This window comes from Triticum aestivum, chromosome 5D (assembly GCF_018294505.1).
Source record: "Triticum aestivum cultivar Chinese Spring chromosome 5D, IWGSC CS RefSeq v2.1, whole genome shotgun sequence".
Lineage (NCBI taxonomy): Eukaryota > Viridiplantae > Streptophyta > Magnoliopsida > Poales > Poaceae > Triticum > Triticum aestivum.
Genome location: NC_057808.1, coordinates 220598241 through 220670329, shown reverse-complemented (window position 1 = coordinate 220670329; position 72089 = coordinate 220598241). Strand labels below are relative to the sequence as shown.

At 46.6% G+C, this 72089-nt stretch overlaps 1 protein-coding gene across 1 annotated transcript; it reads right to left on the bottom strand.

Annotated features, from left to right (window-relative positions):
* Positions 1–16668: 16668 nt before the first annotated feature.
* LOC123120216 (signal recognition particle subunit SRP68) lies at positions 16669–24228 on the bottom strand. Its single transcript, XM_044540208.1, has 13 exons — positions 24027–24228; positions 23880–23946; positions 23281–23391; positions 22654–22843; positions 22424–22509; positions 22060–22252; positions 19685–19796; positions 19367–19494; positions 19082–19288; positions 18900–19009; positions 18527–18650; positions 17849–17998; positions 16669–17149 (listed from the first exon to the last, which is right to left on the bottom strand). Exons 1-13 carry the CDS (start codon positions 24127–24129, stop codon positions 16928–16930), a joined length of 1803 nt encoding a protein of 600 aa, XP_044396143.1. The 5' UTR covers positions 24130–24228; the 3' UTR covers positions 16669–16927.
* Positions 24229–72089: the final 47861 nt, after the last annotated feature.

Below are 72089 nucleotides of genomic sequence, written 5' to 3'. Positions count from 1 at the left end.
GCTATATATGAGAGGCCTAGGATACAAGTGTCCAAGTTGACACGACTCCTACCCTGTCTACACACAGTCTCAAACGAAGTCCAACTGTAACTTACCTTGTACAATAATATTCGACACAATTCTAACAACTCCCCTTCCAGCGAGATCCCATCTAGGTGCATGGCAGGGGGGCTCTCCGGCTAATGCGCCATGTCATGTGGTGTTGCGGTGTGTGCCTCGACGCCGGTCCCTTGGCCCCTTCCTGCACGCGCAGCCCAACCATGTTGGTGGTGCTACCGCTACTGGGCGGGCATGTGGACGTGCAGGTTGCGGTCAGGCCAGCCAGGGATTTCGAGTCTGCCTCCTGCCGTGAGTCTCCTTGTCTCGGGGGTTCCTCCCTTCCAAGCTACGGGGGCGGCTCCGGTGTGGCAGCATGTCGAGGCAATGGTGGTTGATCAACCCTCTTTGATCTACCCATCAGCGAGTTTCGGGCTTCTCCTTCAAAGGAAAACAAAAAATGACGTATATGACGCTCTTTGGACACCTTGATTGGAGAGGGGCCAGTCGTGTGCACCCGCAACATCAGCATAACAAAATTCACCGGGGTATCGCGAAGCTTTATTTTTTTTGACACCTTGGGACATGTCTGCATCAAGATTTTCAAGGGATCAACACATGCAGAGAATGTCATGGCGTGATTGGAGGACCTGCAAGTGGCGAAGGCGGGGTCTTGGATGCGATGAAGACTTTGCTTCACAGGCGGTTGTTCAGATTTGGCTTGCAAGTATGTTCCTTTCCAGACCGGGCACGAGTTCCAGTGAGCCTGGTGGTACGTGACTTGTAGTAGCAGCATCCGCAAGTGGGGGCTGCAGCATTGGACGACTTCTTTGTTGGTGGTGCTCCTTTGAGTACCGAGTCGTGATTTTCAGGGTGAAAACCCAAGGTCTGGCCTATATTGGTTGTGCCTGGCAGCGTCCTTGTTGAAGGCATTGTTTTTAGAGAAAAATTGAAGGCATTGTTTTGGGAACGCGATCTTTCTCCAGGGTGAGAACCTACGATCTTTGATCGGGCAACCACAACGCTTGTGCATTGTTTCCTTTCTGTAGGCGTTGCTTTTGGAGAACCTTCTTTGTAGTCCGGGTGTTGTCTTTGGTGGTGGTTAGAGTGCTGCTACTATAGGTGATTGATCACCATGGCAGGGTCTTTTTTTTCTCTTATTTATTTCTCTTTTTATTTTCTTGTGCATCCTAGATGTTTTTAGACATCTTGTTGATGTAGAGGCTGGGTATAATTGTATCAACTTGATATTAATATTTTCCCTTTCCAAAAAAAATAAACATGACATTCACAGTATGCAACTTATACTGATACATAAACATGTGAGCACACATATAGCATAGAGTTGAAATATCTATGAAAATAACATATGCGGCTAGCATATGAACGAGCAAATAGAGGATGAACAAATCATAACCTTCGGTAGGCCAGGCTAAGGCCACAACGGCTTTGGCCTCAGCCTTCTTCTTGGCGTTGTCGTTGCTGGTCATGAAGTCGATGTAGGGAAGTAGTCGAAGCAGACGACATAGATGGGAACGGATCGGGAGTAGCTGCGCCGACACGCTTCCTAAAAACCTTATTGCCCTTCTCCCGGTGCAAGCTCTCGAATGGCGGGGTTTCGGAGGTGTGCTCTCTTGGCCAGTCGTGCACACGATCGTCGGGATGAGATCGCCGGAGAAAGCACAGTGACTGACAAAAATAAAGCGCATAGATATGAGCTCAACTCGGCTCATTCACGAAACATGATGTGCGTGACTCATGGCGAGGCGGACGAAGAAGGAGGAGCATACATGTACAACTCATCTTCTCAAGCTTCCAATAGCACGCGCTAGAGTAGCCTTTATAAAGGGGTCCAACTTTTTCTCCACTAGCAGTATGGTGCTAAACTTTCCACCACATGACATACACCTACGTGTGATTTAGAGATTAATAAAAAAATATTGTCTTATATGAGCCAAAACTCATCTATAATTCGGCACTCGTTGTTGTGACTGTGATAGATTATGACACTGCACTGCCCGCTTAATCCCAACCTGTTTCCACGGCATTGGTTAATTGTTTTTCTTTGGTTATTAATTCCAGGACAGTGGACTCTTTGGATGGATTTACTATTTCTGCTTGTTTAATTGTCTTGTGCTTTCCTCGTTTAGACAGCAATAGGCAACTTGTGTCACTGTCAAATGTGCCAAACTGCCAGTGGAGATACTGAATACACAACCGGTGCAGCTCGATCCACCAGAACAGAAGCAGTACTACAGAGTGCACCACACGTTTCGATCATTTTCGTCTGACCACCGCATGCTCAGAATACAACTAGTAGGTGAGTCGAATTCGGACTCCGGTAGCTTTGGTGCTAAACAATAACGACGGCGCCGTCGTCGGGTGCCCATTGCCGAATTGGCGGCTCTTTTGCTATGCTTTCCGAGACAACGGATTTTTCTCCATTCTTATTTCATCCGGTTCGGTGTATAGGGCGTGCACGTGTTCCTGCATCCTCAATTTTACTAGTAACAAAAGTGTAGGTTACTAGTGTAAAGCCCGCATTTTTAGTGTGCTAATTTTAAAAAATCATATTTTTTATGTATAGTTTGCAACATTTTCTCAGAAAAAACATTTAAGTGTTGTTGAAATGCATAAAAAAATTGAATGATAAACTTTGGTATTCCCTCCTTCTCAAAATATAAGACTTACTCGACTTTCACTTGTCTTCATCGCACGACTTCACTATAATTTTCATTCATCGAATATCTACCTATTTAGTATAACGACATATGAAATAAAATGGTTTTGCAAGACAAATACAATGATATCATTTATGCATGTCCAAACCATTACTTGGGTATATTTTTAATAGTCGAAAGTCGTGCAACAAAAACCATCCAAAGTCAAACACGCCTTACATTTTAGGAAGGAGGCAATATGTTAGTTTTCTAGCACAGTTATTGCAATCTCAATGACACATCTTCTGGGATGTTACAAATTAAATTTTGTGGGACATTTTTTTAGCACAGTACAAATGCAGATTTTAAATTTTGTCGACATGTTAGTGCCTTTTTGGCCTTGCGTGACTACTGGTAAGTGCGATTGCAACTTCCGAATGGTTGGTCAGCAATGTGTTGATTGAAAACCGCTTCATGTCATGGTGAAAACTCTTGTCCTGCCCTTTATTGGTTGGGCTCGGCAACGAACTTGTGTCGTTGCCTTGTTAACGATGTTGTTTACTTCTTGTTGTGTTAGTCTTTATTGGATGATCCTGTCAATCAAGATGAAAAATCTTTGTACAAGCCATCTCGAGCAAAACATGGTGATGATGGTGCAAGGATGTTTATCCCTTGTTGAAAGTGTTTCTATGGAAGAAGTCGACTTAGTCCTAGGTGTTAATTTCATATTTTATAGTTATCCAGTTTGGTTACTTTTGTTCTGTACATTGCTTGGTAATTCATGAGAATTGTTGTGTGCATCCTAATGATGCACAGCCGGTGTGTAAAATTCTTTTTTTGAAAATAAAAACGGAGGGAACTCAAAAGGTTTAATAGTGTGGCTTGGGATGTGATGGCTGTAAAACTATCATAAATGGGGTTTTGAACCGCTAAAGATAGTATATTTTGCACCGATGTGGGCTTTTGATGTTAGTTTTGGTGTCAATATGGTTTAGCTTGCTATTTTTTTAGTTTTGATTAGACTAAATACATGAAAACAAATCAAAACTTGTAATTTTATTTGTATTGGAACTAAAATATATGTATATGCCTGGACTAGTTGTTAACAGATTGAAAGTGCAATCCTAATCCCGATCTCATATGCACCTGCTATAAATTGTAATATATGAATAACAAACAAAATCAGAACATTCTGAATTTTTTTGACAACATAGGTTGATTAGTTTTTGACCTGCATGTAAATTGTGGCGATGAAATGACATTCATGGATGTGTGAGAGAGAAATCAGTGCTCCAAAATATTTTTGGAGCATTGTTTGTTATTCAGACCTCCACAAATGTCATTCCATTACAAAATTTTACACACAGGTAAACACTCACCAATATTTATCAAAAAATATTGAAATTATTATTTTATTTATCTTTAATTCTACATCTGAGTGCACATGCACCGGAGAGCAAAAACTCGGCCCAAATAGCAAACTGTTAGGCCTCTCCAACTCAATCACTAGTTGTACATAGAGGTGCTAGCCGGGGAAAATACCCCCCGGAACATGTGGGTAGAAGAACTTGATATGAGAAAAGAAACAATTCAAAAAAAAGTCAAAACATTTTGATTTTTTTGGAACAAATTTGACCTACTAGCATCAGAAATCTAGCAAAAAATAAACAAATTTTCAAGAAAAAAAGAGTTAATAGTAAGAGCATCTACAACCGGATCCCTCAAACGTCCCATCGAAAAGCCCGGTCACTATCTGGCACTCTCCGGATAGGAGAGAGAAAAAAAGTAACCCAAACGGACCCTCACCCCCTTTGTCCCCATATGACCGGGTTGTCCGCAAATCCCCATATCCACACCAAATATAGAGAGTATACGGGGATGTCCGGGCATTCGGGCAGCCCTCCACGTAGGATGCGGCCCATTCCGGACCATCTTTTCTCCTTTTTATTATTTATTTTCTCTTTCTCTCTCCATCCCAGCAATCATATGCATTTAACCGGACAAATTGAGGAGGATGTAGAGGACATGGTTGTATGCATGCACAAAATAGAGGCTCAAAACAGACGCGTCCGGGTCACTGACCGGATACGTTTGGAGACCGAAATTAGCCAATCCTCGTTGTAGATGCTCTAACTCTACCATAGTGCTAATTTTGTTTTTTTCGTCCACAATACCATGAAAGTCATTTCCTTGCAAAAAAAATTACACGGGTGTAACGAACGATCAAGTTTGTTTAAAAAAAATCATGATTTTCTGACCCTTTTTTTTCAATTGCTATTTATTAAGAAAAATAACAGGTTCACCTACCTCATGTTCCAAAGGTTCCCCTCCTGCTAGTAGGACCTTTCTTTGTTCCGAGCTAGCATGACTGGACACAAGAGGAAAGAAGCTCTCGATCAACCAACCGGCATACAAATACGTACACATCACCTTTCTTTGAATTTTTTTGACAACATGGGTTGATTAGTTTTTGACCTGCATGTAAATTGTGGCGATGAAATGGCATTCACGGATGTGTGAGAAAGAAAATCAATGCTCCAAAATATTTTTCGAGCATCGTTTCTTTTTCAGACCCCCACAAATGTCCTTCCATTACAAAATTTTACTCACAAGTAAACATCGTTGATATTTATCACAAAAATTGGAATTATTATTTATCCTTTTTTGCGAGAAATTATTTTATTTATCTTTAATTCTTCATCTGAGTGCACATGCACCTGAGAGCAGAAACTCCATGGCCCAAATAGACAACTCTTAGGCCTCTCCAACTTAATCGCTAGTTGTACATAGAGGTGCTAGCCGGGGGAAATGCCCCCGGAACCTGCGGGTAGAACTTGATATGGAAAAAGATCAGGAAAAAGTCAAAATATTTTGATTTTGTGGAACAAATTTGACCTGCTGGCACACTCGTATAAAATTTCGTCAGTGAGGGTTTTCCATCAGAAATCTGGCAAAAAAAAACAAAAATTTCAGGGAAAAAAGAGTGAATAGTAAGAGCATCTACAACCAGACCCCTCAAACGTCCCATCGGACAGCCCGGTCACTGTGCGGGCAGGAGAGAAGAAAAAAAAGCACCCAACTGGAACCTCCCCCCCCCCCCCCCCCGCGGTCCCCCTTGTCCCCGTATGACCAGATTGTCCACAAATCCCAATATCCACACCAAATAGGGGATGTCCAGGCATCCGGGCAGCCCTCCACGTAGGATGCGGCCCACTCCTACGTATTCTTTCTTTCTCCATCCAAATGACTTTCTTTTTCTATTCTTTCTTTTTTATTCTTTCTTTCTCCATCCTCACAAATCCCATGCATTTAACTTAAGAAGGATGTAGGGGACATGGTTGGATGCATGCACAAATAGAGGCTTAAAACAAACGTGCCCGACCACTGACCAGACACGCCCACGAACTTTTGGGGATCAAAATTAGCCAATCCTGGTTGCAGATGCTCTAACTCCGCTATAGTGCTGATTTTGTTTTTTTCACCCACAGTACCATGAAAGTCATTTCCTTGAAAAAGCTTTTAAATGAGTGTAATGAATGAACAAGTTTGTTTTCGAAAAGTTTCATGACCCCTTTTTTTTGCGGGATAATTAGATTTATGCCCCTAGTTGTGTCCCACTCGTCTGTTTTACCCCTAATTTCCAAAAGTCACCGGTTCTGTCCAAGTCACTTTGCTCCTCTTATGCTTTTGCCCTTTGACCGTTTGACCTTCAGTTTGAAAACTTCATAACTAATTCATACTAAATCAGAAAAATGCAAATAAGATACCAAAATGTTCAGAAAAACATCACCTATATGCCAGTGTCATTTGCATTCATGAAAAAAGTGTTGGAAAATGCACATCCGAGTTTTACCTCTTTTGATACCACCATGAATAGTAAAATCTAAAAAAATTCAAAAAAATTCAAAAAAATAGGAGGGCAAAGAACGACAAATGTTCTAAGTGCTTGCCAAGTTCCATCAGGGAATGACATTCATGGAAGTCGTGGCAAAAAAATAATCTATTTTGGAGTGCTGGTTGTTTTTTTGCTGCGGCACCCACGAATGTTCTTCCCTGATGAAACTTGGCAGGCACTTAGAACATTTGTCGTTCTTTACCCTCCTTTTTTATTTTTTTTTATTTTTTAGATTTTACTATTCATGGTGGTATCAAAAGAGCTAAAACTTGGATGTGCATTTTCTAACACTTTTTTCATGAATGCAAATGACACTGGTATATAGGTGATATTTTTCCGAACATTTTGGTATCTTATTTGCATTTTTCTGATTTAGTATGAATTAGTTATGAATTTTTCAAACTGACGATCAAACGGTCAAAGGGCAAAAGCATAAGAAGAGCAAAGTGACTTGGACAGAACCGATGACTTTTGAAAATTAGGGGTAAAACATACGAGTGAGACACAACTAGGGGCATAAATCTAATTATCCCTTTTTTTGCAATTGCTATTTATTAATAAAAAACAGGTTCACCTACCTCATGTTCCAAAGGTTCCCCTCCTACTAGTAGGACCTTTCTTTGTTCCGAGCTACCATGAGTGGACACAAGAGGAAAGAAGCTCGATCGACCAACCGGCATACAAATACGTACACATGAGTTTCTTTGGATTCGTTATGTAGAAAAGGCTTGCTTTGGACATGTTCCGGAACAAACATATGTTTCGTATTGACGTGATGCGCCCGTCGTGTGTTTCTCTGGTGCCATCGGTCACTCTACTCGTCATGTGGGGGTAGCTATTAGCTAATATAATATGAACTGTGGTAGTTTGCGTAGGCGATGACAAATGACCGATGTGTGAGTTGTGGGTGACGCAGCAGGTGACAGAGGACAAGCTCCTAAACAAAGAGCAGCTCCATCGATCACCTCCCAACTTTTGAAATTTGAGCCACAAACTCTACATGAGTGGCCCTAACGAACGTGATGGAACAAGGAAACGTGTTCCGTAGGATTATCGGTACAAGGAGGTTTGAAACATGGCAAGAGAAAGGCGGCGCTGCGAAGAAGGAAGGGAAAACAAATGCAGGTTCAGACGTCGATCGAGGAGCACGCCGCTTTTAGTACTATCACATCTTGATATTTCCCTCCAAAAAAAAAACATCTTGATATTGGGAGTCGTTTTTTTTGGCCAGCACGTTTAAAAGGCCTTCCATTTGCTAGCTTGCCCAACTGAAATTCGGAGTGTTCTTCGGTTGGAGAAGAGTAAATGATACGTACGTACATACGCATTGCCCAATGTCAAAGAGACACGTAGGGCAAGGGAGACCACTGGACCTGCATCTCGCGTATATATAAAAATAAAAGAAGATGGCAAGACATGTCCCCGGGAAAAGCATATAGCATAGCATAGGTACGATTGTTGAATTTCGTCCGACCGCCAGATCTCAGATTCGGTGGCTTTGCGTCAATAAATTAGTCGCGACGTCGCGCGCGCAACCGTGATTTCATTTTGCTTGGCATGCAATGCATGTTGTCTGTGTCATTTCGGTTGCGCAGATGAGTTAGGCGGCGCCGCCGCACCGAGGCAAAACACACGGGCACATTTTGCAGGCCATGGAATGGGTAGAGAATGATTTTGTGCATTGATGATTGATTGATCGTGCATTAGGCACATATATATAGGTACAAGGGGTGTAACCGGTGGGTGTCTTGTCTTTCAAGATACAAGTAAATACAGAGGGAGAGAGACACTACAGGTGCGGCATACAAAACCCAGACCTACGTACATGTACACATGTTCAACCCCCCCCCCCCCCCCCGCCCCGCAGTCGAAGCGTCGCCGGTGACGCAGAGACTGGACCGAAAGCCCTCAAATGTCGAGGTGGGTAGTCCCTTCGTCATGACATCGGCGAACTGCTGATCGGTGGGCACATGGAGAACTCGAACACGACCAAGTGCGACGTGCTCCCTGGCGAAGTGAATGTCGAGCTCAATATGCTTCGTCCGTCGGTGATGGACAGGGTTGGCGGCAAGATACACCGCGGAGACGTTGTCGCAGTAAACAAGCGTCGCCTTAGAAACCTCGCATAGCAACTCCTGAAGTAGCTGTCGTAGCCAAGAGCACTCCGCAACGGCGTTGGCCACGGCCCTGTACTCGGCCTCGGCACTCGATCGTGAGACCGTGGGTTGTCGTTTAGACGACCACGAAATCAGAGAGGGCCCGAGGTAGACGCAGTAGCCGGAAGTGGAGCGTCGAGTGTCGGGACACCCAGCCCAGTCGGCGTCGGAGTAGGCGACAAGGCTGGTGTCAGGTGATGCCGTCAGGGTGAGACCCATAGCTGTGGTGTCACGTATGTACCGAAGGATACGTTTCACCAGGGCCCAATGAGTATCACGAGGAGCATGCATATGAAGGTACACCTGCTGGACAGCATACTGAATGTCCGGACGCGTCAGTGTGAGGTACTGAAGCGCACCGACGATGGAGCGGTAGTAGGGAGCGTCGAACGCCGGAGATCCCTCGACGGCGGACACCTTAGCCTTCGTGTCGACAGGCGTAGGAGCAGGCTTGCAGTTAAGCATGCCCGCGCGCTCCAGAAGCTCGTAGGCGTACTTCTGCTGATGCAAGAAGAAGCCAGTAGCCCGGCGCACAACCTCGATGCCGAGGAAGTAGTGGAGAGCCCCCAAATCCTTGAGGGCGAACTCAGTGCCGAGGCGAGTTGTGATCTGCTGAAGGAGCACTGGCGAGGAAGCAGCCAGGATGATGTCGTCGACATACAGGAGGAGGTACGCGGTGGCGGGACCCTGGTGATAAACAAACAGGGAGGCATCGGACCGTGTGGACCGGAACCCCTGCTGCTGAAGGAAGGCCGCGATCCGCTGGTACCAGGCCCGAGGCGCCTGCTTCAACCCGTAGAGAGAACGAGAAAGCAAGCACACGTGGTCCGGATAGTCGGTGTCGACGAAACCAGTAGGCTGCTGACAAAACACCTGCTCGTCGAGATGGCCATGCAAAAAAGCATTAGACACATCGAGCTGGTGAACTGGCCAGGCGCGAGAAACAGCAAGCTGGAGGACAGCGTGAATCGTGCCCGGTTTGACAACCGGGGCGAAGGTGTCGGTGAAGTCCACGCCGGCACGCTGGCGAAAGCCGCGCACCACCCAACGCGCCTTGTAGCGCTCGAGAGAGCCGTCGGGGCGAGTCTTGTGGCGGAAGACCCACTTGCCAGTGATCACATTGGCACGGGGAGGCCGCGGGACAAGCTGGCACGTACGGTTGCGCTGCAGGGCGTCAAACTCCTCACGCATCGCAGCAAGCCAGTTCGGATCCCGAAGAGCTGCGCGAGCGGAGGTGGGGAGTGGAGACGGTGCCGAGGTAGATGCAGCACACGCGTACTCGTCATACGTGTAGCGCGTGCTAGGACGAAGTGTCCCAGTCCGAGCCCGAGTGACCACACCGGTGAGGGGTGCAGCCGCGACGACGGGGGCGGCCGAGGGGGCCGCGTCGGGGGCCGCCGAGGGGGCCGCGGTGGGGGTCGCGGCGATGGGGGCCGCCGATGCGGGGAGCGCAGGCAGAGTCGAGCCCGGTGCGCGGCTGGTCGGTTCGCCAGAGGAGGAGGCAGGGGCGAACCGTGCCGCGGGAGACGCCGAGGGTGACGGTACCTGCTGAAACGGGAACACCAGCTCATCAAAGTACACATGCCGCGAAGTAAAAACGCGGTGGGACACTGGATCATAGCACCGGTAACCTTTGGTGTTGGGAGGATAACCAAGGAAGATGCATGGAAGCGACCGGGGAGCGAGTTTGTGAGGAGCAGCGGACGCGGTGATAGGATAACAGAGACACCCAAAAATGCGAAGACCATCATAAGATGGAACCGCACCGAAAGGAGCTGGTGAGGAGTGTAGTTCCAACGCGAACAACACGGGCGAATGTTAATGAGAAGGCTGGCGGTCGCGAGCGCGTCCGGCCAGAACTGAGGAGGCACGTAGGAGTGGAAGAGCAACGTGCGGACACAGTCATTAAGGGTGCGAATGACGCGCTCGGCGCGACCATTCTGTTGTGACGTGTATGGACAAGTGAGGCAAAAAATGGTGCCGTGCGACGCAAGAAGATTGCGGACGGCGACGTTGTCAAACTCCTTGCCGTTGTCAGTTTGCAAGGCGAGAATGGGACGACCGAACTGTGTGGTGACATATGAATAAAAGGCGGTGAGCGTGGCAAGAGCGTCGGACTTGCGATGAAGAGGAAATGTCCACACATAATGGGTAAAATCATTCAATATCACCAAATAGTATAGATAGCCCGTGTTGCTCTCAACCGGGGACGTCCAAACATCACTATGCAATAACTGAAATGGAAAAGTGGAAATGTTTGTAGACTCGCTAAAGGGGAGACGAACGTGCTTGCCAAGATGGCAAGCCTCACAAGTGTGGTTGTCAACCTTATTACATGAGAAAGAAAAACTCTGAAGAATCTGACGCATAACGGTGGAGTTGGGGTGACCGAGACGGGCGTGCCAAAGATCGACACTAGCGGCGAAGGCGGCGGGACGACGGGTGGTGGTGGCGCCGGAGGGATGCACCGGGTAAAGCTCGTCCGGGCTGTCACATCGATGGAGTACCATCCGTGTACGGGCGTCCTTCACAGAAAAGCTGACATCGTCAAATTCAACAGTTATAGGATTCTCACGAGTAAGACGACGAACAGAAACTAGATTAGTGACTAAGTTGGGAGACACAAGAACATTAGACATGTTAACGGGAGTAGAAGTAGAAGGAAACGACATATGACCGACATGTGTAATGGGTAGAGAGGAACCGTTACCAACGGTGATGCGAGTGGGAATATGAACAGGAGTGGCAGATGTGAGGTTACCGGGATGAGCAGTCATGTGAGCGGTGGCGCCCGAGTCCATGTACCAGTCACCACCGCCACCGTAGGAACTCGTCGACGGAGCGGAGTGCAGGGCGGCGAGAAGGGCCGGGTCCCACCGTGGCAGTAAAACCCTCCGTAGGCCGGCGCGGGGGCGGCGCCGTAGGCGGGCGCGGGCTGAGGTGCGGCACCGTAGCCGCTGTAGGGAGCGGCGTTCTGCGCGGCGAAGAGGGCCTGATGGCTCGCTGGACGAGGCCCGAGGATGCCCGGAGCGGGAGCCCGAGGGACCGGCATCGAGTACGCGTGGACAACGTCGGTCGACGGGTTGGTGCCGTATGTCCACGGAGGGTTGCTGCGTTGCTGACGAGCCCCCTGCTTGCGGCGGCGCCCGCCACCTGGCTGCTGGGGGCAGCGGGAGGGGCGGGGGGCGCGGGCGGCAGGGGAAGTACCCCGGAGGCGCGGGGGGCGGCGGCTGCTGGCGCGGCGTTGGTGGGGCGGCCGGTGGTGGGGCGCCACGGGAGGTGCCGGCAGCGAGGGCGTGATGCTGCACGCGCTTCTTGACCCCCTTCATCCGGCGCTCCTCCAACCGCAAGTACGCCACAAACTTGGGGAAGGAGGGCTCCGGCATCAAGGTAAAGTTGGAGGCGGCGTTGCCGAAGTCCTCGTTGAGGCCGGCGGTGAGCGTGCTCAGGAGGAGGTCGTCATCAACCTTGGCGACAATGTCGCGGAGCTCATCCGCCAACGTCTTCAGGCGGCGGCAGTAGTTATCAATGGACTGTTCATCCTGGTGACAGTCAAAAAATTCCTGCTGCAAAAAAACGCGGCGCTGAAGCTTGTTGCCGGTGAAGAGGCCGTTCAGCTTAACCCACAAGGTGCGGGCGTCGTCGCCGGCGCTCACGACCGTGTGGAACAGGTCCTTGGAGATGGTGGTGAAGAACATGGTGGTGTCGATCGCGGTCCACTCAATGTCATCCACCATGGCGCGGGAGTCAACAGTGCCATCCACATGATCCATGAGGTTGTTCTCGCGGAAGAGCAGCGTGAAGTACGTCTTCCACGCGAAGTACGTGGAGTTGGAGGCGTCGAGGACGACGGGAACGCGTGCATGGACGTTGATGTCGCGGATTTCCGCAGGGTCGACGGCGAAGGGGTTGGAGTAGGTGGAGGCGTTGGACGACATGGCGGCGAGGAGGGGGTGAAGGGGGCGGCGCGGCAGGAGGGCGGCGCGGCGGGGTGGATCGGGCGGCGTGGCGGAAGGGCGCGCGGGGTGGAGAGGACGGCGCGGCGGGAGGGCGGCGCGGCGGGGAGGTGGGTAGCGGCGGCGGCGGCGGCAGAGTGCGGCGGCGGCGACGGCGGCCCGAGGCGGCGGCTGCGGCTAGGGCTAGGGTTAGCGGAAGCGGGAAGATCGACTTGTGATAGATACCATGTAGAGAATGATTTTGTGCATCGATGATTGATTGATCGTGCACTAGGCACATATATATAGGTACAAGGGATACGACCGGTGTCTTGTCTCCCAAGATACAAGTAAATACAGAGGGAGAGAGACACTACAGGTGCAGCATACAAAACCCAGACCTACGTACATGTAAAAAATTCAACAGAATGAAAAGATAGATAGATATCGAGCAAAGCATATCTTGCGGAGCGTGCCCGCTAACTTTCATGACCAAATCTAATTTGTAAGAGCATCTAAAACGTTTTTACCACCCAAGCGGATTTTTCATAGCCGCTCAAACGTCTGGACTGACCGGCGCTTCTCATATTCGGCTCATTTATAGGGGTGGATATGAAGATGTCCGGACGCACTCATCACGTTAGATAGATCGATAGGACCCATGTGGGCATACAGAGAGACCGCTGGTCCGACTGGTATCTTCGACGATGAGTAGTTTTAGATACAGACGTAGTAGGTAGGTTTTAATTTGCATGGCAGGTATTGATTTGAGGCATGTGTTCGAGTTCTGTTTTGGAGAGATCGTTGGATCCATGGCTTTGCAGTGGTAGATATCGCGCCACTGTTGCACGCGGCGGTACAGACGAGGATGATCAACTCCTGGACGGTACAACAGGCACTACTAAATGACCGTTGGTTGGAGGACTGCCAGCCCGAGTCTTCCTTCATGGCTCAAATACAGTGCATGCACCTTTGCCATGCACTGGCCTCGGTGAGTCGAGACACGGCCGCGCAGGATAGCCTCACGTGGACCTGCTCGAGTTTAGGAGGATACACAGCTAAATCCGTGTACAACAGTCTATGCTTCGGGCTACCAAGATCTCCAACGGCAGCGTGTGTTTGGAGGAGTTGGGCGACTCTTAAGTGCAAGATCTTTGCGTGGTTGGAGATGCGGTATAGAATTTGGACTTCGGACAGGAGAGCACGACATGGATTGCAGGATGAGGCCACGGCATGTTATACTTGCTTGCAGGAGGAGGACAACACGAATCACATTCTTATGCACTGTCAATACGCCCGGGAGGTATGGCACATCACTTGAAATACAATACGGGTCCAAGTGCAGGATGCCCTGCCCATGGACTCGACCTTGGATTGGTGGTGAGGGAACGAAAGAACTACCACAGGGCCCACAAGAGGGGCTTTGACACCCTAGTAATAGCAGTAATTTGGGCCTTATGAAAGCAAAGAAATGCGCGAGTCTTTCACAGGGTGGAGCAACAGAAGCGACCCACGAAGCTTGTTGTAAACATCCTAAGCAAGGTTGCAGATTGACGACAGGTGGCGGGTGGTGTTGGAGGTTTACAACGTTTTGTGCGAAGTTAGTTTAGATGTTTAGGGTCGGTGATGGTGTTGGTGTTTTGTGGACGCCCGTATGTACGCATATGGGCTACATTTTTTGTAAATATGTTTTATCTTCTATAAAAATATGGTACGCCTGACGTACTTTTAAAAAAAGTTTGAGATTCACGGATGTGGGAGACGTTTCTTATGTATTGCTCGGGCATGTCCGCTCGATCACCGTCCGCAGATATGCCCGACGCACCCACGAGCGTTTGGGCCGAATTTTGGTGTTTGTGGCTGTAAATGCTCTCGTGCTTTCTGGTTTGGTTTGGTTGGAAAAGATAATGGCTGCGTTGCAATTGCCTGAAGAAGTTGTGCACGAGTAGCCCAGCCAAACAAACGAACCGCACAAGCTCCGACTAAAACATCACCAGCTAAGATAGTGGATAGGGCTCAAGTTTCTCCTTTTCATTTTCCCTTCTCTGAGAGGACAAGTTGGCCAGCGTCTTCCCTTTCTCCTCGGATGATTGGGCGCAAAAGGAAAGAAAAGAAAATTGAGCAGCTCGCTTCACATCTCAGGTCGCTTAGTGTATATCACTTTCTTTGGATTTCTCCTCGAGGAAACTCGGTCTGTGCCACTGGATTCTCGGCCTCGCGGGGCCGGGTACATTAACATGATTCCTATTATTAGAAAAAAAGTCCATTTTACTATCCTAAACAAAGTTGGTGGTTCACATAACTCCCTGATCTTTATTTCGGTTCCCTTTATTCCCTGAACAATCCCAAACCGGACAAAAGACCCTCTTGGGTGGTTTGTCTCAACATGCAGCTGATGTGGCATTGGTCAATGGTGGTTTTGACCTGCAGGCGGTGCGCCACGTCGAGCTTGCGGGAACGGTCGAGCGCGGCCTCGGCACGGGCCAGGGCGGACTCGGCGCGCAAGTGTGCCGCGTCGAGGTGGCGGACGGGGGAGTAGAGCGCCTCGGCGAGCACGGCGGTGGAGGAGGATGACTCCCTAAGCGCGGTGGCGTCGGAGGCGGCGAGCGAGAGGAGCGGCGGGGCGGAGCGGAGCAGGGAGGCGGCCGCGCGGTCGAGGTCGGGACGGCGGGCGAGAAGCGCGTCGAGGGCACGCTGGTAGGCGACGCACTCATGGAGCAGGCGGGTGGCGGCGCCGGCGTCGGTGAGGCCGCGGAGGGCAGCGAGGGAGGCCGGGTCGCCGAAGTCCAGGGACGGGGCGGCGTCGGCGGCCGCGGATGAGTCCGGGCGAGGGGAGTGCGGGGCATGGGCGCGGCGGACGGCACGGCCATGGCTGCCGGGGGGCAGGGTGGATCTGTGTGAGTTCAGATGTGCGGGAATGGAGAGGAAAGGGAAGGGAGAAAGGAGAAGCAGGGCGTCAGGGGCAGCAGCTTGGAACTCCGGCGGTCGCCGGCGTCATCCAGAGGCGGCGGGGTCGGGCGTGGTGCTCGGGAGGGAGGCAGCTGCGTGGGGAGGCTCGGGAGGAGCTCCTCTGTCTCAACCCAGCGTGACGAGGGAGACTCAGCCGCAGGTCAAAACCGCCCATTGACCATTGTCACGTCAGCAATCAGTCACGTCAAACCACCCAGGGACTGATTTTGTCCGGTATGAGATTTTTCAAGGGGTAAAGAGAATCGAAATAAAGATTAGGGGGTTATGTGAACCACCAACTTTGTTCAGGTAGTAAAATGGACTTTTTTCTATTATCTACTAGTGTAAAAAACGCTTTTATATTATGGAAAGGATGGAGTAAAAATAAAAATATCAATATGGATGGAGGATGGTTGTGCATGTTGCAGAGGCAGGCAGGCAGCACACTTGTGTTATGTGAGTGAACAAGGTGCTGCTAACGGGACTTTCACAACTAGAGGAGGCCGCCTGTATCATCTTTGTGGAGATTTTTTTTTATTCCAGCACGTTCAAGGCATTTCATTTCATTGGCGTACGAGTGCTATTCACTGAGCAGCGCGCGAGAGAAATGTCGAACTGGCGGAATCGCAGCATCATCATCTGGAAAATCGAGCACCATCTGATCTGATGAAACGCAAGCGTACAACCACTGTTTGACAATAATTAATCACAAGCTTGGGTAATTGGATTTTAAGCTCGTTTGCATGTTCCCTCAAAAAGTTGAAATTTGGTTATGCAATTAACAAGTTGACTGTGAAGCATTTGGGCTCCTTTGCGCTTGTTCTGAATGGAGCAATCCTCATGACACCAAGTGTTGTAAACAATCTATATGCACCAAAAAATTCAAATATATTTCAAAGTTTCGACCAGTATATATCCTCACCACAAGAGTGCAGCAGCCTTGCACGTTGGCACACATTTTGGATAAGCATTACTGCAGCCAAACATGGAACCTAATATTGCGGAATATAAGTTAATCATACTGCAACAATTTAACATTTCAAGAAGTATGACCTATTTAGTTAATGTTCCATACTGTATAACGGATTGTAAACAGCGACACTCAAACTGATGTATTTTGAAACAGAAAAAAAATTTGCCTGCCAAACTTGGTTCAGACTTCTTAGAAACCTTCCAGACATCAAACCGGCACTGCGATGAGCAGCACAGGCAAAAACAAATTAATCCACCAAGGTAATGTATCAAAATCCAAGAGCAAGGTGATCCTGAGGAACTAAATAACACGCTCTCTTCCTTTCACCCCCAGAATCTGCGGAGGAGACCCTTCTTTTCCTTCTTCATCCTGTTCTCAAGGTTCGGGAACTCGATTGTGTTGTATGCCATGTCAAGAACAATTGGGTTGCAGGGAACTGATTGGAACGGTGGTGGGAACTGTGAAATGCGACATGGCGCTTTGGCGCTTTGCTCACCAAGTGCTGATTCATAGCTTCCTAGGATATCAAGGAGGTACTTAGTATCCTGCAAAATACAAACTTATTATCAGCATATATTCAAAAGATGACCCTAAAGTGCTTCGTAATAACAGTATAACACCCTAAAATGACATGGTCTGCCATTGATTTTGATTTCACGCACATCGAAGATCAATCCAGGGAACAACAGACTGTACGTAGATTAAGTGATGCATGAAAGTTCAGATAGCAGAATCCTCTAGCTAAGTAATGAAGTATCATACCGAGGTAGTGAATAAAGTGGATTCATTAACATCTCAGGTAAAGCTAAAGAATAATACTTCCTCCGATCCATATTGATTGTCCTAAAGCAGCGACAATTAATATGGATCGGAGGGAGTAGAACATAAGAATGGAAGGGAAAGAAAAGATAATAAACCAGGCTGGTGAATAAAGTGGATTCATCAACTACTCATAAGAATGGAGTTGTAAGAATAAAAGGAAAAGAGAATCTGCAGTTTTTTCTTCTCTTTTTTGGTTCAATATGAATATCCCTCACTGTAGGACTTCAGTTCAAGTTTTCCTCAGACACCTTTTTCATCAATAGACTCGTGACGTGTACAATAGGGTGAAAGAACTGGATGCCAAGGGTAGCTACCCTACCATAACATAAGACTCAAATGGTGGGACTAATGATCTAAATACCAATAGTAACAAACTAATCTCATCAAACGCTTACGTGGACAAGAACTTGTACAAAGCATACCTTTCTTTTATCGTCGCCAAGTGATATAGTTGAGACTCCTTTAGAAAGTCTTTCAGGAGCACTCTCATCCTCCATAATACCTGTTGCATGTTCAATGCAACTATTGGATCTACAATTGAAAGATAGAGCCTCGAGATCTTGGATTAAGGTCTGTAAAGTAAGAGCATTTGAGTTAGACTGAAGTACCTGCCAGACAGACAAAAAATCAAGCATTTTTTTTCCTCCGACAAGCACCCAAACGCATGTTTTTTTATATTAGAAGAGCATGAAGATAGCACAAAACCTACTCAAAGGGAAAAAAACACCAAAGGAAATATCAAAAGGCTAAGGTACTAACTACTAGGAACCGAAAAAGGATTCAAGAAAAGCCAAAACTGTACAATTTGCAACTAATACAGGCATATTAACTAACAAAGCAAGATAAAGTTAGGAGCGCCTTAGTAAAAGCCCCGAAACTATGTTGTTTGAAGATCAATAAACAGTATTTATCCTAGCAGACTTGTGCAGGTACCAACATAATACTCGCATTTCTGAAGATCAAAAGCTGCTTTTAGCTTACAAGGGCACCAAATGATAATGATAATGATGTGGGCACACTTAAAACAATGATAAAAAATGGATGGAGTTTAGAAGCTACCACTTCTTAATGATCATATAAATGTTAGCACAGTAGCAAACCTTGTGAGGACTATTAGCCAGTTCTTGCAGTGCAGAATCAGCAAGGGAATGTGCATAACTGAATAATGCATAGGCTTCGGCCCTTTTACTGACTGAACTATATGACTTTGCCAAATAGAAACATCTGCACAGTACTCCAAAATAAAATTTGTGAGTATAGCCGCTATGTGTTACATGTAAGCTTTCTAGGATAGCAGATGGAAACTTGGTAATAAGCTGGAACATTTATACAAATAAATAATTTAAAAATAAGACAAATAAATATTTTGATGCCTTGTGTCAAGCTCTCAATAACATTATTCAATATAGTCGTGAACAGAGAAGCTGATTATTAAAGAATTCTAGGTTTCGAAGAAAGCAATGTGGAACTCACCTCTCAGCTCGGAAAGCCAAATCTTTCAGCTCATACTCACGAACAAAAGCGTTCTCTTCTTCGTTTTTATCCCTTCCTGAGCTAACTAAATCAGTTAGGTCTGTTGTATTCTGCAAGTTAAATTGTTTTCGCATCAGTAGAAGTACACAACTCTAGTAAGGCATAATATGAACGGAGCTTACCTGAATTAGCAGATCATATAGCCTAACAAGTTCTTCCGGCTTTGTAATTTTCTCATTCTTCTCATCCCAATGCTTTGCAAACTTACTTTTAGCAATAGTAACAAGTAACTGGTTACGTTCTATGGTCCTCAATCCTAAAACTGCACTGACAGCCTTGTCAAGACCATTCAATTCGTCTCTTATATTCTCAGCATTGCCAGCAGAAGCCTGCATTTGGCAAAAGTGTTAGTAGGATGCATATACTGCCTTTAGAACATACATATATCTATATCATTATTTTCATACCAAATCATTGCGGATGCAGCTTCGAGCTTCGTGGTATGCAGAGAATAGTTTATCAAATATAGCAAGTTTTTTGTCTGCTGGGATTGGTTCTGTGGCTGCGCCGTTTAAATCCTTCTCCAGCTGCTGAGCTGAATCATATCACTAGATTAAAAAGAAATCTATCTACAAGTAGAAAGCAAAGCAGATGCAGAAATACTGTACAAAAAGACCTGTCTTGGTCAATTAAATAAGATGTGGACTATCCGCTATCTCTGAGATGAACTTGCAAATCATGTCTATAATATTTAGAGAGAACATACATAACCTATATAGGAGTACCTTTTAATATGGACACACGGGTCTTTGCACTGGTAATTGGAAATCTGCGACCAAGCCAGTTAAACTCAGTCATAGAAGCCGCCTGCTGTGACCTTGTCTCAGATAATACAGCCTGCAAGTATCAAAATAGAAAATACATCTATCTGAAAACAGGGGTGGAAATGCAATCTGGCACTCAGAAACTGTAAGTAGGCTATGGTGTCATATTTATGAAACAATATTAAAATAATTTCAAATGAGCAAGTCCAACGAACTCCTCAAATCGATTCCTTATATCTCTATTCGCAGAGCCTCAACTAAGGATTCCTTCTCTATTTCTGTGCACGCTCCAACAGTCCCGCTCTCCAAATTTCATCCACGTATATTTTATCAACCTTTTGGAACTCACAAAAATTCTCTAAAACCTTTGATATTTCATTGATGCATAATTTCAGTTGACCCCAATTCTCATGTGCTATCTCCATCCAGCAACAGCAATTGCAAACACACAACATCAAATGAATCGATTCGACCTCAGTTGTCAATATCTCTCTCACTTATCTCTAATAAAGTGCAAGCACACAAGCACAAGCAGCAACATATGATCTCACTGTCTCTCACAACCTCACAATAATGGAAGCATCAGCAACAGGTAGAGTGCAGCACATAGTAATCTATCGACGACACAAAGCATCAAATAAATCGCCACCACCACAGAGCACCAAAACAAGCGCTGCCACCCCCCTGTCTCTCAGTAGCACAGACAAGCACTGCACCTCCCACCCTGTTGACGCCACCGAACACCACCACCGCTGCACCCTATCCCCCCCCCCCCCCCCCAATCTTCCTCCCCTCTGATTTGTCCAGACGCCAACCAGTCCCTCCAGATCAAGCGAGCAGCAAGAGAGGCAGCGCGGCGGCAACAGAAAAAAAGAAGGTGGTCGCGCGAGAGGGGAACGGAGCACCATCCTCAGATCATTCCTCAGCAGCGCAGGAGGGACAAGCTGCCGCGGTCATTGCTCGATACCGACTCTCTTCCAGGTCTGCAGAAGTGGCGAGCATAAAGGATATAGTTTGCCGAGTGATTCTTTTGCTGAGCTGTTTGCCGATGCTGTTGGAGCATCGATTTCAACCAAAATCAGCAATTTGGCCGATGCAAAGCCGGATAGGGAGGTCATTGGTCTTGCTCTAAGCAATAATCAACGCCATACTAGAACTTGTCTAGCACGATTCTGACAATTCCTTTTCTGATATTTTGTCACAAAAACAGTTCCCGATTTCAAATATGAGTCATAGATCTTTAATGAAGATCCTGACTTGACCAAGAAATAAAGAAAAGCACAGGTCCAACAAAAAGCATACCCATCGCGTGAAGTCAAGAATATAAAAGTTAAACTATAATCGTTCGTTGTGTGACATCCTCATTGTACTAGTTCAAGTTTGCATGTATGCAACATTAACTAACATCATAATAGCAAAGTTTAGGCGCACTGCAAGATATGCACGCCATTTTCAAACTGTAAACAAATTATGTGGATTGCAGAAAAAAAACTCAAGGTTTAAACATGCATTAATCAAGCTGACCAAACATTCATGTTACACACTGCAAAGATAAAGTGTGTGGTGAACTATTTCCCCATAAGAACCGATGGGAATCATATATCTGTCAAAATGTGCATGGTGAAAAATTAATCGAATCGTTGCAGTGGTATATGCAATATCTGATGGTTTTGCAGTGGTATACTCACAAAAATCACCTATTTTATGTCTCTGACGTGCAATTCCTGACTGGTTCCTCATAATATAGGTTGCACATGATTTGGGGATTGGATTTTTATCTCCACATGCGTGAGGGAGAGAGGATCAGGACGAGAGGTTAGGGATGAGCATATGTCACCAGTTGGGCAGTGTTCAAAATATCAGCCGATGAATCAGTTAACTGGCCGATTAATCCCTTCTCCGTGGGTCAGTGAGTAGCCGACTAACTCATTTATCGGCCGATTAACTCATTTATCGGCTGATTTGCCTATTAATACCCTACTCGCCAGCCGACCGAGTAGTTACCAGTTAACGATTCTCTGAACATTGCTAGTGGGGAAAAGAACTAGGGGGCACAAGTGAAAATTACCAGGATATCAGGGGTGTTTCTACTTTCAACAGATTCTGGCTTCAATCGGTTATCTGGTGGGTCCATACGTCTATGTGGCGACAATCAACGTACTACATAAGCAAGTCTGACCCGGTCTGGGCTGCTTAGGACCGCGATGAAGAACTTATAACTTTTGGGGCCCAAGTCTGCAATTTTAAAGTTTTAGTACTACCTTGACACTCCTCGAATAGTTTTAGGACCTCTTATGCATTCCACTATATTCTTTAGTTGTATGAAAAGAAAATACCTCAATCTTAGCTTTAAAAAGGTCATAAGCAGGCCCCTCCTTTTCCATATCTAGCAGGTCATGTTCTTGCAGAGCAGATCCACCAAGTTTGCGTGAACAGAATCCAATCATAGGCTCCACTTCCTCAATGCGCTGACGGCATAAAAGTTGATTTTCTATGCTGCCATACTTCCCAAGCTCCTCATATACAGTCCTGTGAAAAATAATAAATGTCAATCACAAAGTTTTAAAATACTCATAAGGGGAGCAAGTATCATGATATATCCAAACAGCAAGGCACGACAATAAGGATGATCAACACAAGGAATAATACCACACTGCATAGAGCCAAAACATCAATGGACCGAGTATTATTTCCACAAACCTGGTATTCTTGAAATTCAACATTGCTGCCTCTATGTTCTTCTCTTGCTCAAAAAGCAAAGTTCCTTTCATATATGAAGCATATGCCTACAAAAGATATTATTTTAGATGGTTCAAAAAATAGTTTTCCTATAGGACAACTATATCAGATCAACATAGTGAGGTTTCTATTTTGTACTTAAAAAGGACTGTCAACTGAGCACTAAATCAAACAAAAGATAAGAAACACACCTCAGCTTCCAAAGATGTCCTGGAATCTCCTTTTATAGAACATAACTGTGAAAAAAGTGCCGCCCATTTGACTGCCTTCCTAAATCGACCCAGCATGTAGATGCGCTGCGGTGCATTTGGACCAGCAGTTTTCTTCTCCATAGCATGACTCCATGCTCTCTCAGCCGTATAAAATACCACATGTAGAAACCTACACTCATGTGTTAAAATTGCTTTAGGCGTAACCAAGCCTAACAGCTCACTAAATTGCAAAAGCATTTGCTTAAGTTCCCCAATAGTTGTCGCACACCGATTACATGCACTACAAAAGTGTTCATCAACAATAACAAGAATTTTGCTAGGGTAAGGAATTAACAATACTGATAAAGTACTAATAAATATCACAGGCATGGAGTACACAACTACCAAATGGTGGCTGAAATCTTTGTAACTAATAGTAATCATATGTTCAACGGTACAAAGGAAATCACATTGTTGGTTTTAAATGTTGACAATGGTAGTTAACATACCAAATCCAAACAGATCCATCTAATCTAAATTGTCAAAATTACCAAAATACTAGCCGAAGTGAAGTATGAACAAAGGCAGCAGGCATATGGTAGATTATCAGGAGAAAAAGCACCACACCTCACATCAGTCACTGTTGACTCTGTTATATTCCTCCGGGTATATTTACCACGGCCATGCAAAAACTTCAGAGACTTGTATAGCCTTCTCAGACGCGCAGTACAGTATCTCCTGCAAATAATCCTAAATCCTTCAGACAAAGTATGCATCCACAAATGACAGCAGCACCATACTAATAAATTATAAGCAAAAGCAAGATACTTGGGGCAAACAAGACATGCAACATCTGAGAGGACAGAACTTCCCCCTCATGCACCGGCAACAGAGAAAACGGAGCAAGCATAATGCGCAAAGCAAAGGTGTAAAAAGATAGCTTTCTTTTATAGCAGATTAAATGTATGAATTCTATTAGACTACAGAGCAAGTTCGAAGCAGGGTTTCCATAGGAAAATTTCGATATAGGGGGACTGGATGAAAGCATTCCATCACAAGTCACACATCTGAGAGCACGGTAGGAAGAAAAGATGCCTCCCGATCAATATACGCGCGTGAATCCCGCGAGGCGAGAATCACGGTGGCATGGCACAGCTGAGAAGACGAGCAGGCAGCAGATCTGGGTGGGCGTCAAGTGGGGTGTGATCGGTAATCGGGACGCGCACCTGTACCGCGTGTAGTCGCCGTGGCGAAGGCCGTGCTGCATCTGCGCCTCCCTCATGAGTTCCAGCACTGCGCGGAGGAAGGGGGACGGATCAGGAGACGCGAGGGGGGGAGATCGGGTCTGCGCAGAGGGTAGGGAGAGAGCTCACCATTGATGGAGAACCTGACGGGATTCTTCTCCTCGACCGCGGCTGCGGAGTCAACATCCATATCCGACGACGGCGGCGCCGGCTGGTTGGCGAGCTTCGACATGGCGGCGGGTATGCCTCCGACCGGCGAGCGAACCTGTCAGATGGTCGCGACGAGACGAAGCGGAGTTCGTGTGGCCTCTGGATGCGTAAATATTTGATAACTTTGTTCACTTTTGTGACAAATTCGAAAGAAAAAAAAACTTGTTTTGAAGCTACGAAAATAACTGAAAATCTAATTTTAGCCGATGTGTTCAAAAAAAGTTTGACTAAATTATAATACTCCTAAAAAATATGCCAACATCCACCAACATTTTGAAAATATTTTAGGCGTACCCTATGCGTCGTGCAGGTGAAATTGGATCTGATCGGACGCCTTGGCAGTCGTCTGATGGCGCACGAGACAGCTGTCCGATCTACCGCCGAGTATTCCGTGATGAAAGGATCGATATGGTTGACTAGGGGGAAATGGGTGAATAGGCAACTACCAGTTTTTAGGTTTTCTTATCAAATTAGGTTTAGCAATAAATAGGCTGTCTAGATATGCAACTAGATGAATGACCTATATGATGCTAGCAACAACAACAACACAAGCAAGAAAGAGATACAACACTAGTAAATGTTGCACAAATTAAAGGTAAGAGGTTCGTGCGCGACCTGCCATTCACCTTCAGAACCATAACAGCAGCAAGAACTGCTCAAAAAGTTCTACGCCACCTCCCCCGTCCCCCGCGTCGCCTCCACGGCGGCACGGGCGGATCTAGATCGAGCGCCGCCTCCAGCCCTCTCTGCCCCCTACCTCCCCTCGCCGCCGCCGGAGGAGGCCGCCGGGCTAAGCCCGAGCGGCGGATGGCGGCGGCGGGGCCTCTCTGCTGCGGCAGGATCTCGCGGTGGGGGAGGCTCGCCTCTTGGTGGCGCGGCGCAGCGGCTATGGGGTGTGGCGACCACGAGGCTGCGTCTCCGGCGGGTGGTGGCCACGGCGACGTCGTCGGCAGGCTCCGGGGCTGCGGTCCTGCAGATCCTTCTCGGCGAGTCGGGGCGGGGGTGGCGGCTCCGCTTCCCTGCCTTCTGGTCGTTCCTCCGATCCAGTTCTTGCTGGTGGTCTTGGTGATGCGTCAAGGGGGCGCCTGATCCAGCTGCTCTTCGGCCGGATCTGGTCCGTCCGTGTCTGCCGGAGGGTTGGTCATCGTGGTGGCCTCGGTTGCGGCAGCTGGGCGGAAGTGCGTTGTGGTGGACCTTGTGTGGCGATGGCGTGGTGGCTGTGCAAGGTGTGTGCAGGTCAGCGGAGGTGCGGGCCGGCTTCGGCCGGCTGCGTGAGGTTGTTCATCGGGTCTACTCCGAGCGCAAGCTTTGCCCGGCTATGGCCGGCAGGCGGTGGCGGCGTTTTTGGGCGTCGTTTCCCTTCTTGAAGGCACCGTCGTGGAGTTCTCCGACCCGGTCCATCCTCGGATCTCGTTCTTCAGGCGAAAGCCTAGATCCATCTGGGTCAGGCAACGACGTCGTCTCAATGGTGTTTCCCTCTTTAGGGCGTTGCTTTGAAGATCGATGATTATTCCTCGCCCTTCTCTTGGGCTGGACGTGCACGGCTCACGGTTGGCAGGTGGCCAACTGGTGATGCGAGTGGTTGGCGTTGCGACGCGTGTGACGTCAATGATGATGGCATGTGGAGCTGGGTCGCGGCCTGTCCTTCTGATGTCGGCGGTCCGGTTCGCCAACGAGTATGCCTATGCTTGTTTCTCACTGTGACAGAGAAGTCGGAACTGCATGCGGTGGGGCCCCTGCGGCAACGATGACTCCATGAGGGTGGTTTGAGCGGACGGTGCTCTCCGGAGGTTGTGCTGGGCTAGGTCGGTGCGAGGCGTGCAACTTTCTCCAGTGAAGCGTATCAACAAAATCGGAGCTGCCGGTCCTCGACGTCGGCGGTCGATTGTTTGGCTAGGGCTGACAAGGTCATCGTGTGTCGTTCGTTCGAAGGGGTCTGGACAGATCGTTTGCGGCAGAGTCGGAGTCGCTTGCTCGGGGAGAGGTGATGACGATGACAATGCATGCAGCCTCGACGGTGCCCTCTTCTCGGCGGTGTGTGTGGTCTTGTTGGTGCCAGGTCGGCCGGAGTGCCCTTTCTTGTGGGCGTGTTGTAACGGTTTTCGCCCGGTTTTCCTCTAATTAACCGGACAACTCTCTTCTTCTTAATCAATGAAAATGGCAAATCTTTTACCTCGTTTCAAAAAAAGGTAAGAGATAACCACAAGTGGAGCCGGTGGAGACGAGAATGTGTTACCGAAGTTCCTTCCTTTCGAGGGGAAGTACGTCTCCGTTGGAGCAATATGGAGGTACAATGCTCCCCAAAAAACCACTAGCCATCGTATTCTTCTCACGCCCTCGCACAATGCAAGATGTCGTGATTTCACTAGTGATGCTCTTGAAGGGAACAACCGGACCTTTACAAATAAGGTTGGGGCAATCTCCACAACCGAACTGAAGACTCCCAGCACCACACGAAGCTTCACCATAATGGAATGTGGCTCCGACGTGACCTCAACCATCTAGGGTGCTCAAACACCCAAGAGTAATAAGATCTGCAAGGGATTAGTGGGGGGTCAAATTTCTCTGGGTGGAAGTGTAGATCTAAGTCTTCTCAACCAATTCCTAAAAAATCAACAAGTTTGAATGGCTAGAGAGAAAGATCGAGCAAGAGTGAGCTTTTGAGCAACAATGGAGCTTGCATGAGGAAGAGGTAAGTCAACTAGAAGAAGAAGACTTACTTACATAGTGGGAAAAATAATCCAACCGTCATGCCCCTTCAGCCTGTGCACAAGCGGTAGTACCGCTGGAGTGAGCGGTACTTCCGCTGGCACGGAAGTTTCAGCAGCTGCACTTAACTGAACAGATCAGGGAGGGGTAGTGCCACCGGAGCGGTACTACCGCTCCCACCAGCGGTACTTCCCTTAGTGTTGTGCAACCACACAAAACATCGGTAGTAGAGGAGGGCAGCGCGGTAGTGCCGCACAGAGCGGTACTACCGCTGGCTACTACCGATCTACTTCCGCTCTACTTCCGCTCGAAGGATAGAGCAGTCCAAAAGACAAAAAATAAACGGTACTCCCAGCGGTAGTGAAGCAGCGGTAGTTCACCGGGACGGTAGCACGGAACGGTACTTCCGCTTAATAGTTAGAATGCCAGTAGATCTACGGTAGTGGAGTGGTAGTTCAGAGCCGCAGTACCGAGCGGTACTGCCGCACTGAACTACCGCCATACTACAGAGCACTAAGAATAGGCGGAAGTCCTAGTAGCACTAAACGGCGGCAGTACCGCTGGAGCGGTATTACCGTGCTGCTGAGCGGTACTACCGCTTATGTGCCTCAAGAGGGCCCATGTACAAGGAAGGACAAGCTCCGAACCGGGAAGGAAAGGGGGTGCAAAGAGACTGTGTACGTGTTGATTCAACCCAAACCTTTTCGAAGCGGACCCCCTCTTAATAATACGGTGATCGTACGACTCGAATTCACCAAAAATGAAACACAAGAAAAACATCATCTTCGCAATAGCTCCGAGGGGCAAGGATCGTCTTGTGCCATGCGATAGATTCTCTAAAATGCTCAATGCACACGATTAGTCCGCAAATGCATTGTCATCAATCACCAAAACCACTAAGGGAGAAATATGCCCTATCGGCCTTTGCACAAGCACCATGTTGTGCTCACTTTCTTTGCAAACAACCATATTTTGCTAACTTTCTTTGCAGCAGACCCCTTGTTGCAATGGTCGAATCCTTTCGCACGAATCACAACATGCTCCGTCTCATCTACAGTCGAATCACCCGCAACCTATGGAACAATAACCATGGTGCTCGCTTGCTTTGCTATAGACCATTTGTTATAATGATTGAACCATTTAATACTAATCGCAAACTGATTCATCAGACCTACCGTCGAGTCAGCCTTTGCAACAAGCATCATGTTGCGCTCGCTTACTTTGTAACTGGTGCCAAATTGCAAAGGCTGGAGATGGTTGCATGAGATACATCATGCACCTCACATGTCCTCCGTGAACTTTCGTAGATCCGTTCCCAAGAACAACATCCTCTTAATCCACTTCACTATGGAGATATGGACAACAACGCCGCCGCCACCACACCGTCGCACCGTTCCTAAGGTAAGGACCAACAGATTGAAATGCGTAGTGCAGAGGGGCATGCGTGGATGGACCTTGCCCAAAATCACCTCATTTCTTACCTATGATGAGTCTATGTCGTCCATTTGTATTTCGACTGTTGTTCCATCAATGTTGCTCGCCTTTCCCTTTTTTGTTAACTATCATAATACAACTCATGTCAGAGACACTTACGACCGTGCGATATCATAGTCGCTAGCGACAAGAATTCGAGATGAACAAGCTGGTTACCGCTAACAAGGATTCAAGAAGGACAATGCACATAGTGTCGATTATAAGATGTGGGTGTATAGTGGATTTTGCAATGTTATGGTCTAATGGATTTTTGCTAGAGAGAACAAATAGATGTGTATGATGCAATGCACTGATTGCAATTGCTTCACGCCACTATATGAGTATGTTGCTGCAAAAAATGTGTTGTTTTTTATTGTGTTATAGAACATGTAAAAATACTTTTTTTATTTGTTTGTTTGTTTGTTATGTGCGTTATATTTGTACTGTAGAATGGTTATTCTATTTGAAATGCAGGGTATTATAAAGATGAATATATGAATGTGATACTTCCACAAAACTAACAAAAAGGATTTTAAAATATGAGGTGCTGCTGGAGTTATAAAATTAGGAGGTAAAATCTTTATAGGAGAGTCCCATGTATATAGATTTAGGGGAGCTATTTAGGGAAAACATACTTGCTCTAGCTCCCGATCCCAGCAACCCTACCCGCGTGACAAGCTCGGCATCCATGTTCGTGCCCTCAGAAAACGACAAAGAGCGAGTGTGTGCGTGCGCACAAGAGAGAGAGAGAGCACGCCATGCTTGGCAAGCTCAACGCCCTATGCCCTGTCGTAGCCCTACACCCTCATGCCTCGCTCCCTGCTGTGCTAGAACAAATGAATCCAGAACACCCCAAGCTTGCGATGGCGGAGACATCAAACACAATTTATACTAGAGTTGCGTGTGCGATATGTGGCATATAGTTGATCGACACAAACCGTTTGCGATGACCAGAAGAACAGAAATGACCAGTCAGATCAAGGCGCGTGTGATATACGGCATACAGTTTCCTCGGATGAACTGTTTTCGATTAGGCAACACAATAGAAACGGTCAGCCAAATAAAGATGTGTGCGATAGACGGCATACACTTCAGTCGGATGAACTATTTGCAATGAGCGAAAACAACAGAAATGGTTCAACTTAATAAGATGTGTGTGATCCGCGATAAACAAGTCTGTAATCAGATATGTGTGCAAAAACCGATAATAACACACACGATTGTTGCTAATAAGTCGTGTGTTGTGGGCAAACGCTTGCTAGTATACAATTGTCATCGATTGATGAAATCATCACCGACGGGTTCCCTAGTGTATTCCGTGTGCGATGTAATTTTCTGTCTACAGAAGAACAACATATATAACCAAAATAAACATCCAATTACACAAGTGACAATACAAAACATTCCCACACACCTCAATAACATGCATTTTAAACTAGGAGAAACGATTATATAATCATCTACTTCTTGTGACAACGTCGCCACTGCTCTATGGCTCGATCCCTCGTTCGGGGCAGGACGAAGGCACTTCCTTATGTCAACGATCCGCCTATACATCTTGTAGCTTGTGTACGCGTCCTTAGCCACGTACTTGACGTGTTCTTCATCCAGTCTCCGCTCTCGGGCACTGTGCCAGGCAATCTTGTCCTTCTTACTCTCATCATTCATCTTCATGTAGTAGGGGTCGATGATGGCCGAGGCGAGGTCAAACCAGGGAGTCCTGCTTGTTCTTCGTGCTTCCCCAGACCGTGTAGTGGTCACGGATGTCGACAAGATTCCGGCAGGCCAAGCTCGAAATCTTGAGTGCTTTTAGATCGTTGTTGGTGTCCACCGTAGCGAAACTGTAGTCGAGGTTGTTGATAAACCTAGCGGAGATTGACCACTTGACCTTGATCTCATTGGCGATGAGCTTCTTCTTAGCTTTGTTGGTGACACCACCGCTCTCGCCGGCTACTCCAACTCAACTGCTTCCACCATGTACCCGACTTGCATCGCCGTGAACCATCGCACCAGCTTGGCTTTGCGGTGATGTATTTTTGGGAGAGAAAAGAAAGAACTAGGCATACAAAGCTCTTTGTCAATGGCGGATGGAGTGAGTGTGTGAGGAAGAATACGAAGGAGTGAATCTTTGGAATGGGTGGATCCTTCCCCTTTCATAATGTTGGGAGCCAATCAAATGGTGCTTCATTCTCCATGAAGTGTGGACACGATCTCCTTCCAAAATCATCCAGTACACATACACAGGGCACGAAACCCGGGAAATGATGGCAAACGAGAATCAAAGCGTCGGTCCGTTCAGTTTCCCTGCATTAATGACAATAGTGATGGGACACTACCTAGGCCCCCACTGCCTCGCACCGCGTGCTTGACCTACCCAGACCCAATCTTTGGGGGTATCTTGTATCTTCACACGAGAATCGAGCCAGACCGGAACTGACTACAATCAAGCCTGAGGTCCTCCATGAGGTAATCAAATATTCCAGATGCTTCACATTCCAAAGAAGTTGATTCTCCGTGAAGCCGGTCATCTCCAACAACAAAGGATATAGGGAGGTTAGATTCCTTGTGCACCTTGCATGGCCACTTCTGATTTCCTCCCTCATGCTTTGAAGCGCGATCGTGCCATCACCGACCTCTGATACGTCCATTTTGCATCATGTTTTCTTACTGTTATTTATGATGTTTTTATCCATAATAATTCTTTTTGGAGTAATTCTAATGCCTTTTCCCTCATAATTTGCAAGGTACACACAAAGAGGGAGAATTCTGGCAGCTGGAAATCTAGACCTGGAAAAGCTACGTCAGGCTACCTATTCTGCACAACTCCAAACAGGCTGAAACTTCTGGACAATTTTTATGGAATATATGATGAATATTGGAGCAAATAAGTACCAGAGGAGGCCCACTAGGTGGGCACAACCCACCTGGCGCGCCAGGGAGCCCAGGCGCGCCCTGGTGGGTTGTGCTCACCCAGGCCCCCCTCCGGTGCCCATCTTCTGGTATATAAGTCATTTTGACTTCGAAAAAATAAGGAGAGGACTTTCGGGACGGAGCACCGCCGTCTCGAGGCGGAACTTGGGCAGTAGCACTATGCCCTCCCGCGGAGCGATTCCGCCGGGGGAACTCCCCTTCCGGAGGGGGAAATCATCGTCCTCGTCATCATCAACAACTCTCCCATCTTGGGGAGGGCAATCTCCATCAACATCTTCAACAACACCATCTCATCTCAAACCCTAGTTCATCTCTTGTGTTCAATCTTGTTACCGGAACTATAGATTGGTGCTTGTGGGTGACTAGTAGTGTTGATTACATCTTGTAGTTGGTTACTATATGGTTTATTTGGTGGAAGATTATATGTTCAGATCCAACATGCTATTTAATACCCCTCTGATCTTGAGCATGATCATCATTTGTGAGTAGTTACTGTTGTTCTTGAGGTCACGGGAGAAATCATGTCGCAAGTAATCATGTGAACTTGATATGTGTTCGTTATTTTGATAGTATGTATGTTGTGATTCCCTTAGTGGTGTCATGTGAACGTCGACTACATGACACTTCACCATATTTGGGCCTAAGGGAATGCATTGTGGAGTAGCAATTAGATGATGGGTTGCGAGAGTGACAGAAGCTTAAACCTCAGTTTATGCGCTATTCTGTAAGGGACCGATTGGATCCAAAAGTTTAATGCTATGGTTAGAATTTATTCTTAATATTTTTCTCGTAGTTGCGGATGCTTGCGGGAGGGTTAATCATAAGTAGGAGGTTTGTTCAAGTAAGAACAACACCTAAGCACCGGTCCACCCACATATCAAATTATCAAAGTACCGAACACAAATCAAACCAACATGGCGAAAGTGACTAGATGAAATTCCCGTGTACCCTCAAGAACACTTTGCTTATCATAAGAGACTGTTTTGGCCTGTCCTTTGCCTCAAAAGGATTGGGCTACCTTGCTGCACTTTTGTTACTACTATCGTTACTTGCTCGTTACAAATTATCTTGCTATCAAACTACTCTGTTACTTACAATTTCAGCACTTGCAGATATTACCTTGCTGAAAACCACTTGTCATTTCCTTCTGCTCGACACTCTTACTTATCGAAAAGAGCTACAATTGATCCCCTATACTTGTGGGTCATAAAGGCTATTTTCTGGCGCTGTTGCCGGGGAGTGAAGCGCTTTGGTAAGGAAACATTCATATAGTGTGCTGAAATTTACTGTCACTTGTTCCTATGGAAAACAATCCTTTGAGGGGTTTATTAGGGGTATCTTCACCTCGACCGGAACCACAATTAGCTACCCCTCAACCTACTGCACCTACTGAAAATATTGAATATGAAATTCCGTTGGTTATGATAGAACAACTGCTAGCTGATCCTTATGCAGGAAACGGAACCAGACATCCTGATATGCACTTGATATATGTGGAACAAATTTGTGGATATTCAAGCTTGCAGGTTTACCCGGAGATGAAGTTATGAAGAAGGTTTTTCCTTTATCTTTGAAGGGAAAAGAATTGGCATGGTATAGGCTATGCGATGATATTGGATCATGGAATTGGAATCGATTGAAATTGGAGTTCCATCAAAAAAATTATCCTATGACTCTAGTTCATCGTGATTGGAATTATATATATAATTTTTGGCCTCGTGAAAGAGAAAGTATCGCTCTAGCTTGGGGGAGGCTTAAGTTAATGTTATATTCATGCCCCAATCATGAGCTCTCAAGAGAAATTATTATCCAAAAAATTTATGCTCGGCTTTCTCATAATGATCAAACCATGCTTGATACTTCCTGTGCTGGTTCTTTTATAAAGAAGACTATTGAATTCCAGTGGGATCTTTTGGAAAGAATTAAACGCAACTCTGAAGATTGGGAACTCGATGAAGTTAAAGAGTCAGGTATTAAACTTAAGTATGATTGTGTTAAATCTTTTATGAATACCGATGCTTTTCAAAAGTTTAGCACTAAATATGGACTAGACTCTGAGATAGTAGCCTCCTTTTGCGAATCATTTGCTACTCATGCTGATCTCCCTAAAGAGAAGTGGTTTAAATATTACCCACCTATAAAGAAGAAACTAAAGAACCGATACCAATTAAAGAAGAAACTATACTTTACAATGTTGATCCAGTTGTTCCTACTGCTTATATTGAGAAACCACCTTTCCTTGTTAGGATAAAGGAACATGCTAAAGTTTCAACTGTGGTCAACAAAAGCTACATTAGAACACCTAAACCTGATGAACAAATTAAAGTAGAACCTAGTATTGCTATGGTTAAGGATCTCTTGGAACAAAATGTAGATGGGCATGTTATTTACTTCTGTGAAGAAGCTGCTATAATTACCAAAAATGATAAAAAGGATAAACATAGACCTGTTGTTGGCATGCCCATTGTCTCAGTTAAAATAGGAGATCACTGTTACCATGGTTTATGTGACATAGGTTCTAGCGTGAGTGCTATTCCTTATTCCTTATATCAAGAAATTATGAATGACATAGCACCCGCAAAGATAGAAGACATTGATGTTACTATTAAACTTGCTAATAGAGACACTATATCACCAATTGGGATTGTTAGAGATGTTGAAGTCTTGTGTGGGAATATAAAATACCCTACTGATTTTCTTGTTCTTGGTTCCCCACAAGATGACTTTTGTCCCATTATCTTTGGTAGACCTTTCCTGAACACCGTTAATGCTAGAATAGACTATGAGAAACAAACTACCGGTGTTAGTTTTGGTGATGGGTCTCATGAGTTTAATTTTTCCAAGTTTAGTAGAAAGCTTCATGAAAAAGAATTACCTAGTGAGGAGGATGAAATAATTGTTCTTGCTTCTATTATTGTACCACCTACTGATCCTTTACAACAATATTTTCTATACCATGAAAATGATTTACATATGCATGAAAGAAATGAAATAGATAAGATTTTCTTTGAACAACGTCCTGTGCTTAAACACAATTTGCCTATTGAAACTCTAGGAGGTCCTCCTCCACCTAAAGGTGATCCTGTGTTTGAATTAAAACAATTGACGGACACTTTGAAATATGCTTATCTTGATGAAAAGAAGATATATCCTGTTATTATTAGTGCTAACCTTTCAGAACATGAAGAAGAAAGATTATTGAAAGTTCTAAGGAAGCACCGAGCTGCTATTGGATATACTCTTGATGATTTAAAGGGCATTAGTCCCACTCTATGTCAGCACAAAATTAATATGGAACCTGATGCTAAACCCGTTGTTGATCACCAACGTCGGTTAAATCCGAAAATGAAGGAAATGGTAAGAACGGAAATCTTAAAACTTCTGGAAGCAGGTATAATATATCCCATAGCTGATAGTAGATGGGTAAGTCCTGTTCATTGAGTCTCTAAGAAAGGAGGTATTACTGTTTTTCCTAATGATAAGAATGAACTTATTCCACAAAGAATTGTTACAGGCTATAGAATGATAATTGATTTTAGAAAATTAAACAAAGCAACTAGAAAAGATCATTACCCTCTGCCTTCTATTGATCAAATGCTAGAAAGATTATCTAAGCACACACATTTTTGCTTCCTTTATGGATATTCTGGTTTTTCACAAATACCTGTTTCTCAACCTGATCAAGAAAGGACCACTTTTACTTGTCCCTTTGGAACTTATGCTTATAGATGTATGCCTTTCGGTTTATGCAATGCACCTGCTATATTCTCTGACTTTTGTGAAAAGATTGTTGAGGTTTTCATGGATGATTTCTATGATTATGGGAAGTCTTTTGATGATTGTTTAAGCAATCTTGACCGAGTTTTGCAGAGATGCGAGCAAACAAATCTTGTCTTGAATTGGGAAAAGTGCCACTTTATGGTTAATGAAGGTATTGTCTTGGGCCATAAAATTTCGGAAAGAGGTATTGAAGTGGACAAAGCTAAGGTTGATGCAATTGAGAAAATTCCATGTCCTAAAGATATCAAAGGTATTCGTAGTTTCTTAGGTCATGCCGGTTTCTATAGGAGATTTATCAAAGACTTTTCTAAAATTTATAGGCCTCTTACGAATCTTTTGCAAAAGGATATTCCTTTTGTTTTTATGATGATTGTTTAGAAGCCTTTGAAACACTCAAGAAAGCCTTAATTTCTGCACCTATTGTTCAACCACCTGATTGGAACTTGCCTTTTGAAATTATGTGTGATGCTAGTGGTTATGCTGTTGGTGTTATTCTAGGACAAAGAGTTGATAAAAAACTGAATGTTATTCATTATGGTAGTAAAACTCTAGACAGTGCTCAACGAAATTATGCTACTATTGAAAAAGAATTCTTAGCAGTGGTGTTTGCTTGTGATAAATTTAGACCTTACATTGTTGATTCAAAAGTAATTGTTCACACCGATCATGCTGCTATTAAATATCTTATGGAAAAGAAAGATGTTATACCTAGACTTATTCCATGGGTTCTCTTGCTACAAAGAATTTGATTTACATATCGCTGATAGAAAAGGAGCTGAGAATCCCGTAGCTGATAACTTGTCTAGGCTTGAAAATGTGCCTGATGACCCACTACGATAGTTTTCCTGATGAGCAGTTAGCTGCAATAAATGTTGCTCATAACACTCCTTGCTATGCTGACTATGCTAATTACATTGTTGCTAAATATTTACCACCTAGCTTTACATACCAAGAAAAGAAAAAATTCTTCTATGATTTAAGACATTACTTTTGGGATGATCCACGTCTTTATAAAGAAGGAGTAGATGGTATTATTAGACGTTGTGTACCTAAGCATGAACAGGGACAAATCCTACGGAAATGTCACTTCGAACTTATGGAGGGCATCATGCTGGAGATAGAACTGCTCACAAGGTATTGCAATCTGGATTTTATTGGCCTACTCTCTTCAAGGATGCCCGTAAGTTCTTCTTATCTTGTGATGAATGTCAAAGAATAGGTAATATCGGTAAGCGTCAAGAAATGCCTATGAATTATTCACTTGCTGTTGAACCATTTGATGTTTGGGGATTTGATTACATGGGACCTTTTCCTTCCTCTAATGGGTATACTTATATTTTGGTTGCTGTTGATTATGTTACTAAGTGGGTAGAAGCTATTCCAACCAGTAGTGCTGATCACAACACCTCTATTAAAATGCTTAAGGAAGTTATTTTCCAAGGTTTGGAGTCCCTAGATACTTATTAACTGATGGTGGTTCACACTTTATTCATGGTGCTTTCCGCAAAATGCTTGCCAAATATGATGTTAACCATAGAATTGCATCACCTTATCATCCCCAGTCTAGTGGTCAAGTTGAACTTAGCAATAGAGAAATAAAATTAATTTTGCAAAAGACTGTCAATAGGTCCAGGAAGAATTGGTCTAAGAAATTAGATGATGCACTTTGGGCTTATAGAACAACATACAAAAATCCTATGGGTATGTCTCCTTATAAAATGGTTTATGGAAAGGCTTGTCATTTGCCTCTAGAGTTAGAACATAAAGCATATTGGGCAATCAAAGAACTCAACTATGATTTCAAACTTGCTGGTGAAAAGAGGTTATTTGATATTAGCTCTTTAGATGAATGGAGAACCCTAGCTTATGAAAATGCTAAGTTGTTTAAAGAAAAGGTTAAAAGATGGCATGATAAAAGAATCCAAAAGCGTGAGTTCAAAGTTGGAGAATATGTCCTTTTGTACAACTCTCGTTTCAGATTCTTTGCAGGAAAACTCCTCTCAAAATTGGAAGCCCCCTATGTCATCGAGGAGGCTTATCGTTCTGGAGCCATCAAAATAAATAATGCCAAAGGTACTAACCCGAAGGTTGTTAATGGGCAATGAATAAAACATTGTATCTCAGGTATGCCCATTAATGTTGAAAGTAATATTATCCAAACTTTGACACCGGAAGAACACATAAAAGATTCCTTCTGGAACACTCCAGAATCGTGAAAATAAGGAGGTACGTGATACGGTAAGTAAACGGACTCCGAAAAATCCGCAAAAATATTTTTTGTCAGTTTTGGAATATTTAGAAAAATAGGAAAATAAGAAACTTCCAGGAAGCGTACCCTGGTGGGCACAAGACACCAGGGCGCACCTGCTTGCTAGGCGCACCCAGGTGGGTTGTGCCCACCTGGGGTACCTTCTGGACTCCGTTTTTCTACAGCTTGCTTGTTTCCCAAGATAAAAAATCTTTATATACCCCCCGAACCTATTGACCACCGTATCACGAAGAAATCTTCTGTTTTCTTTTCCTTGTTGTTTTCTGTCAGATCCCATCTACCATGGCTGCTTCAAGCTCCTCCAAGGACAAGTTCTTCAAGGACGTCATCAACCCATATCTGCGGGAGGTGGTGTAGCACCCCCAAGCCATCCAGATGCATGAGGGGGTGCTTCACATCCGCGATGTGCAAGGTCCCAAGGGAACGGGAATCGTGGAGGCCAGACTCGAAGCTATGGAGCAAGAGGTTTTCCGGTGCAAGGGGATGGTGGAGCATGGACTCAATGCCAATCACCTCATGATCACGGACCTCTCCCGTGATCTTAAGGTGGATGGCAAGCCCATGAAGGACATCGTCTTCACCCTCAACGAGCAAATCAGCTTCCTCCAAAGCCAGATCTATGATCTCCAAAACCAACTCTTTGAATATGAGGCGAGGTTTAAAGGTATGAGTTTGGCTGCTAGTTGCAGGACCCGTGAGACTCACTCCTCCTCTTATGATGGTGGACCCCTGCCATGGAAATCTGAGGACAAGATCTCTTCATCACCACCACCTTCTTCTTCATCACCAAAGGAGAATTGAGTATCGGGTATGGACACTCCCCTTGGCTTCCGCCAAGCTTGGGGGAGGTGCCCCGGTATCGTATCATCCCCACTATATTTTGCTTTTACTTATTTTAGTTCGATCTTTTGCTTTAGATGAATAAAATTTTAGTTCGTTCCTTTCTTTTCGAGAGTTTGCCTAGTGATCTATCCTTGTAATCGTGTGCGAGATATATAATAAAGTTTAGTTGAGTTTTTGCTTTCCTTACTTTCTTGTTGCAAATAAAAAGAAAGAAAATAAATAAAAGAAAAGAAGTAAATAAAGAAAGGAAATAAATGAAAAAGATCATATGCTAATCTTATGGTAGGTGATGACACTACATAAGGAAAAGTATAAGTAGAAAATTTTGTTAGAGATTGACAAACATAGCATTAGTCAATGATGCAACTCATGAAAGAATTGATAAGGGAAGAGAAGATTCACATATAAATATACTATCCTAGAAATCTTTTGTGATTGTGAGCCCTCGTCAAAATATTATATGCCATAATTGTTGACGTTGGACAAGGAAGACAACTTAATGGTTTTTGTTTGTTTATATTCACAGAGAAGTCATATTGTCATGGATCCTTTAACATGTGGTGCTTGCCCCCTATCTTTGCTAGCCAAAAATTCCACACTAAGTAGAGATACTACTTGTGCATCCAAAAACCCTTAAACCCAAATCTTATTTTCAAGAGTCCATCATACCTACCTAGGGATTGAGCAAGATCCCTCAAGTAAGTTGTCATCGGTGCAAAAAGGCAATAAAAATTGCTTCTAAAAGTGTAAGATCATTTAGTGTAAGAGAAAATTGAGTGTTGCACGAACTTGTGATGGTGAAGAATAAAAGCAACAGACTGCATAATAAAGGTCGCTATCACAAGGGGCAATGCAACGTGACGTTCTTTTGCACTAAGGGGTTGAGCATACAAACAAATAAGCGCATGGCAACCTCTGCTTCCCTCTGCGAAGGGCCTATCTTTTACTTTTATGTATTTACTTTTATGCAAAGAGTCAAAGTTTTTTCTCTATTCCTTGTTATGTTCTCCTTTAGCAAGCATCATGTGGTGAGGAAAGATCTAGGCACATATGTGCAGTTGAATATAGATAGCATGAGTTATTATTGTTGACATCACCCTTGAGGTGAATATGTCGGGAGGCGAAACTACAAGCCCCTATCTTTCTATGTGTCCGGTTGAAACGTTTTGCTCATGTGTACGCGGTGAGTGTTAGCAATCATGGAAGACTATATGATGGTTGAGTATGTGGACTTGCCTAAAGGCTCCGATATGTGACCCTTCCTAAAAAGATGATGAATTGTAGTTGCAAAGTTGATTGAGAACATAGTTTGTTGGTTTCTAATAGAGTTTTTGCTTTATACTTCAATAGTGTGATGAATTGTCACTTATTCATGAGAAGTCTATGATAAAAGTTCTATGATAAGAGTCTTATGTTTAAGTTTGTTGCTGATATAATAATGAACATGACGCTTCTATGTCTGTATTTTGTTTTTATCGACACCTCTCTCTCTAAGCATGTGGACATGTTTTTCGATTTAGGTTTTCGCTTGAGGACAAGCGAGGTCTAAGCTTGGGGGAGTTGATACGTCCATTTTGCATCATGTTTTCTTACTGTTATTTATGATGTTTATCCATAATAATGCTTTTTGGAGTAATTCTAATGCCTTTTCCCTCATAATTTGCAAGTTACACACAAAGAGGGAGAATTCCGGCAGCTGGAGATCTGGACCTGGAAAAGCTACGTCAGGCTACCTATTCTGCACAACTCCAAACACGCTGAAACTTCACGGAGAATTTTTATGGAATATATGATGAATATTGGAGCAAATAAGTACTCGAGGCGGCCCACCAGGTGGGCACAACCCACATGGGCGCGCCAGGGAGCCCAGGCGCGCCCTGGTGGGTTGTGCTCACCCAGGCCCCCCTCCGGTGCCCATCTTCTGGTATATAAGTCATTTTGACCTAGAAAAAATAAGGAGAGGACTTTCGGGACGGTGCACAACCGTCTCGAGGCGGAACTTGGGCAGGAGCACTTTTGCCCTCTGGCGAAGCGATTCCGCCGGGGGAACTTCCCTCCCGGAGGGGGAAATCATTTGTGAGCAGTTACTTTTGTTCTTGAGATCACGGGAGAAATCATGTTGCAAGTAATCATGTGAAGTTGATATGTGTTCGTTATTTTGATAGTATGTATGTTGTGATTCCCTTAGTGGTGTCATGTGAATGTCGACTACATGACTCTTCACCATATTTGGGCCTAAGGGAATGCATTGTGGAGTAGCAATTAGATGATGGGTTGCGAGAGTGACAGAAGCTTAAACCCCAGTTTATGAGCTATCGCTACTGGAATTAGCTTATTTGCCGTCTGCTGGCTGACGGCAAAGAAGGTCTTTGCCGTCCGCTTACAGAAAACGGACGACAAAGAACTGGTTGATGGCAAAGAAGGTCTTTGCCATCAGCCATCTCTTTGCCGTCAGCTGGCGGACGACAAAGAGAGAGGTGGGCCCCACTAACGAGCTGCTTAGGAAAAAACCTAACGGCCCCCCTCTTTGACGTCTGCTAGCAGACGACAAAGAGCAAAAAAGCGGACGACAAAGGGGGGCGGACGGCAAAGAGATAACCTAACTAACGGACGGGTCCCCACCCCGCTCCCTCCCTCTCCCTCTCTCTCTCTCTCTCTCTCTCTCTCTCTCTCTCTCTCTCTCTCTCTCTCTCTCTCTCTTTCTGTCCTCCCCACCCGACGACCACTGCCGCCCCCGCCACCAGCCACCCCGCCGCCACCCCACCACCCGCCGCCGCCACCCGCCCACCCACCGCCTCTCGCCCCGTCGCCCCGACCACCCGCCGCCCCCTTGCCCCGTCGCCGCACCACCCGCCGCCGCCCCCTCGCCCCCTCCCCTGCGGCGCCCCTTCCACGCCGGCCAGCTGCCCCTCCCCTCCCCTGCATGGTCGTCCCCGCCCCGTCCCGCCGCGGCCTCCCCCTGCACCGGGCCGCCGCCGCCCCCACCCGCCGCGGCCTCCCCCTCCACCAGGCCGCCGCTGCCCCCACCCGCCACGGACTCCCCTCCACCAGGCCGCCGCCCCCACTCGCCGCGGCCTCCCCTGCACCGGGCCGCCGCCCCCCTCCACCGGCGATCCCCTGTAGGTGAGTGATCTTCCCCCTTTTTTAGTTTAGTTTGTTTTAGTTTCTTTTAGTTAATTTAGTTTCTGTTTTAGTTATAGTTTTACTTTAGTTTTAGTTTCAGTTTAGTTTCAGTTTTATTTTTAGTTTAGTTTATTTTAGATTAGTTTTAGTTTTAGTTTAGAAGAATAAGAAGAGTAGAAGGAGGAGGGGGAGGAGGGAGGAAGAGCCTGGAGGGAGAAGAAGAAAGAAAAGAAGAAGAAGAAAGAAGAAGAAGATGATGAAGAAGAAGAAGAAGAAGAGGAAGAAAGAAGAGGAAGAGGAAGAGGAGGAGGGACGAAGAGGAGGAGTTGAAGAAGAAGAAGAAGAAGAAGAAGAAGAAAAGAAGAAGAAGAGGAAAAGGAGAAGAGGAAGAAGAAGAAGAAGAAGAAGAAGAAGAAGAAGAAAAGAAGAAGAAGAAGAGAAGAAGAAGAAAAGGAAAAAACAGGAAAAAAGAAGAAGAAGAAAAAGATACCCTGACACCCCGACACCCCGACCCCGACACCCTGACACCCCGACCCCGACACCCCGACAGCCTGACACCACACCCCGACCCCGACACCCCGACACCTCGACCCCGACACGCCACCCCGACACCCCGGCACGACACCCCGACACCCTGACACCACACCCCGACCCCGACCACCCCGACCCCAAAACAGCACCCCGACCCCGACACGGCACCCCGACCCCGACACGACACCCATGACACCAGAGGCCGACGAGGTCATATATTTGTGAATTATGAGTTAGGTCATATATTTGAAGCCACAGAACCCTATGAGCCCGTCATTGATTATAGTGATGATGATGATTATGCATTTATTGATGATAGTGATCGAGATTATTAGTAGTGTCAGGTATTCAATTTTTTTATGTTGTACTTGATGATGATACATAAGTGATATACATATTATTATTCATGCCGGTATTTTTTTATGTTGTACTAATTTTGTTTACTCTTTGTCATGGCAGGTGTTGAAAGATGGTGGGCGCTGGTCGGGAGCGCTCCGAGGCCCCTTCTTCGTCGGCGCGTGGTGGGAGGTCTTCCATTCCACACACACCTCTCCGCCGAGCGTTGCTGGACAGTATGGCGACACCGCCGGGCCATTCTTCGTCGACAGCGGTGCTCAACAGGGGACGAGGTAAGGGAGGGAAGAAGAGAGGAGTTGGAGCACGTGGTCGCGGGAGAGGAGGTAGGGTGACTGCTAGGGCGCCTTCCTTGCCGCCACCCCCAGCTGTTTCACCCGAGCACGTGACTGCTAGGGTCGACTCGTCCGAGGAGGAGGCTACACGGACTCCGGTCCACGAGCCTTCGGCCCACAAGCCTCGGGTCGACGGGCCTTCGGCCCACGAGCCTTGGGTCGACGGGCCTTCAGCCCACGAGCCTTGGGTCGACGGGCCTTCGGCCCACGAGCCTTGGGTCGACGCGCCTTCGGCCCACGAGACCCCGGATGAGCACACATCTGGATGGGGTACCTGGCCGGATGAGCCTGAGGGGCCGAGTGGCCATGCTGATGATGGCGGGGAGCTGACTGATATTGAGGAGGAGGGGGGCACCATCTACCAGTGTGGTTGTACACGGCTCCCGTGCGTGCCGGCGACCCGCGAGCAGAGGTGGTTGATTTTCCCTGATGGGGAGAGGTAAGTGCATTTAATCTTTTTGTACCTTCTGCATTCACGTTTCTTCAAATATCTAATGCGTTGGCCTTGTCATGCTGTAGGGGTTGGGACCACCATCATAGTGTCCGCCAGCCCAACTCCGTCCTTGGAGTGCTTTGCCGGCAAAACTTCCCGGGGTTTGTCACGTTGCCTGGTGAGGGTCGGCTTTCAGAGCTTGGATTGAGCTGGGAGCACTACTTGGCAGCCCCGGCCCCGCCGGGTGAGATTATCGACGGTGTCTTGTGCGACACGAGGGCAGATGTGGTGATCAGAAGGTTTTGGGTAATCTCTCCTTTACACATTTAAAAATCTTCAACTAGCTAGTTATTAATTGTACTAATCAATATTGTCTCATTTGATTGCAGACATTCTGCAGGTGTGAGGAGGGATACAAGGAGGCGGCGGCAAATGTTATCGAGAACGTCTGCAAGCGCCTACTACAGAACTTACGGCACGAGGCTCGGGTGCAGGCTGTTCGAGACTACTACGCCTTGCGTGGTATCAAGAAGCCCAAGCCGGCGTGCCGCGATAAGTTCCTGAGTAAGGAGCAGTACATGAAGGTAATTCTTAAGGCCTTGTACTTACTTCCTTCATTTAGTAATTCATAGCCGTAGCACTCAAGTTTCTATTTGCTAACTTAGGCGCCTCCGAGATGGTGTGCGGATCGGATGGATTGTTGGGAGGTGTTGGTCAATGAGTGGTGCTCAAAAGAATGGCTAGCCGTCCACAACGCGGCCAAGGACAAACGTGCCTGTAACACTCCGGATGTAACTTTCCATATTTGTAACTCCAACTCTTGCCATTTTCGGCTATGTGTTATGATATTCCCTTCGTGGTTGGGTTTTGTCTCTCGTTTTGCATTTTGTTCATGTCATGCATTTCATATCATGTCATCATGCGCATCTCATTGGCATACGTGTTCATCTCATGCATCCGAGCATTTTCCCGTTGTCCGTTTTGCAATCCGACGCTCCCACATGCACCGGCGCACCCCTCTTGTTTCTTTTCGTGAGCGGGTGTTAAACGTTCTCCGAATGGACCGAGGTTTGCCAAGTGGCCTTGGTATAACACCGGTAGACCACCTGTCAAGTTTCGTTCCATTTGGAGGTCGTTTGGTGCTCCAACGGTTAACCGGGTAATCGTAAAGGTCTTTTGTGTGTTGCAGCAAAACCCCCCTCCAAACAGCCCAATAACCCCTCTAAGTCCCTTCCATGCTCTCCCTCGTCGGATCACGATCGTGTGGGCGAAAACCGCACTCCTTTTGGATCCTCCTAGCTCCCTCTACCTATAAATATGTGTTTCCCCTCCGAAATCCGGGTCCCGAAACCCTAGCAAGATCGCCCTCCGCCGCCACCGGACACGTCCGCCCGGTGCGGGACGAAAGCCGCCGCCGCCCCGAGCCAATCGCCCGCTGCCACGTGGCCTCCGCCGGCCGCCGCCCGCCGCGGCCCGCTCGGCCCGCGGGAGGCCCCGTCGGCCTGTTCGCTCCCCGCCGCCCGTCGCCCGCTCCCGCGACCTCCGCCTGCGCCTCGCCGCCTGTGCCCGGAGCCGCCGTTCGCCGGCGCTGCCGCCTCCCCGCGCCCGAGGTCGGCGCCGTCCTCGCCGGCCACCGGAGCTCCTCCTCCGCGCCGCCCACCGACGCCGCGCCCTCCGCCCGAGCGCCGGCGGCCTCCTCCCTCTCCGTCCAAGCTCCGGTGACCCCCTCCCCCGAGCTCCTCTCCAACGCCGGCCGCCGTCAGCCCCGATCTCCGGCGAGCGCCAGATCTGGATCCGCTGTTGACTTCTTCCTCTCCCCCGGAATCCTCTAAGTCCCGTATATTTTACATTATATGCTCCTGTTCATCGCATCATAACTCCGTGCATACTGCTCCGTTTCGTGCGTGTGATATATCGAAATGTTCGTATCGAGATGCTCTTCATTTTGTTCCATTATGCCATGTTCCTTTGAGTCAATCTTGATGCCAAAATCTCTGGTGAAAGAGTGCTATATGATGTTTACTGCTGTTACCTATCAGAACTTGGTGATTTGTTATTTTTGTTGCAATTGTTGTGTGCATCTTATGGGCATGAGCTCTACAGGTGTTTTGATATATGCCATGCCATCTTTACAGAGGTGTATGCCATGTATTTTTGTGATCTATGTGGTGACTAGCACAAGCATGCAAACTAGGCTTCGTGATGTTTCTGATTTCAGGGACTTAGGATTTTGCCAAGTCTTTGTCTGCTGTTATTTTGTTGCTATGTATCCATGTGTCTACAGGGAGATCCATGCTCCTTTTGGTGATGTTCAGTAAGGATGTTTTGTAGATATAGTTGTGCTCTATCCATCCATGCCCCTGTTTGAAATTATGGAGTGCCATAGCATGTCTTAATCTTGCTCTACTTTTGCTATAAAATGTTTCTGGCAGAATGTTAGCATGATATTCAATTTTGCCAAGGTTGTTGTAGTTGATCCATACATGCTATGAACTTGCTCTTGCCATAGATAGCTTCATATACATGCCATCTTGCTGTAGGTATGCTTATTTTGTCATGAATTGCTTTGTGGTGAGTGAATCAAGCTCACTAAGATGCCTTCATAATTCTGTTAATGCCATGCTCTGTTTTTCTGCCAAGTCTGAAACCTGTTAACGAAACTTGCTATGTTTACATGAGTGCCATCATATCTTCTGATCCTTTTTGGCTCATGGTCAGTAAGGGACTTTTGTTCTATGCATTTAGTAGAGTCATGCCATGCCTTGTTTTGCTATGTTAAGTTCTTGTAGCATGTTGGTTGCTTGCTCTGAACATGGCTACCTGATGATGTTTCAGCCATGTCCAGTAATTTCACCAAGTCTGTGGAACTGATATCTTTTGCACTTTTGCCATGCTTGTTTGAACCTATTATGGTGTGATCTAGCTGTAGCTCAGTGTTCATCTTTTGTCAAGCATCTCCTGTAGATCACTGCCATATGCTTTGTTGCTATGTTGGGGTGCTGTAGCATAGTTTCTTGATGTATTCTAAGTGCTATCATGCTGTTAATCGCAGAATCGTGTCATTCTTGTTTTGCTTGCCATTTGCAAACCGTGCATCCGTTTCCGGTGATCTTTATATAGATTTAGACCGAAATCATCTCATCTTTCCAGTGGCATACTTGGTTTGACAAGTTACTGCCTTGTTCATCCTTTTTCTTCCGGAGCACGCATACGCATCGCATATCATATCTTGCATATCATGCATGTTTAGCATCATGTTGCTTGTGCTTTTCCCGTGATTGATTGTGGTTCCGTTGCTTGTGTTCTTGCTGTGGGTAGAGCCGGGAGACGAGTTCGTGAATGAGGAACCTGTTGAGTACGCTTATGAGGATCAAGCTTTCGACAACTCTGAGAACCTTGCAGGCAAGATGACCATACCCTCGAAATCACTTCTATCTTTGCTTTGCTAGTTGTTCGTTCTATTGCCATGCTGCGCTACCTACCACTTGCTATATCATGCCTCCTATATTGCCATGTCAAGCCTCTAACCATCCTTTCCTAGCAAACCGTTGTTTGGCTAAGTTACCGCTTTTGCTCAGCCCTTCTTATAGCGTTAGTTGCAGGTGAAGTTGAAGTTGGTTCCATGTTGGAACATGGATATTTTGGAATATCACAATATCTCTTATTTAATTAATGCATCTATATATTTGGTAAAGTGTGGAAGGCTCGGCCTTATGCCTGGTGTTTTGTTCCACTCTTGCCGCCCTAGTTTCCGTCATACCGGTATTATGTTCCTTGAGTTTGCGTTCCTTACGCGGTTGGGTGATTTATGGGACCCCCTTGACAGTTCGCCTTGAATAAAACTCCTCCAGCAAGGCCCAACCTTGGTTTTACCATTTGCCACCTAAGCCTTTTCCCTTGGGTTTTCGCGAGCCCGAAGGTCATCTTTATTTTAACCCCCGGGCCAGTGCTCCTCCGAGTGTTGGTCCAAACTAGAGCACCGTGCGGGACCGTCCCTTGGCAACTTGGGTTACGTTGGTACCTGTATGCTTAGCTTATCCGGTGTGCCCTGAGCACGAGATATGTGCAGCTCCTATCTAGATTTGTCGGCACAGCGGGTGGTCTTGCTGGTCTTGTTTTACCATTGTCGAAATGTCTTGTAAACCGGGATTCCGAGACTGATCGGGTCTTCCCGGGAGAAGGTTTATCCTTCGTTAACCGTGAGAGCTTATAATGGGCTAAGTTGGGACACCCCTGCAGGGTATTATCTTTCGAAAGCGCAAGCGGGAGGGAGAGGTGTCACGGGAGGGAGAGGGAGGCGCCAGGGGCTAGGGTACAGCAGCCCTCCCTCCCCGCTTTATATAGGCCCCCTGGGGGGGGGGCTTGGGATCCCATCTACATGGGGGGGGGGGCGGCGGCCAAGGGGGGGGAACTTCCCCCCAAGTCAGGTGGGGCGCCCCCACCCCCAGGGTTTCCAACCCTAGGCGCTGGTTCCCCTCCCACTTCAGCCCATGGGGCCCTCCGGGATAGGTGGCCCCACCCGATGGACCCCCGGGACCCTTCCGGTGGTCCCGGTACAACACCGATAACCCCCGAAACTTTCCCGGTGGCCTAAACTGGACTTCCTATATATAATTCTTCACCTCCGGACCATTCCGGAACTCCTCGTGACATCCCGGATCTCATCCGGGACTCCGAACAACTTTCGGGTTTCCGCATACTAATATCTCTACAACCCTAGCGTCACCGAACCTTAAGTGTGTAGACCCTACGGGTTCGGGAGACATGCAGACATGACCGAGACGCCTCTCCGGTCAATAACCAACAGCGGGATCTGGATACCCATGTTGGCTCCCACATGTTCCACGATGATCTCATCAGATGAACCACGATGTCGAGGATTCAATCAATCCCGTATACAATTCCCTTTGTCAATCGGTACGTTACTTGCCCGAGATTCGATCGTCGGTATCCCAATACCTTGTTCAATCTCGTTACCGGCAAGTCACTTTACTCGTACCGTAATGCATGATCCCGTGGCTAACTCCTTAGTCACATTGAGCTCATTATGATGATGCATTACCGAGCGGGCCCAGAGATACCTCTCCGTCATACGGAGTGACAAATCCCAGTCTCGATCCGTGCCAACTCAACAGACACTTTCGGAGATACCCGTAGTGCACCTTTATAGTCACCCAGTTACGTTGTGACGTTTGGTACACCCAAAGCACTCCTACGGTATCCGGGAGTTGCACGATCTCATGGTCTAAGGAAATGATACTTGACATTGGAAAAGCTCTAGCAAACGAACTACACGATCTTTTGTGCTATGCTTAGGATTGGGTCTTGTCCATCACATCATTCTCCTAATGATGTGATCCCGTTATCAATGACATCCAATGTCCATAGTCAGGAAACCATGACTATCTGTTGATCAATGAGCTAGTCAACTAGAGGCTTACTAGGGACACGTTGTGGTCTATGTATTCACACATGTATTACGGTTTCCGGATAACACAATTATAGCATGAACAATAGACAATTATCATGAACAAGGAAATATAATAATAACCATTTATTATTGCCTCTAGGGCATATTTCCAACAGTCTCCCACTTGCACTAGAGTCAATAATCTAGTTACATTGTGATGAATCGAACACCCATAGAGTTCTGGTGTTGATCATGTTTTGCTCTAGGGAGAGGTTTAGTCAACGGATCTGCTACATTCAGGTCCGTATGTACTTTACAAATATCTATTCTCCATTTTGAACACTTTCATGAATGGAGTTGAAGCGACGCTTGATATGCCTGGTCTTCCTGTGAAACCTGGGCTCCTTGGCAAGGGCAATAGGTCCAGTGTTGTCACAGAAGAGAGTCATCGGGCCCGACGCATTGGGAATCACCCCTAGGTCGGTAATGAACTCCTTCATCTAGATTGCTTCTTGTGCTGCCTTTGAGGCCGCCATGTACTCCGCTTCACATGTAGATCCCGCCACGACACTTTGCTTGCAACTGCACCAGCTTTCTGCCCCTCCATTCAAAATATACACGTATCCGGTTTGTGACTTAGAGTCATCCAGATCTGTGTCGAAGCTCGCGTCGACGTAACCCTTTACGACGAGCTCTTCGTCACCTCCATATACGAGAAACATATCCTTAGTCCTTTTCAGGTACTTCAGGATATTCTTGACCGCTGTCCAGTGTTCCATGCCGGGATTACTTTGGTACCTTCCTACCAAACTTACGGCAAGGTTTACATCAGGTCTGGTACACAGCATGGCATACATAATAGACCCTATGGCCGAGGCATAGGGGATGACACTCATCTTTTCTCTATCTTCTGCCGTGGTCGGGCATTGAGCCGTGCTCAATTGCACACCTTGCAATACAGGCAAGAACCCCTTCTTGGACTGATCCATATTGAACTTCTTCAATATCTTGTCAAGGTACGTACTCTGTGAAAGACCAATGAGGCGTCTTGATCTATCTCTATAGATCTTGATGCCTAATATATAAGCAGCTTCTCCAAGGTCCTTCATTGAAAAACACTTATTCAAGTAGGCCTTTATACTTTCCAAGAATTCTATACCATTTCCCATCAATAGTATGTCATCCACATATAATAAGAGAAACGCTACAGAGCTCCCACTCACTTTCTTGTAAACACAGGCTTCTCCATAAGTCTGTGTAAACCCAAACGCTTTGATCATCTCATCAAATCGAATGTTCCAACTCCGAGATGCTTGCACCAGCCCATAGATGGAGCGCTGGAGCTTGCATACCTTGTTAGCATTCTTAGGATCGACAAAACCTTCCGGCTGCATCATATACAATTCGTCCTTAAGAAAGCCGTTAAGGAATGCCGTTTTGACGTCCATTTGCCATATCTCATAATCATAGAATGCGGCAATTGCTAACATGATTCGGACGGACTTCAGCTTCGCTACGGGTGAGAAAGTCTCATCGTAGTCAACCCCTTGAACTTGTCGATAACCCTTAGCAACAAGTCGAGCCTTATAGATGGTCACGTTACCATCCGCGTCTGTCTTCTTCTTAAAGATCCATTTATTTTCTATGGCTCGCCGATCATCGGGCAAGTCAGTCAAAGTCCATACTTCGTTTTCATACATGGATCCTATCTCGGATTTCATGGCTTCTAGCCATTTGTCAGAATCCGGGCCCGCCATCGCTTCTTCATAGTTCGAAGGTTCTCCGTTGTCTAACAACATGATTTCCAGGACAGGGTTGCCGTACCACTCTGGTGCGGAACGTGTCCTTGTGGACCTACGAAGTTCAGCAGTAACTTGATCCGAAGCTTCATGATCATCATCATTAACTTCCTCCCCAGTCGGTGTAGGCACCACAGGAACATCTTCCCGCGCTGCGCTACTTTCCGGTTCGGAAGGGGTGACTATCACCTCATCAAGTTCCACCTTCCTCCCACTTAATTCTTTCAAGAGAAACTCTTTCTCCAGAAAGGACCCGTTCTTGGCAACAAAGATCTTGCCTTCGGATCTGAGGTAGAAGGTATACCCAATGGTTTCCTTAGGGTATCCTATGAAGACTCATTTTTCCGACTTGGGTTCGAGCTTTTCAGGTTGAAGTTTCTTGACATAAGCATCGCATCCCCAAACTTTTAGAAATGACAGCTTAGGTTTGTTCCCAAACCATAATTCATACGGTGTCGTCTCAACGGATTTCGACGGAGCCCTATTTAAAGTGAATGCGGCAGTCTCTAAAGCATAGCCCCAAAATGAGAGCGGTAGATCAGTAAGAGACATCATAGATCGCACCATATCCAATAGAGTGCGATTACGACGTTCGGACACACCATTTCGCTGAGGTGTTCCAGGCGGCGTGAGTTGTGAAACTGTTCCACATTTCCTTAAGTGTGTGCCAAATTCGTGACTTAAATATTCCCCTCCACGATCTGATCGTAGGAACTTTATTTTCCTGTCACGTTGATTCTCAACCTCATTCTGAAATTCCTTGAACTTTTCAAAGGTCTCAGACTTGTGTTTCATTAGGTAGACATACCCATATCTACTCAAATCATCAGTGAGAGTGAGAACATAACGATAGCCTCCGCAAGCCTCAACACTCATTGGACCGCACACATCAGTATGTATGATTTCTAATAAGTTGGTTGCTCGCTCCATTGTTCCGAAGAACGGAGTCTTGGTCATTTTGCCCATGAGGCATGGTTCGCATGTGTCAAATGATTCATAATCGAGAGACTCTAAAAGTCCATCAGCATGGAGCTTCTTCATGCGCTTGACACCAATGTGACCAAGGCGGCAGTGCCACAAGTATGTGGGACTATCGTTATCAACTTTACATCTTTTGGTATTCACACTATGAATATGTGTAACATCACGTTCGAGATTCATCAAGAATAAACCATTGACCAGCGGGGCATGACCATAAAACATATCTCTCATATAAATAGAACAACCATTATTCTCGGATTTAAATGAGTAGCCATCTCGAATTAAACGAGATCCAGATACAATGTTCATGCTCAAAGCTGGTACTAAATAACAATTATTGAGGTTTAAAACTAATCCCGTAGGTAAATGCAGAGGTAGCGTGCCGACGGCGATCACATCGACCTTGGAACCATTCCCGACGCGCATCGTCACCTCGTCCTTCGCCAGTCTCCGCTTATTCCGCAGCTCCTTTTTTGAGTTACAAATATGAGCAACCGCGCCGGTATCAAATACCCAGGAGCTACTACAAGTACTGGTAAGGTACACATCAATTACATGTATATCACATATACCTTTGGTGTTGCCGGCCTTCTTGTCCGCTAAGTATTTGGGGCAGTTCCGCTTCCATTGACCACTTCCCTTGCAATAAAAGCACTCAGTCTCAGGCTTGGGTCCATTCCTCGGCTTCTTCCCGGCAACTGGCTTACCGGGCGCGGCAACTCCCTTGCCGTCCTTCTTGAAGTTCTTCTTACCCTTGCCCTTCTTGAACTTAGTGGTTTTATTCACCATCAACACTTGATGTTCCTTTTTGATCCCCACCTCCGCTGATTTCAGCATTGAATATACCTCAGGAATGGTCTTTTCCATCCCCTGCATATTGAAGTTCATCACAAAGCTCTTGTAGCTTGGTGGAAGCGACTGAAGGATTCTGTCAATGACCGCGTCATCCGGGAGATTAACTCCCAGCTGAGACAAGCGGTTGTGTAACCCAGACATTCTGAGTATGTGCTCACTGACAGAACTATTTTCCTCCATTTTACAACTGAAGAACTTGTCGGAGACTTCATATCTCTCGACCCGGGCATGAGCTTGGAAAACCATTTTCAGCTCTTCGAACATCTCATATGCTCCATGTTTCTCAAAACGATTTTGGAGCCCCGGTTCTAAGCTGTAAAGCATGCCGCACTGAACGAGGGAGTAATCATCAGCACGTGATTGCCAAGCGTTCATAACGTCTTGGTTCTCTGGGATGGGTGCTTCACCTAGCGGTGCTTCTAGGACATAATCTTCCTTGGCAGCTATGAGGATGATCCTCAGGTTCCGGACCCAGTCCGTATAGTTGTTGCCATCATCTTTCAGCTTGGTTTTCTCTAGGAACGCATTGAAGTTGAGGACAACATGGGCCATTTGATCTACAAGACATATTGTAAAGATTTTAGACTAAGTTCATGATAATTAAGTTCATCTAATCAAATTATTCAATGAACTCCCACTCAGATAGACATCCCTCTAGTCATCTAAGTGAAACATGATCCGAGTTAACTAGGCCGTGTCCGATCATCACGTGAGACGGACTAGTCAAGATCGGTGAACATCTCCATGTTGATCGTATCTTCTATACGACTCATGCTCGACCTTTCGGTCTTCCGTGTTCCGAGGCCATGTCTATACATGCTAGGCTCGTCAAGTCAACCTAAGTGTATTGCGTGTGTTCCGAGGCCATGTCTGTACATGCTAGGCTCGTCAACACCCGTTGTATGCGAACGTTAGAATCTATCACACCCGATCATCACGTGGTGCTTCGAAACAACGAACCTTCGCAACGGTGCACAGTTAGGGGGAACACTTTCTTGAAATTATTATAAGGGATCATCTTACTTACTACCGTCGTTCTAAGCAAATAAGATGCAAAACATGATAAACATCACATGTAATCAAATAGTGACATGATATGGCCAATATCATTTTGCTCCTTTGATCTCCATCTTCGGGGCGCCATGATCATCTTCGTCACCTGCATGACACCATTATCTCCATCATCATGATCTCCATCATCGTGTCTTCATGAAGTTTTCACGCCAACGATTACTTCTACTTCTATGGCTAACGCGTTTAGCAATAAAGTAAAGTAATTTACATGGCGTTATTCAATGACACGCAGGTCATACAAAAAATAAAGACAACTCCTATGGCTCCTGCCGGTTGTCATACTCATTGACATGCAAGTCGTGATTCCTATTACAAGAATATGATCACTCTCATACATCACATATATCATTCATCACATCTTCTGGCCATATCACATCACAAGGCACATGCTGCAAAAACAAGTTAGACGTCCTCTAATTGTTGTTGCAAGTTTTTACGTGGCTTCTATAGGTTTCTAGCAAGAACGTTTCTTACCTACGTAAAACCACAACGTGATATGCCAATTTCTATTTACCCTTCATAAGGACCCTTTTCATCGAATCCGTTCCGACTAAAGTGGGAGAGACAGACACCCGCTAGCCACCTTATGCAACTAGTGCATGTCAGTCGGTGGAACCTGTCTCACGTAAGCGTACGTGTAAGGTCGGTCCGGGCCGCTTCATCCCACAATACCTCCGAAACAAGATAAGACTAGTAGTGGCAAGAAAAATCGACAACATCTACGCCCACAACTGCTTTGTGTTCTACTCGTGCATAGTAACTACGCATAGGCCTGGCTCATGATGCCACTGTTGGGGATCGTTGCAGAATTTTAAAATTTTCTACGCATCACCAAGATCCATCTATGGAGTTTACTAGCAACAAGGGGAAAGGAGTGCATCTACATACCCTTGTAGATCGCGAGCAGAAGCGTTCAAGTGAACGGGGTTGATGGAGTCGTACTCGTCGTGATCCAAATCACCGATGACCGAGCGCCGAACGGATGGCACCTCCGCGTTCAACACACGTACGGAGCAGCGACGTCTCCTCCTTCTTGATCCAGCAAGGGGGAAGGAGAGGTTGATGGAGATCCATCAACACGACGGCGTGGTGGTGGAAGTAGCGGGGATCCCGGTAGGGCTTCGCCAAGCGCAAGCGGGAGGGAGAGGTGTCACGGGAGGGAGAGGGAGGCGCCAGGGGCTAGGGTACAGCAGCCCTCCCTCCCCCCTTTATATAGGCCCCCTGGGGGGGGCCTTGGGATCCCATCTACATGGGGGGGGCGGCGGCCAAGGGGGGGGGGACTTCCCCCCCAAGTCAGGTGGGGCGCCCCCACCCCCAGGGTTTCCAACCCTAGGCGCTGGTTCCCCTCCCACTTCAGCCCATGGGGCCCTCCGGGATAGGTGGCCCCACCCGATGGACCCCCGGGACCCTTCCGGTGGTCCCGGTACAACACCGATAACCCCCGAAACTTTCCCGGTGGCCTAAACTGGACTTCCTATATATAATTCTTCACCTCCGGACCATTCCGGAACTCCTCGTGACATCCCGGATCTCATCCGGGACTCCGAACAACTTTCGGGTTTCCGCATACTAATATCTCTACAACCCTAGCGTCACCGAACCTTAAGTGTGTAGACCCTACGGGTTCGGGAGACATGCAGACATGACCGAGACGCCTCTCCGGTCAATAACCAACAGCGGGATCTGGATACCCATGTTGGCTCCCACATGTTCCACAATGATCTCATCGGATGAACCACGATGTCGAGGATTCAATCAATCCCGTATACAATTCCCTTTGTCAATCGGTACGTTACTTGCCCGAGATTCGATCGTCGGTATGCCAATACCTTGTTCAATCTCGTTACCGGCAAGTCACTTTACTCGTACCGTAATGCATGATCCCGTGGCTAACTCCTTAGTCACATTGAGCTCATTACGATGATGCATTACCGAGCGGGCCCAGAGATACCTCTCCGTCATACGGAGTGACAAATCCCAGTCTCGATCCGTGCCAACTCAACAGACACTTTCGGAGATACCCGTAGTGCACCTTTATAGTCACCCAGTTACGTTGTGACGTTTGGTACACCCAAAGCACTCCTACGGTATCCGGGAGTTGCACGATCTCATGGTCTGAGGAAATGATACTTGACATTGGAAAAGCTCTAGCAAACGAACTACACGATCTTTTGTGCTATGCTTAGGATTGGGTCTTGTCCATCACATCATTCTCCTAATGATGTGATCCCATTATCAATGACATCCAATGTCCATAGTCAGGAAACCATGACTATCTGTTGATCAACGAGCTAGTCAACTAGAGGCTTACTAGGGACACGTTGTGGTCTATGTATTCACACATGTATTACGATTTCCGGATAACACAATTATAGCATGAACAATAGACAATTATCATGAACAAAGAAATATAATAATAACCATTTATTATTGCCTCTAGGGCATATTTCCAACAACGGGCTCTTTGCCGTCCGCGGCGGACGGCAAAGAAGCCACGTGGCAACCACCTGTGCTTCCTGGCAGCTGACCCATTTGGTCAGTTTGCCTACAGTGGCAGACGACAAAGGCTTGATGCTCTTTGTCGTCAGCCACGGACGGCAAAGACTGCCGTTAGCCACCTAACAGACTAACAGCGAATTTATTGCCGTCGGCTTTCTTTGCCGTCTGCCACTGATGGCAAAGGCCCCTTTGCCGCCCGCTTCAAAAAGCAGACGGCAAAGAAGCTCTTTACCGATGCCTACTTTGCCGGAGCCTTTTGCCGTCCGCGGCAGACGGCAAAGGCTTTTGCCGTCCGCCATCCTTGCCTTTGCCGTCTGCCATGGCAGACGGCAAAGTAGCTGATTCCTGGAGTGTATTCCATAAGGGACTGATTGGACCCAAAAGTTTAATGCTATGGTTAGAATTTATTCTTAATACTTTTCTCGTAGTTGCGAATGCTTTCGGGAGGGTTAATCATAAGTAGGAGGTTTGTTCAAGTAAGAACAACACCTAAGCACCGGTCCACCCACATATCAAATTATCAAAGTACCGAACACAAATCAAACCAACATGGTGAAAGTGACTAGATGAAATTCCCGTGTACCCTCAGGAACGCTTTGCTTATCATAAGAGACCGTTTTGGCATGTCCTTTGCCTCAAAAGGATTGGGCTACCTTGCTTCACTTTTGTTACTACTATCGTTACTTGCTTGTTACAAATTATCTTGCTATCAAACTACTCTGTTACTTACAATTTCAGCACTTGCAGACATTACCTTGCTGAAAACTACTTGTCATTTCCTTCTGCTCCTTGTTGGGTTCGACACTCTTACTTATCGAAAAGAGCTACAATTGATCCCCTATACTTGTGGGTCATCAACCTCCTCCGAGTCAATGCAAGATCATTTTTTGCCTTTCAGAATACAGTACAAGGCAGCGGGGGTATGTCGCTCGGGAAGTCGGCCCATTAGGTCAGACTCGGGCCTCTCCAGGTCGTGGTGTGGCCCAAGCCCCTCATCATGCAGATAACCATCCTTCCTGAAGAATCATCAACTCAATGATCAAGATTTTACCCTACAAGTCCAATCTGACTCTAAGGTTGGCTGACCCGTACTAGGACTCCTATAAACCCTAGGTCTCGTCCTCCTGTATAAGGCAAGGCTGGGGCTAGCATAGAGGCATTTAATATAAAAACCCTAGTCTCGGTAAAGCTTTATACTCTCCATTGTAACCCCTCCCATACGAGGCGCTCATACAACAATAAAATCCAAGCAGGAATAGGGTATTACCTCAGGCATGAGGGTCCCAACTTGGGACAAGCTTCGTATGATCTTCCTTCTGGAATTTCAATCACGTGCTCCTCCCAACCGGAACTACCGCTGGTTTCATGCACGACAATATGGAAAATGCCCACCCCAAACTCATATATCCATCACACAATGCAGGATGTCTCGCCCCAAGTTAAAGGCAACTATAGGTTCAACTGAGACATAACTAATTCTTAGTCGACTAAGTCCGTTTGTTTAAACCAAGGGATACTTTTGAGTTTTTAGCCAAAATGTCTTTTAGTTTCTCCTATATTGGCTTGTTTCTCTCGCGCTTCTTTTTGCAAAAATATTGATTCCATGGATTTCCATCAAGCTCACATTTATTTTATAATGTAAATAGGAATCTCCCCCTGTCGGATTCAGGGCTCCGCAAACCCAAGAAGGTTCGAACTCTGGGGCGTGTGCGAAGATCCCCTCCTGGTCTAGTCTCAAGCTCATCACCATACAGCCTAGCCTCGTCGAGTTCACGCGAGCGGGGAAGAAGATGAACATGACAGTTTACCCAGGTTCGGGCCACCTTGCGATGTAAAACCCTACTCTTGCTTTGTGGTGGATTGGCCTCATGAGGAGGTTGAGGATGAACTAGTACATGGGTGAACAGCCTCACGAGGGCTCGGCTAGTGGAGGTGGAATGGAACCGATCCCCCTCTATGGTGGAGGCTAGCCTATATTTATAGTGGCCTTGGTCCTCTTTCCTCCTAACTTAGGCGGAAGGGATCCCACAACGGCCAATTTTGAAAGGGGACAAGTAGTACATCTTATCTTGACGAAAGGTGGTCTTCGCCTCCAAAGCTTCTGGCCATGACGCATCGGTGGGCTCGGCGATGACATCCGTCCTGCCGAGCTCGCGGTCTTGGTCTCATTGCACCGGAATGGAAAGCGTTTGGGTCTTCCTTGGGAACCTGCGCTTGGCCTTTCTCCCTTAGCACCGAAGAGGAAACTGTCCTCTCTGCGCCCGCTGGTGCCCGCCTGGACTTGGTCGTCACAGCTCACATCATCACAGCCTCACGAGGCAGGAGGCTTGTACAGAGTTCTCCACCCCTTGGGAGGCAGGCTCGGGGAGCCGCCCCTCTAGATGTCTTGGTGTTGTTCTCCTTGCGAGGCCCGGGCCATCGCGAGGGTCTTGTAGCTTGGGCCGTACCAGGCGGTCGATGAGCCCACGCGCTGGGCCGCAAGCAGGCAGATCTAGGTACCCCCAATCCCAGAACGCCAACAGTAGCCCCCGGGCCCAAGGCGCGCTCTAGTTGGCTTCGAGGCGAAGCCAAGGGGATAGGGCGAGGCGACGCAGGCCCACATCGCCTGCGGGCCAGGCTTGATGCGTGGCGCACGATGGGACGCGGACGCCTCCACTTCCCCACGTCGCCTCGGCAACTGTCCAAACTGACAAAAGACTGGCGCACGCCAGTAGTGCCATCATTGCCCCGCAGCGCGCCCGCCTTCCGCTCCTTCCTTCGTAAGCCTGCGCTTCGCCCACCAAATCTTACGCCTGCTTCATCCCGTCGCGCCGCCATGGCTCTCAAGAGAAAAAGGGGCGAGTCCTCGGTGGGGCCGGAACCCGCGCTGGGCCGGTCTACCATGCTCAATCAGGAGGGGCTAGACAAGGTCCGATAGGTGATCGCCGTAATTCCAACGAGTGGAAGGCGACGAAGATCTGGCCCGCCTCCAAGTTTGCATCCGACCTAGAAGCCACCAACATCTCCCTTCATCTTCATGCCATCTTCGCCGGCTGCCGCCATTCTCGGATTTCTTCAATGTCATGCTCACGCACTACCAAGTCCATGTATTGCATCTCGACCCTGAGTCCATTGTCCTCCTCTCCGCTTTCGTGTTCTTGTGCGAGGCCTTTGTGGGCGTCGCCCCATCCGTGGCTTTGCTTCGCAACTTCTTCTCCCTTCAAATGATCTCCAGCGAGTGGTGCTCGAGGTGCGTGTCGCTCCGGGCGGTGGACGCGGCAGCGGGCATGGATGTTGACGTTGAGCTCCATCCGAAAGCGGAGGGATTTCAGAGGCAATGGGTGTACGTCGACGCTGCCGTTTTCAGCCCTGTGCTCCAGGCCCCGATGACCCCTGCAAAGCCGAGCTCCGGCTGGGAGCACACGGAGCTTGTCGACCCTTGGCTTGTGCGGGTTATGGCTAGGCTGGCTGACCTGAGGAAAGTGAGCGTGACGATGGCGATGGTGGTGAGGGAGTTCGTCCGACGACGAATAGCTCCTCTCCGGCGTCATTCACACCCAATGTGGGCCTTCTCTAGCCATGAGGACTCCATGAGGCTTTAGGAGGCTCCCCTTCCCTCCAGCGCGCTACGCGGAATACTCCGCCTCCGAACCGATGGTGAAGTTGTTGCGCTCCCTCAGGAAGGGCTCCCCCTACACAATTACCCGAACGGGGGAGCCTATGCTAAAGCAATGCCACGCTTCAACGAGTGGGGGTGGTCCCCAAAGGCCACGCGGGGCCTCGCGACAACCCCCTCCTGGTGGCACCTGACACCAGGGGTCCTGAGACGGAAGCCCCTAGAGCGACCACGAAGGGCACGCCGAGGAACCTACCCCGTAGCAGCCCATCTGCGTGGCTCCGGATGGTGAGGAAGGCGCCCCCCTTGAGGGCACGTCAATCGCCCCAAGCGCGGTGGACCGCACGCCGAACTCTGGCGCGCCGACCTCCAGCCTCAACGCTCCCCTGGGAAGTGGGAGGCATGGTGGCCACGCTAGTTCGGCCTCGCGTGCCTTGAAGAAGAGGAAGTGGATCTCCGCGGATGAGTAAGTCTTCTGCTTTCCCTGATCTCCACTCATCAGACCCTCCTGAGCCCTTATTCCTCAGGTTTCCGTCGGGCAAAAGGGCGAAGGAGCTCCCATCGCCGTCCTCCAGAGCGCCGGAGCACCCCTCGGCCGAGCTCGCACCCTCCAGAGGGGTCGTGCTCCTCCTGAGGCGACCACTGGTGGTCCATGACCCTGAGGCCCCGGGGGCCTCCGACGAGAGCAACATCAAGCTTATGTGGATGGCGCCGCCACTCATCCCGATGCTGCCTGGCAACCCTTGGTGCTGCCACAAGCCAACGAGCGGCCCGATGTCGATCTCGTGTGGGGCCATGCCTCGGGCCACGAGAGTGGGCGCCGAGCCGGCCAGCCCCGAGCTCCCGTCCAATGCTGCCGGACCTTTCGGTGCCCCTCCTGTGGCCGGGGACGCGGAGCAGGTCCCTGGCCAAGTGTTGGAGCTTGCACATGGTCGGAGTGCAGTCCGGGTCGGCCTCCTTCAGGGCGCGAGAGGCGCGCTGGACCGGCTTGATGCAGAGCTTGCCAACGTCGACACCCACCTCGAGGCCGAAGATCGGTGCTGGGCGCGCGAGTGGCGCCGGCTCGAAGTGGTTGTGAACTTCAGCCACCTCCAGCACAAAGCCACTCGCGCGAAGGACGAGGCGTTCACCGCAGCGGCCAAGAAGGCCCGTGACCACGCCTTCGAGGAATCCGAGGCTGCGGACTAGCGGCGCGAGACCGCCGAGAGACGCGAGCAGGAGCTTCTGGCTTCTATCACGTCTTTGGAGCGACAAAGCCCGAGAGCATGGGTCACCGCACTCGTCCCTACGAAAGGGTTGCCGAGCCGCGAAACAGAACTCCGCACCCTAGGGGAGGCATTGGAGTTGGTGGCGTCGGAGCAGGAGCTGGAGCGCGACTGGCTGGAGACAATGGAACGCCAAGTGATGACTGTCGAGGCCCCTCTAGCCTCCCAGGAGGCAAGGGCATAGAAGGAGGCCAACAAACAGGTCACGGGGTCCGTTGGGCCCTCTCTCAGGACTATCGCGTGAAGCTGAAGCTTTAGGAGCCCCGTTTCCACGAACGGCACGACGGGTTGAAGGGCGAGGCCGACAGGCTCATGGAGAAGTTAATTGAAGCGGAGCGGCGCGAGAAGGCCGCGCTGGACGCCCGGGCCGCAACCGAAGCAGAGTTGTCTTCCCTCTACGAGCAAGTGGCGGATGTCACCTCCCTCGTGGAACGAACGTCGGGGCGAGCCAAGCCCGGGGGCTACAACACACGTGCTCTCAGATGTTCCAGGCCCTTGAGAAGAGGACCAGTTGGGTGATACGTCTCCAACGTATCTATAATTTTTGATTGTTCCATGCTATTATATTATCTGTTTTGGATGTTTTATATGCATTAATATGCTATTTTGTATGATTTTTGGGACTAACCTATTAACCTAGAGCCCAGTGCGAGTTCCTATTTTTTCCTTGTTTTAGAGTTTCGCAGAAAAGGAATACCAAACGGAGTCTAAACAGAATGAAACTTTAGCGATGATTTTTCTTGGACCAGAAGACATCCAGAGGGCTTGGAGTGCACATCAGGAAAGCCACGAGGCGGCCACAAGGCCGGGAGGCGCGCCCAAGGGGGTAGGGCGCGCCCCCACCCTTGTGGGCCCCTCGTGACTCCATCGACCTATTTCTTCCGCCTATGTATTCTCAAATATCCCAAAACCTTCTAGGGGAGCCACGAAACCACTTTTCCACTGCCGCAACCTTCTATACCCGTGAGATCCCATCTAGGGGCCTTTTCTGGCGTCCTGCTGGAGGGGGATTCGATCATGGAGGGCTTCTACATCAACACCATTGCCTCTCTGATGAAGCGTGAGTAGTTTACCACAGACCTACGGGTCCATAGCTAGTATCTAGATGGCTTCTTCTCTCTTTTTGATTCTCAATACAAAGTTCTCCTCGATGTTCTTGGAGATCTATTCGATGTAATACTCTTTTGTGGTGTGTTTGCCGAGATCCGATGAATTGTGGATTTATGATCAGCTTATCTATGAATATTATTTGAATGTCCTCTGAATTCTTATATGCATGATTTTATATCTTTGCAAGTCTCTTCGAACTATCGATTTGGTTTGGACGACTAGATTGGTTTTTCTTGCAATGGGAGAAGTGCTTAGCTTTGGCTTCAATCTTGCGGTGCTCGATCCTAGTGACAGAAGGGGAACCGACACATATTGTATTGTTGCCATCGAGGATAAAAAGATGGGGTTTTCATCATATTGCTTGAGTTAATTCCTCTACATCATGTCATCTTTCTTAATGCGTTACTTCATTCTTTATGAACTTAATACTCTAGATGCATGCTGGATAACGGTCGATGTGTGGAGTAATAGTAGTAGATGCAGGCAGGAGTTGGTCTACTGATACAGACGTGATGCCTATATTCATGATCATTGCCTTAGATATCATCATAACTTTGCGCTTTTCTATCAATTGCTCGACAGTAATTTGTTCACCACCGTAATATTTTCTATCTTGAGAGAAGCCTCTAGTCAAATCTATGGCCCCCGGGTCTACTTTCCATCATATAGGTTTCCGATCTACAATTGTAGTTTCCTATTTTATTTCTTTGCAATTTTTTACTTTCCGTTCCATAAACCAAAAATACCAGAAATATTGCTTTACCGTTTATCCATCTATATCAGATCTCACTTTGCAAATAACCGTGAAGGGATTGACAACCCCTTTATCGCGTTGGGTGCAAGTTGGTGTTTGTTTGTGCAGGTATTCAGTGGCTTGTACGTTGTCTCCTACTGGATTGATACCTTGGTTCTCAAAACTAAGGGAAATACTTACTCTACTTTGCTGCATCACCCTTTCCTCTTTAAGGGAAAAACCAACACAAGCTCAAGAGGTAGCATCAGGCCCTGAGTGGCAACTGCGGCGAGGGCGTCTCCAGTCTGCTCGTTGCTGACGACGTCGGCTACCTTGGCTTCTTCACCAAGGTCATGGAGCATCTTGAGGGAGGGGCCGAGAAGGTACGCCAGCTCATCGAAGAGAAAAGCCGCGCCGTTCTCACACGAGCGTCCTCACGCGTCTTCAACCACCTTCTTCGTTTCGACCCTGACTTCGACTTCGAGGCCGTGACAGCCCCCGTGCCCCGGGTGATTTGAGGCACCTTGGGAGACTGGGTGGAGGACCACGTGGATGACCTGATCGTGGAGTTCACTCCCAGAGGTGGCGAAGGCCAGCCTGAGGTCGAGGAGCGCAGGGCTGACGGCGGTGATGGTGACAGTAGTGATGGCGACAACAATGATTTTTATAGCACGTCTCCTTGAGTTGTCTTTTTCCTATTCGCATGTCAAGGTTTTGAACGTGACCCCACGGGGATGTAAAAGTATTCTGGCAAAAGTCCCCTTGTGATGCATGTATTAAGTAACAATATACTCCCTTAGGCTGCCTTCTCTTTGTTTACCGGGCGCCCGCAGCCCCCGGGTGGGGGTGACTTGTTGATGTTACGCCGGGTTGTGTTGTCCGGGCAGGACCGGGAAACGGGTGCTCGCCAAGAACCTTGGGCAACATTTGCCTGCTGGTCCACCCGAGGGCGTTGATACGTCTCCATCGTATCTACTTTTCCTAATGCTTTTCCTCTTGTTTTGGACTCTAATTTGCATGATTTGAATGAAACTATCCCGGACTGACGCTGTTTTCAGCAGAACTACCATGGTGTTGCTTTTGTGCAGAAATAAAAGTTCTCGGAATGGCATGAAACTTTTTGGAGAATTTATATGGAATAAAAGAAAAATACTGGAGCCAAGAACCACGTGAGGGGGCCCCTAGGTGAGCACAACCCACCAGGGCGCGCCCCCTCCTAGCGCGCCCAGGTGGGTTGTCCCCACCTGGTGGCCCCGCACACCCTGATTCCAACGCTATAAATTCACATTTTCGGAGAAAAAATCAGGGAGAAAGAATTATCGCGTTTCACGAGACAGAGCCGCCGCCACCTCCTGTTCTTCATCGGGAGGCGAGATCTGCAGTCCGTTTGGGGCTCCGGAGAGGGGGATCTTCGATCTTCGTCATCACCAACCCTTCTCCATCGCCAGTTCCATGATGCTCCCCACCGGGAGTGAGAAATTTCTTCATAGGCTTCGCTCATCGGTGAGGAGTTGGATGAGATTCATCATGTAATCGAGTTAGCTTTGTTAGGGCTTGATCCCTAGTATCCACTATGTTCTGAGATTGATGTTGATATGACTTTGCCATGCTTAATGCTTGTCACTTTGGGCCCAGGTGCCATGATTTCAGATCTGAACCGTTTATGTTATCACCATTATATCTATGTTCTAGATCCGATCTTGCAAGTTATATTCACCTATTACGTGTTCTGATTCGTAAACCCCGGAGTGACAGTAGTCGGGATACTTTCCGGTGATGACCGTAGTTTGAGGAGTTCATGTATTCACTATGTGTTAATGCTTTGTTCCGGTTCTCTATTAAAAGGAGGCCTTAATATCCCTTAGTTTCCAATAGGGCCCCGCTGCCACGGGAGGGTAGGACAAAAGATGTCATGCAAGTTCTTTCCATAAGCACGTATGACTATTTACGGAATACATGCCTACATTATATTTATGAACTGGAGCTAGTGCCGTATCGCCCTAGGTTATGGCTGTTATATGATGAATATCATCCAACGAATTCACCGATCCAATGCATACAAAATTTTCTTATATTGTTTTTGCTAATTCACTACTGCTATCATTACTGTTACACTTGCTATAAAATCATTGCTATCACTGCTACCATTACTATTGTTGTTGCTACTACTAGCAAAACTATCATACTACTTTGCTACTAATCACTTTGCTGCAGATAATTAGTCTCCAGGTGTGGTTCAATTGACAACTCAGCTGCTAATAGTTGCAAATATTCTTTGGCTCCCCTTGTGTCGAGTCAATAAATTTGGGTTGAATACTTCCCTTGAAAACTATTGCGATCCCCTATACTTGTGGGTTATCACCTTTTTGTGGCGTCGTTGCCGGGGAGCATAGCTATATTTGTTGATTCACTTGGGATTATTATCAAATTATCACTATGAAGAATCTGAAGGATACTAAAACCAAGATTGTTCCCTTTAGGACGAGGGGAGGTAAGGAACTGCCATCACACTCTGCACTTGATTCACCTTCTGTTTTGAGTAGACTTGCAACACCACCACATGTTATTAATCCTATTATGTCGCAAGTCATTGATGATGCTACTTCTGCTATGAATGATACTCATGATAATGCTAGTACCTTGCTTGATGATAATGTGCCACTAGGTGAATTTCTTGATGAACAACTTGCTAGAACTAAAGCTTTGGAGAATGCTGAAGCTGATGAAATTATTGAAACTGATGAAGAGCTTGAAACATAAAATCTTGAAACACCTATTAGACCTAGTCCTCCTAGATATGAATTGCCTAAGATACCGGAAGGTTATGTTATGGATGAGGAGACAACTAGAGACTTTCTTGCTTGCAATGATAGCGATGATCTTAAGAAACTATTATGCAAACTCAAAAGAAAAATCTTTGAATGCTAGAATGAAATGTGATCCTAAGTTTGCTACTTCACCTATCTTTATTGATGATAAGGATTATGAATTCTCTGTCAACCCAGAGTTAATTACTTTGGTTGAATCTGATCATTTCCATGGTTATGAAACTGAAACTGTTGTGGCACACCTTACTAAGTTGAATGACATAGCCACCCTTTTTGCTCATGATGAGAAAATTCGCTATTATTATATCCTTAAGTTATTTCCGTTCTCATTAAAGGGTGATGCTAAGACTTGGTAAAATACTCTTGCTCCTGGTTGTGTGCGTAGTCCCTAGGATATGATTTACTATTTCTCTGAAAAAATATTTTCCTGCTCATAAGAATCAAGCTGCCTTACAGGAAATATTTAACTTTGTGCAAATTGAAGAAGAGAGTCTCCCACAAGCTTGGGGAAGGCTTCTCCAATTGCTTAATGCTTTGCCTGATCATCCTCTCAAGAAAAATGAAATACTTGATATCTTCTATAATGGACTAACCGATGCTTCTAGGGATTTCCTAGATAGTTGTGCTGGTTGTGTTTTTGGGAATGAACTATTGAACAAGCTGAGGAATTATTGAATAACATATTGAAAAATTATGATGATTGGACTCTTCCCAAACCACCGCTTAAACCTACTCCGAAGAAGAGGGGTATCTTATATCTCAGTCCTGAAGATATGCAAGAGGCAAATAAATCTATGAAGGAAAAAGGTATTAAAGCTGAGGGTGTCAAAAATTTACCTCCCATTGAAGAAATACATGGGCTTGATACACCACCACCCAAGGTGGTAGAGGTAAATTCTTTGATGAAATTCAATGACAATGATAATCCTTATAGTATGCATCCTAGTCAATGCCTTTATGAGTTCGATAACTACATTAAAAAAAGATCACTTCAATGCAAATGTTATGAAACAATTGAAACACAACTCCGGTATGATTGCTCGCTTGGGTGACTTGTTGTTTAGAATTTCAAATGATGTTAGAGGTGTAATGACTAGGGGAGGTAGAATGACTCAGGAACCACTTTATCCTGAGGGACACCCTAAAAGAAATGAACAAGAATATCAAAGAATTAACACCGATGCACCTAGTCCTTCTAAAAAGAAGAAGAAGAAAAACGATAGGACTTTGCATGCCTCTAGTGAACCTGAAGTAGAAAAGCCTCCTGATAATGATAATGATGTATCTATTTCTGATGCTGAAACTCAATCTGGGAATGAACACTCAACTAATAATAATGAAAAAGATAATGATGAGGTTCATGAAGACACTCAAACAAATAATAAAGAACCAGATAATGATGTTGAAATAGAACCAGCTGTTGATCTTGATAACCCACAACCCAAGAATAAAAGATATGATAAAAAGACTTTGTTGCTAGAAAACATGGTAAGGAAAGAGAACAATGGGTTCAAAAACCTATGCCATTTCCACCTAAATCAACTAAGGAGAAAGATGATGAAGAATTTGAACGCTTTGCTAAATTGATCAGGCCAATCTTTTTGCGTACCCGCTTGACTGATATCTTAAAAATGGCCCCCTACGCAAAGTATATGAAAGACATCATCACCAATAAGAAAAAAATACCGGAAGCTGAAATCTCCACCATGCTTGCTAATTATTCTTTTAAGGATGGAGTACCTAAAAAACTTGGAGATCCGGGAATACCAACTATACCTTGCTCCATAAAAAAAATTATGTGAAAACTGCTTTGTATGATTTAGAAGCTGATGTTAGTGTTATGCCTTTCTCTTTATACAAAAGACTTGATTTGAATAAACTCATACCTACTGAAATATCTTTGCAAATGGCTGACAAATCAACTGTCATTCCCATCGGTATTTGTTAGGATGTGCCCGTTGTTGTTGCAAATGTTACTATCTTAACTGACTTTCTGATACTTGAGATGCCCAAGGACGACAACATGTAGATTATCCTTGGTAGACCCCTTTTGAATACTGCAGGGGCTGTTATTGATTGCAATAAAAGCAAGGTCACTTTTCATATCAATGGTAATGAGCATACTGTGCACTTTATGAAGAAACAATTCCAAGTGAATGTTATTAATGTTATTGAAAAATCTCCGACACTCACTATTGGAAGTTTTCAAATACCTCTACCTACTGCCAAAAAGAAATATGATATACTTATTGTTGGGGACGTGCATATCCGCTTTGAGGTAACTTAGTGTTTTACGAAAGTTCTCTAGTTTCATGCTAATCGAAGGTGGTTGTTAATAAGACTTGATCAACCTTATTAATGGATCACTTTTGAGAGGTATGAAGTTGATGAATTTAGTAGCCACTACTTTCTGTCCTTACCTTTCATTTTCTATTTTTCCTAGTTAAATAGAATAAAATGCCATGTTTTATCTATTTTCTGAATTTCTCGTGCAATAAAAAATGACCAAAAAATAAAAGTTCTCAGAATGCTCTGAAAATACGATTTTTCTGAATATTTCTGAATTTTTGATACAAATAACACCAGAGGGGGGTACACCACGTGGGCACAACCCACCTGGGTGCGCCAGCAGCCCCAGGAGCGCCCTGGTGGGTTGTGGTCCCCACGTGAGCCCCCTCACCTATCTCTTTAGCCCATGTCATCTCCTACCTCCAGAAAAAAATCACCGTTGCTCTCTCTCTCTCTCTCTCTCTCTCTCTCTCTCTCTCTCGTGTTCTTGCTCTCAAACCCGTGGATTTCGATCTCTTTGCTCGAAGCTCAGTCTCCGAAACTGTTTTGGGGGATTGCTACTTGGTATGTGACTCCTCTATTGGTCCAATTAGTTTTTGCTTTAGTGGTTTATATTTTGAATAATTAGCTACTCTTGGTGCTGTTGTAGATGAGCTTGCATGTTGAATTCTTAGAGTTCTAAGTAGTTTGAATGCTTGATATGGTCTCTATGCATCCCTATGAGTAGTTGCTATCAATCTTGTGAAGTTTTGTTGACAAAAATTTTCGTGACCCAAAATTTTTCAGAAAATTGTATGCAAATATGATGAACCTCTTTGGAAGGAGTTCTTCGAGGAGGAGGTCCTCGAAGGCATTTTCTAGTAGCAGCTCAGCTCGTCGGTCTTATGTTGAACCAAGTGCAAATTCTATACAGGATGCCACTACCAAATCATGTCTATGGCCCTGCGACGATTTCATGATCATGGCCGGTACTAAAGAAGAATTTGATCAATATATCCACAACACCGAGCTCGGTCCTTACATCAAAGATAAGTGCAACCAACATCTCATCCTCACTGAATCATTTACCGAAGAATTTAAATTCCATCCCCGTGAGTCTAGAGTGTCATTTAAACTGTATGACAATCCATTTACTTTACCTCTAGAGACATTTTCTAACTACTGCAAAATTCCATTTTGGGGTTCGCTGGGCGAACCACCAAGATCTGAGTATGAGATATTCTAGACTAGCGTTTGCTATGGTGAGACTAGAGGAGTGACGCAAGGTAGAATGAAGAGCATTCATTTCCCCTCAATTCAATACTTTGCACTATTTAATTGAAAATGCATCGTAGGCAAACAAGATTGTAGTACACTTTGTGCTCCTGACTTGAGCCTCATACGCACCGCTCTCACCGGTGTCAAATGTTATAACCTTGGAGCGATTGTGGCACGCAGGTTGCAACACAACGCTGGTAGTTGTAAGTGCATCTAGTGCCACCCCTAGTTGGTTTTGGAATATTGACGACAAACTTGGTTGAGGGTCTAGTGTGTTTGTGAGAATTACAGGATAACACAGGTAGTAGTCCCACGTTGATTCGGTTTACCTACCAGAGATGACCCCTAAAAATGTATGAAGACATTGAAGACTTTGGTGGTCTGTGAAGAGATATACATTGAAGACTATGACACGAGAAGACATCACATGAAGACTATGGAGTGCGAAGACATAGTTGTTTCGTAGTTTCCTTTTCTTCTTTGTTGAGTCATAGGAACCACCGTACTGTTAAGTGGGGTCCAAGTGAACAAAGTCAGAGTGACTAAAGTGATGCTCAACCAAATCCTATGTCTTCGAGCGAAGACAATGAGAGCAAATCTTATCCAAAGCTGGATGAGTCAGCTTTACTTGTAGCCCAAGTCAAGCTGCCGCGTGTGTTTGAAATCTGACCGTTGGACACGTGTCAGGTCCTTAGTGACCCAGTTTCATTTCGGACAAATCAGGCGGGTTGCCTCGTGGCTATAAATAGCCCACCCCCTACACCATAAATTGGTGGCTGCTCAGAGTTAGTGCACGGCTTTTGTCGTTTGAGAGCAACCCACATCTGAAGCATTTGAGAGAGAGATCCTTGCGAGGACAAAGCCCAAAACACCCAGAGCCAAAGAGTGTTAGGCATCACTGAAGTCTTTCTGCCCGTGTGATCTGAAGACTTGTTACACTTGAGGACTGTGAATCCTCCAGCCGGTTAGGCGTCGCGTTCTGAGCATCCAAGAGTCATTGTGGATCGCCGGTGAACAAAGTCTGTGAAGGTTTGGAAGTCTACCTTGAAAACTTACCTGAGTGATTGGGCGAGGACTAAGTGTCCTTAGCTCAAGGGGAATAAGGTGAAGACGCGGTCTTCTGAGTTGAATCTCAGCCTCCCTAACTAGACGTACAGTTGTCACAACAACTGGAACTGGTCCAACAAATCCTTGCCCTCACCGAGCAAATGGTTCTATCTCTTACCTCTCTTTACTTATAGTTTGTCTTCGTGAAGTCATTGCCTGATTGCATGATCGGATTGGCTTCACTGTGTGAAGACTGTTTTTGATTGGCTTCGTACTATCTTCCATCCTGATCCATCTACCTAGCTGCTAATAGTCTTCGTGCTTTCACTTCATTGCTTACTTGACTATGGCTTGTCTAGTGTAGTCTAACTTCTGTTGCATATCAATAGGTTCATTTCTACTGTTTGTCTTTGAATCCACCATGTTTTGAAGACGTTCATAAAAATCGCCTATTCACCCCCTCTAGTTGATAAATAGCACTTTCAATTGGTATCAGAGCAAGGTGCTCCCTTGTTCTCTGTGATTCGGTTTAACCACCTGGAGGTTTAGCTATGTCGACTGCAGGGATAGTCAAAGTCTCCGCAGCGTGCCCTATCTTCGATGGCACTGATTACCCCTACTGGAAGAATAAGATGCGTATGCATCTTGAAGCCATTGATGTCGACCTCTGGTATGTCGTCAAGAACAGCGTTCCCAAGGCCGGTGAAGGTGTCACTCCTGCTGATGTCAAGAAGTTCATTCAACTGGATTCGACTGCCAAGAACATCATCTGTGGTCATCTGACCAAAGGACAGTATGGTCGTGTGAGTGCTCTGGAAACTTCAAAGGTAGTCTCGGACTGGCTCTCCAAGGTCAACAAAGGCGTCTCAACCCAGAGAGACTCAAGGATCAGTGTTCTTCGCAACCTCTTCAACCGCTTCAAGAGAAATGACAATGAGAATGTCCAGCTCACATTTGATCGCCTCACTGATATCACAAATGAGCTTCACACACTCGGCGCCACTGAGATCACCAAGCATGAAATCGTCAAGACACTTCTGAGATCGCTTGACAGCTCATTCAACACCCTGGCCCTGATGATTCAAGAATGCCCTGACTTCAAGACTCTCGATCCGTCTGACATACTTGAGAGGCTCAACACACATGAGTTCCAGCAATCTGAGAAAAGAGATATCTATGGTCCCAATTATGGCCGAACTCGTGCTTTGAAGGCAAAGGTTGTTTCCACTTCTGAAGAAGAATCTGACAGTTGTTCTAAGGATCCTGAAGACATTGGAAAGGAGCTTGTTATGCTTGTGAAGAAGTTCCAGAAGTTCACCAAGAAGAAAGGCTTAAGAAAGTCTTCAAGATCCAGCTCAAGAAATGATGAAGCTTCCACTCGTGATCACAAGAAGAGAACATGCCACAAGTGCAAGAAACCTGGTCACTACATCTTTGAGTGTCCACAGTGGGACAATGAGACCAAGAAGAAGAAGAAGAGCAAGGAATATGATTCTGATGACAAGAAGAAGAAATCCTCAAAGTCTTCTTCCAAGTCTTCGTCCAAGTCCTCGTCATACAAGAAGAGCTCATCCGGCAAGGCTTGTGCGTTTGTTGGCAAGGAGATGGATTCAAAGGAGGAGTCTGCATCTGAGGAGGTGGAGGTGGAGTCTGAAGAGGAATATGATTCAGGCGTGGCAAGCCTGGCTCTAGCTTCAGCATATGTCGCCATGTCCATCTTCAACACTGAAGACAATGGCCTCGTCACCAATGCTGATGCTAATGATGAGGATGACTCTGCACCCACCTACTGCTTCATGGCACGCGGTGCCAAGGTAAACTCACGCGATGCTTACCTTCAAACATCAAGTGAAGATGACTCTGAATGTGAATCTAAACCTAGCTACAAAACACTTGCTAAAATTGCAACTGAACAACAGAATGCCATGGAACATATTCAAAAATTGTTAGACAAAAGAGATGACCTGTTGGACGCAGAAATGGCCCGATCTCAGTCCTTAATTGAAGACATCAAAAATCTTCATGTTAAGTATGAAGAACTTGAAAGTTGTCATGAAACGCTCTCAACAACTCATGAAAAGCTTTCCTACGATTATCTTCAAAGGAAGCAAGAACTTGAGAGCATCTCATGAAGATCTTCAAAAGGAGAATGAGTCACTTCGCGCTCAACAGATCAGTTCCGCTCAGGAAGGATTTGAACCACCATGTCTAAAATGTCTTGAGCGTGATAACGCTGTCTTTGTTGCTGAATGTTCTACTGCTGATGCTGTAATATCTTCAACTGCTGATGTGGTAACTAACCCCTCTATTGAGGATACCACTACTATTGCTGATGAAAATGTCAGGTTGATGACTTTGCTTGAGACTGGAATGTACAAAAGTCTCAAAGGGCATCAGACACTATGTGATGTCCTCAAAAAGCAGATTCTGAACCGAAACCCTAGGAAAGAGGGTGTTGG

Coding starts and splice junctions, on each gene's coding strand:
- LOC123120216 (XM_044540208.1), bottom strand. CDS start 24,129: ATGTCGAAGCTCGCCAACCAGCCGGCGCCGCCGTCGTCGGATATGGAT. Junction 19,797..22,059: donor TTTTTAAAGCTAAGATTGAG/GTATTTTCTTTT, acceptor TGATACTTGCAG/GCTGTATTATCTGAGACAAG. Junction 18,651..18,899: donor TTGGCTTTCCGAGCTGAGAG/GTGAGTTCCACA, acceptor AGTACTGTGCAG/ATGTTTCTATTTGGCAAAGT.